The sequence below is a fragment of the Mirounga angustirostris genome, unplaced genomic scaffold (assembly GCF_029215605.1).
Source record: "Mirounga angustirostris isolate CCGP_5_RB_7025 unplaced genomic scaffold, mMirAng1.0.hap1 SCAF_13, whole genome shotgun sequence".
Lineage (NCBI taxonomy): Eukaryota > Metazoa > Chordata > Mammalia > Carnivora > Phocidae > Mirounga > Mirounga angustirostris.
In genome coordinates, this window is record NW_026991721.1 from 58,524,800 (window position 1) to 58,595,596 (window position 70,797).

A 70,797-nucleotide genomic window follows, 5' to 3' on the forward strand; every position below is an offset into this window, starting at 1 on the left:
AAACCCTGAGTAAAAGATGTAAAACAAGCAGAAAAGTGCAAATGGGAAATAAATCTCTCTTTAATGATACTAAAGTGAGGAGCTAAAGTTTTGAGGATAAATACTCGAAGTGTAACACATATTTTAAACTGTCCCCTGAAAATTACAGAATAGGCCAAGATGATCTAATTCAGTCCCCTCCTTTTCAAGATAATGAAACTTGCAGGGTCTTTCAAGGAAATGAATGACCAGAGTACACACTGCTAGGCTCCTGCTGTTCTCCAAGGCATTTGGATGGCTTCAGTGTGGCCCCCAGAATCACCTTCTTCATTACTGCTCATCCTCCCTTGTGGTGAAGAACAGCTTGGTCAACAATAATAAAATATACTGTCATATTAAATCATAAGGTCTTCAAAAGAGACCTAGAAAACCAGTGGGTAATATATACATTTACAGTTATATCTAGAATTAAGATTTATTTGTGAAAAGGTATATTACCATGATCATCATGTTCACATGCTTGACAGAAATGTTATTACTAATGAAAGTTTGACTCCACATGCCAGTGTTAATTTCCATTTCCACTTTCCTCTACAGGAAGAGGACATAAGAAGTAAATTAATTCCTCTAATTATTCCTACTTCAACCCCAACAGAGAGAACTCTACTTTGCTGAGAGTGGAGTCTAGGCCCAGATGACTGGCTACTGTGTCCCCAGAGCATAGGAGAGAAAGATATTGTAGACAAGACAGGAACTGGGGGAATCCCAAATGACTGCTCAAGACTCCTTCACAATAACTGGGATCCCACATCCCCAAGGGCAAAAGGGTCCTCCAGGGCATCCCTAGATAACATGGGTTGCCTGCTAGCCCTTCTGTGGTCATACAGGTGGGCCTCTTAGCTGCAATACCTAGTGCAGAGGGTAATGCTGGCCATATCTTAAAGTGGTCAGTTTGCTGAGGGGCAAAAATCAACTCACCCAGTGAAACTTTAACCTAAGCCACATGAGGGATCGGTGGGATTGTAGTCACAGTATCTCAGGGAAGGGAGTCACTCAAAGATTTCACCAGGTTGTTATTGCTAGGTATATTGTGAACTTGTAGCAGATGTAACATTTTAATTGCTTAGATTCCTACAATGCCTAGATCCTTGGATTTCTAGAATGCTCCAGAGGTGGTAAAGGCTCATTACCTGAAACACCAGAGCTAAGCATTTTAGTGTCTTGGTATCTATGGCCTTACAAATCAGGTATGAGGCAGACATATCTCTCAGAATGGAAATGGTAAATATTTGAAAGGACCCATTGTCCTAAAATGGGACAAAATTCTCAGGAGAAGCACTGGTACCATAGAAATGATTTGTTCATTTAATCCTTCATTGTCTTTATATTTTTTTCTTTTCTTTTTAATTCTTGTTGTTGTTGTTTTATTTTATTTTACTCTTGAGACTACATTATGTACAGGCACCTGGGTCCAGGCTCTACATCTAAAAAAGAAAGAAAGAAAGGAAGAAATGCCAGCATCACAGAGATTGTAGATTATAGATCATAGATTGTGAGTAATAGAGTCTGATGTGATATCTGTTGGACCACTTTTTTTCTTTTATTGTTATGTTAATCACTATACATTACATCATTAGTTTTTGTAGTATTCCATGATTCATTGTTTGCGTATAACACCCAGTGCTCCATTCAATATGTGCCCTCCTTAATATCCATCACCAGGCTAACCCATCCCCCGACCCCCTCCCCTCTAGAACCCTCAGTTTGTTTCTCAGAGTCCATAGTCTGTCATGGTTCATCTCCCCCTCCGATTTTCCCCCCTTCGTTTTTCCCTTCCTACTATCTTCTTTTTATAACATATAATGTATTATTTGTTTCAGAGGTACAGGTCTGTGATTCAACAGTCTTACACAATTCAGAGCGCTCACATACCCTCCGCAATGTCTATGACCCAGCCACCCCACCCTCCCATCCCCACCACTCCAACAACCCTCAATTTTTTCCTTAGATTAAGAATTCCTCATATCAGTGTTGGACCACTTTTAATGCGTATCTATGGGAACACATGGAAACATAAATGAAGGTCACTTTAAAGAGTTTCAGAGGGATAAAATGGCCAGGAAAAAAAAAAAATATATATATATATATATATATAGTAGAAAGAAATACCCAACACCAGAAATGCCTTAAATATCCATCAAAATAGCAGCAGTGGTGATCTGGAAGGGGAGGTAGCATGGGTAAGTGTCTAAGAGGAAAATTACATGCATGATGCAGGTGCTAGCTCTCTGTCATTAGCCTCATTCTCCACACAGTTAATCATTATCTGGTTTGTCTCATATATCGTGATTGATTCATTTTCCTCTTTTAAAAATGTTTATGTATTGAATGATATCATTTTCTGAATGTCTGACTTATTTATGCAACCTAATATTTATGAATTGCTTTCCTGTGCTTTCAATTTTAGCCATTCTGACTGGTGTGAGGTGATATCTCACTATGGTTTTGATTTGTATTTCCCTGTTGGTAAGTGATGATGAACATCTTTTCAAGTGTCTGTGGGCCATCTGTATGTCTTCTTTGGAGAAATGCCTCTTCATGTCTTCTGTCCATTTTTTTTTTTTTTAATTTGGGTTTTTTTGGTGTTGAGTTGTGTTAGTTCTTTCTATATTTTGGGTACAAACCTTTTATCAGATATATCATTTGCAAATATCTTCTCCTGTTCCATACATTGTCTTTTAGTTTTGTTGATTGTTTCCTTTTCTGTGCAGAAGCTTTTTATTTTGATATAGTCCCAATAGTTTATTTTTGTTTCTGTTTCCTTTGCTTGAGGAGACATATCTAGAAAAATGTTATGGTTGATGTTAGAGAAATTACTGCCTGAGATCTTTTCTAGGGTTTTTATGGTTTCAGGACTCACATTTAAGTCCTTAATCCATTTTGAGTTTATTTTTGTGTGTGGTGTAAGAAAATGGTCCAGTTTCATTCTTTTGCATGTGGCTGTCCAGTTTCTCCAACACCATTTGTTGAAGAGACCGTCTTTTTCCCATTGCATATCCTAGTCTCCTTTGTTGAAGATTAATTGACCATATAATCATGGATTTATATGTGGGCTCTCTATTCTATTCCATTGATGTATGTGTTTATTTTTGTGCCAGTACCATTAGATTGGATTACTACAACTTTGTAGTATATCTTGAAAACTGAGGTTGTTATACATCCAGTTTTGTTCTTTTTCAAGATTGCTTTGTCTATTTGGGGTCTTCTGTGGTTCCATACAAATTTTAGGATTATTTGTTCTAGTTCTGTGAAAAATGCTGGTGGTTTTTTGATAGGGATTGCAGTAAATGTGTAGATTGCTTTGGGTAGTTTGGCAATTTTAACAATATTTGTTCTTCGAATTCATGAGCATGAAATATCTTTCCATTTGTGATCTCTTCTTGCTTCTATTTGTTTTGAGGGCAAAGATACCATTTTTTTTACCTCTAGGACCTAGGACAGAGGTTTACATTTAACAGACAGGAAGGCTATAATTGCTTGTTGAATAAAACTGAATAAAACAAAAAAGAGTAGTGAGTCACCAAATTATTTCTGTGATGCACATACAAGAATTGTTAAAGACTCATGGTTAGGTGTGTGATTGTGTGTTTTTTCATGGGTGATCTGATATGAGAAAAACAGAAGAAAGAGAGCATGTGGGGAAATGTCATACCAACTTACAAGTAGGCCAAATGAAACTTCTAGCGAGTCTGTCAATTATCTTTACCAAGAAAGAAGTAGTCATTCTTTATCTGAGAGCACTTAGGGGAAAATCCTATCAATCCCTGCCTTTTCACCAACCTCAGTTGTTTGTTTGCTTGATTCCAGAATACTCTCCTTGGCTTCCAAAACCCCGTTGGTAGATGCCTCCTTTGCTTCCTTGCATACTGAGTTATATCTGGATCCATGGTTCTGTGGAGTCCCCAACAGAATAGGTAGTTCATTCAAAGTCCAATGTCTGTAGAAGACAGGCAAGATTTGTAGGTGTGTGTCATTTAACAATTTAAGAAGTTATGAAAGGCCCAAGAATCCATTGGAAAAATGCTTCTGGACACTCGGGAGGGTGTACACCTCTATTCGAATTTATCAGTAGCATTGCTTCTATGTTCTTATTTTCTCTTCTATTACTATCACAATACTCAGCAACAGTAAAGTATAAAGGAGATAATCAGGTGATCTATCCATCAGCCAATTGACTTGCATTTTTATATTGATTATTGATGTCTCTGTCTATTTGTTTCTGTTTTGTTTTATTTCAGTTGGGCTATTTTCAAACCCCTTCATCTTTAACATCTTTAACTTTTCAGTTCTGATTGATTCCCCAATTCTCAAACTTTGGCATACAAATGACAGATGTTTCCCCAGCTTGTTGATTCCAGATGCATGTAACAATCCTACTTTCTTCTGGACCTGACTCCTATTAACATTGATGCCTTGATACTATTCTGGTCCTTAAAAATAAGGCTCAAAAATTCCATAGTGCTCAATATTTCTCTCCCAGCCTGAGACCTTTGGGATTTAGGAAGAGACGTTAAATGAGTCAACTCACTCTTTGTGAATTATCACCTGGCATGAATTTTTGTGAAAAATAAAAATAGGGAAATAATATTTTATAATTCTGCTGTGTCAGGTGGTGCCTGGCATCATGTCTGGTCTTTCATATTCCATGGTAGACCTCCCAAGTTCCAACTGACAAGATTTCCAGGATTGAATGGGCCCACTGTTGGGTCTCCATCCCTGTTTTCTAGGTGTACCTGGCAGCAGTCCTGGGCAAAGCCACTGTCATTCACATTAGCACACAGACTCCTCCCTGAACCAGCCCATGTGCTATCTTCTGGTTATGCTGGCAGGAATTGACCTGGGTCTCTGTCAGTCACAGTACTGCCCACAGTTATGGGACAGCTATGGCTGAATTTTTTAAGTATCATTTATATGCCTGTGTTTTCCACCTCCATGTTGTCCATATCTTGCTTTCATGGAGTTAGTCATGCCTTTCGCCATGGCATCTGATTGTTTTGTGGCCATCACTAACCCTCTGAGATATCCCTCAGTGCTCATCAGCTCCTAGGTAGCGAATATTGGAGTGTTTGGTGGATTCCGAGTGCCTCCTTCACCATCCCTCATGGCCTGCATCCTCTTGGTTTCTCTTACTGTCATGACAATACCCTTTCTCACCCCTACTGTCTACACCAGGATATGATCCAACTCCCCTGCTCTGGCTCATGGATCAACAGCCTTTATGCTTTGTTGGTCAGCTTGCTTCACATGGGCCTAGACTTCCTTTTAATAGTGCTTTCTTATATTCTGATTCTCAGGTCAGCAATGGCCATTGCCTCCTGCAGGGAGTCACTCAAATCTCTCACACCAGTGTGTATCTCATATTCTGACTGCCCTGATACTTTATGTCCCTGTGCTAGGCCCTTCCATTGTTCACAAGTTTGTAAGGCATTCCTCCTCCTTCACCCATATCATCAAGGGAAAGTGTCCATCCTCTTTTTACTGCTGATGAACCCTGTCATTTATAGCATCAAGACCTACCGGATCCACTGAACCACTATCAAGGTGTTCTCTCCGAAATGGGTAGAAATCTTGTGTATTCTCAGCCAGTTAATTCCCCTTCAACTAGATTAGTTGTGACAAAATCTCAGGTCCTGTTCAGTTCTAATGTCAATCCCTCACATCTGTGTGAGAATCCCCTTTCTCATCTAGTTGTAAGAACCTAGTAAATGTATTCATTTTAATAGCACCCAGAGACAAACAATCAGAAAATAAAAAATCAGTCCTAGAAGAGAAATCAGTAACTTTATAAAGGAAACTGCAGAAGGAAGAGTAATTTTGGAGCAACTCTGGCCCTTACCCATTTTATGAATGTGAATACCTGAGATTGTTCTGTACTATTTGATGGCTATTAATGTGAGAGACTCCTGTCCATGAGGCTACATGACTTTCAAACAAGAATAGTAATCTCTACAAATGACATACACATGCTGTGTACTCTGTCCCTCTCTTTCATCCTTCTCTACCTCCAGCTAATGTTAGTACTGGAATAGAACCAGCCAGATAATACCAAGTTTTGTCAGAGCTGGGCATTTATCTCTTGGAGACACTATACCCCTGGCCTAATAGCTATAAAGTGGTGCTTATTGATTTGTTAATTAGTAATGTCTACTGATCCTTTCCCAATCTTGATGTTACATTTTTTATAATACTAGTAATTAAAAGAAGCAAAAGCAGGGAGGGGACCCTTGAGAATTTGGATGGTAAGAGGTAAAACCTAGCAGTACAAGTGAAAACTGGAGTTACATATCTGATGAGTTTGTCTCCATAATAAATCCATCTTTAGCTTAAATAATTTTGCACAATTCTGCTTAAACTTAGTGCTCTGCTAATAGAATCCTCACCAATTATAGAATCTGGGCCATTTAATATTATTTAATATTATTAGTGTTTCCCATCCATCCTCAGGCCCTTCATTGACCTCCTGGACCATCCACGTCCCTGCCTGCCCATTCCCCCACCTCATTCTGATGCCCAGCTGGCATGTGTAGTCTGCTTTCTCTTAGATGCTTGCATGACTCTTCCTTCCACTTTACTTTTATGTCTTCATCTATCAATACCAATCCTCACTGTATCCAGATCTACAGGACCTCTGCTCTTCTATGGTCTCTCTGCACGCAAAGTCCTAACACTCAGGTCAATATCAAATGTGAGGACCCCTTCAGAGGATGACCAAAGTTATCACCAAGGCCCACTTCCAGCTCCTCTGATCCTGAAGGCTTAGAGAATTCTCATTTATGTATTTATAAAGACACCTTGTATTCATCTCCATTCTGTGTTTAGATGAAGCTTGTTTGCATATTAATTTAATCAATTAATTTCCTTATTAGTGGCAATACTTTTATGATCTTCCTAACTATATTCAGAATTAGAATATGTGAGGGGACAAGGACCACTTCAAAGTCATTTTATTTCCAGCATCCAGCACCCATATAGGTGGTCATTGACTGAGGTAATAAAATCAGGGTATGTTGCTATTGGTAACACCGTGCTAATAACTAGAAAGGTCTAGGCATCAGAGACATCAAAAAGGGGAGGAGGTGGGAGCAGGCCTCCAATCACTTCCTGGTTATGCATGCTAAAGCATCCTCAGAAGAAGAGGATGCCACAAACTCATGATAACATTGCAAGACAGCAGTGAATATAAAGCCACCAGAAGCTCCTTTTCACATTTGCCTTAGTCATATATTGAACAAAATATTACCAGTTGCTTCCTTCTAATGCAGACCATGAAAGGCACTAAGGAAGAGGCAGTGAAACTCGTTCTCCCCTTTGGGACCTTCATGTGGGTCTCTGCTGTAAGAGGATGGAGGGAACCAGGATAAGAGTGATGGGGAGGACAAGTAATGAGACAGCAAAACATGAAGGAAAATCAGAGAGGAACAGTGGTGTCTTCAGGCAGATGAACTTAGTGGATTGAGGGTTATGAGCTTCTGGACAACTGAGAAGAGGGAGGATATTTATAAGGAAAGCTAAATAAAGACTTGATTTAAATAAAGCATATGAAAAATCTAACCCCCAAATCAAGCCTCAACTTGAATCCTTTTCTAAGGGAAAGTTAAAATTGGCAGCAGGGTCTGTTTCTCACATACTTAGCTATTTACCACCTCTCTTTTCATGGAGTCTGAAATATAGATATATTTTCCCAAGATCTGAACTATCCCCTCATTTCTTTATGTCTTAAAGGCCTTGTCCTCCCATGCCCTGTAACAACTCCAGTGAGAGATGCAGGAATAATTTAAATACACCAGTGCAATGAAAAGAAATGTTCTTTATTAGGCAGGAGCCAGGTGCTCAAAGCACTTCACAATTTCCCCATGTTCAGGTATTAGGTTCTGGGAACCAAGGGACATTTCCTGGAAAGCAGGAAAGGGAGCTCAGTGGTATTTGTGGGCCAGGGCATTGGCCACACCAGCTACCACCTTCTGAAAGGCACCCTGCATCTGTGGGGTGAATTCCTTGCCAAAGTGGCGGGCCAGCACACACACCAGCACATTGCCCAGGAGCTGTGGGGAAGAGACAAGAGACATGTGCATGGTTAGCAGACAGACCCAGCTGAGACTCAGCATATTCCAGCCCCATCCACAGCCCCAAGCTGTGCCCCTAGAATATAAGCAGAAAGATAGCTAGATCTTAGATGTTACTCTCTATGTGATTTCAACCATATCAGCCTGATTTTACATTTAGAAATGTTTCTCTCCTCCCTTAATTCAGAACTTAAAATATCATGGCTATTCTTTCCAACTATACAAAGAAGCAATCAGATTTTATCCTCTTTGCTCTCAAAGGAAGAGACAAGGGGAAAAAGTATTAGAAAAAAAATGATTTGGAATGGATTAAATGTACTTTTTAAATAAACACTCAAAACTTTAATCAAAACAATAAAGAAAACACATTGCAGAGAACAAGAAGAAACTACTGTGAGCAAGAGGGTGAAAGAAATAAAAACAGTCCTGAGGAGTCCATACTGATGCTATTAGAATACCTCCTTCACCCTCTAGAAAGCACCTAACACCCATACCCTTTCTGGACACCATGAGCTTGACCTTAAAAAGGAAGATGAAGGAGAATATTGAGGGTCCCACAGACTCACCTTGAAGTTCTCGGGATCCACATGCAGCTGGTCACAGTGCAGCTCACTGAGCTTAGCAAAGGTGCCCTTGAGGTTGTCCAGATTCTTCAGGCCATCACTAAAGGAATTCAGCACCTTCTTGCCATGGGCCTTGACCTTGGGGTTGCTCATAATAGCATTAGGAGAGGACAGGTCCCCAAAGGAGTCAAAGAACCTCTGAGTCCAGGGGTAGACAACCAGCAGCCTGAGGGGTGAAAACAGCACAGAGGACAGGGGAGTCAGAGCCTGTCAGAAACCCAGGGGTCTACCCATCTCTGCCTGTCAAGATTCCATTCAATCTCCATAAGCCTGCCTTGCTACCTGGATACCAACCTGCCCAGGGCTTCACCACCAACTTCATCCACCTTCACTTTGCCCCACAGGGAGGTGACGGCAGACTTCTCCTCAGCAGTCAGATGCACCATGATGTCTGTTTGTGGTCGCTAGTGAACACGGTTGTGTCAGAAGCAAATGTAAGCAGCAGCTGGCCCTACTCTTCCTTTTATGCCCAGCCCTGATCTTGCCCTTCCTGGGGCTGTGAGCAGATTGGCCCAGGCCTGGGTGTGGTTCTGCAGGGTGAGGCCTGAATGGTGGCTGCCATCTCTCTCCTTGGCAGTTCTGACACCTGCTTGTGAGTCTGACTTCAGGCCCTGGTTCTCTCTCTAGGGATCTCTAGGACTCATCTCAGCTATTTCTATTGATTTTTACTAAAATTATTCTCCTTGGCAAGTGTACTAGTACATTTTTGAGAATCACAACCTGGTAATTGAAGAGTGCCTCTTCAATTTTCTTATGAAAGGCGAAGGGGCAATTTTTCCCAAGTTAAATTTGAAACTGTGTATCCCAGGAGCAGAGTCTTGGCTTCAGTTTGGGCCCCTTTCCAAATATACAAAGCATTTTGTTCATAGGGCCAGATGTCCAGCAGGCTCTGAACAGAAAGCGAATGTCTGATCAGTGTTTCCCTTTCCTCATCCTATCCTGGGGCGTTGACACCAAAACACCTCTCTCCAGGGGTCCCTGGTTCAGACTGTCCTCTAGTTCCAACAGTTCTATGACAGGGAATAATCATTAATTCATTCAGTCAGTCACCGACCACTTCAATTAATAAATATTCCCTTCTTGCCTATGAATGAAAGTCACAAGGCACGGTAATCATGTGTGACAGTACAAAATAGGAAGAAATGTTTATACAGCATAGAGTGTGAGTGTGAGGGATAAGAAGAAATGTGAAAAATAGGAAGAGGGGAAGGGTTTGGAAAAATTTTCTTAGGCAATATTGGAAAGTGCATTGAGGCCAGGGTGCAAAGGCATCACAAGTGATAAGCAAGCATGCAGTTTGTCTGAAATGGGAGGGTGGGCAAAGGAATTATTTATGGACATGTTTGGGGCAAGTAAAAGAGGGAGGTTATCCCTTAGGGTAGGCCCACTTGAAGGAGCATGCTATGGTAGGCTACACTGCAGGCAAGGAAGTAGGGAAAAAGGAAACACAACAGTGTCTTGATCATTCATTGTGTCTCTATTTGAGCACCGTATTTTTCACTAATTGTAGGAAATAGGTCAAAGCATTAGGCTGAGGGCTGTGTCTTAGGTTGCATGTCTTCCATAGAGCCCCTGTAATGCCAGTATTCTCTATATATTTAAAACCTTCTTGACCGTGCCTATGCTTTGGAGGGAGAAGTGTCATCCACTAGTGATATGTATGGTCCCTTTCCTCTTCTCATTTCCTTGACCTCTTTGAATAAGACACAAGAGCTTTTGAGCACCGTATTTTTCACTAATTGTAGGAAATAGGTCAAAGCATTAGGCTGAGGGCTGTGTCTTAGGTTGCATGTCTTCCATAGAGCCCCTGTAATGCCAGTATTCTCTATATATTTAAAAACTTCTTGACCGTGCCTATGCTTTGGAGGGAGAAGTGTCATCCACTAGTGATATGTGTGGTCCCTTTCCTCTTCTCATTTCCTTGACCTCTTTGAATAAGACACAAGAGCTTCCTATCTGTAGACCCTCAGGGATGTACCATACCCCCAGACAAAAAAAAATAAAATAAGTGAAATGAATCAGGAAGTTGAGCTGAAGGTTCTTTATTAGGCAGAAACCATACCCTTGGTGGTGGACATTATTTCCCCCAGTTCAGATGATAGAATTTAGGGAAACAGGGTCTTCCAGTGGTCAGCAGGAAACAGGCCAGGATCTCAATGGTATTTGTGAGCCAGGGCATTGGCCACACCAGCCACCACCTTCTGATAGGCAGCCTGCACCTGAGGGGTGAATTCTTTGCCAAAGTGGTGAGCCAGCACACACACCAGCACGTTGCCCAGGAGCTGTGGGGAAGACAGAGATAGATATGTATACATGATTAAGACAGAAATCAAGCTGGGCTTCTGAGAAACTGAGCCAACAATCATTTATTTTTTTCTGCCCACACTCCAGCCCAAACTGATCTTCAGGTTATCTCCATCAGCATAAATGAGTAAATATATATGTATGTATACTGTATATTTTTATTATATATATATGTATATATACTTAATTAATTAGTATGATGCTGGGCTGTCTTTTAGTTAACTATTGCTGCACTACTTCTACTTCTGGTCTAGCATCCTCAGGTATTTCTTTTCCTTTCCTTTCCTTTCCTTTCCTTTTCCACTGAGTCTTGACTATAAAAATGCAATTTTTCTTTTTTTAATTTGAATTCAGTTAGCCAACATATAATACATCATTAGTTTTTGATGTAATTTTCAATGATTCATGAGTTGCATATAACACCCTATGCTCATCACATCACATGCCCAATTATTCTATAATTTTGAGATGATTTGTAGTCTCTGGAGTGACAACTCTTTGAGGAGCCCTTATAATCTCCATATGGAGAGACAGAAAGACTTTTCCAAGTGCAGAAGGAGAAGATGAGAGCTAGTGTGCATAATTTGGGTATCAAGTGGAGGAAAAAGTTGGGGGCGGGAAGAGAGGGGCAAAAGATAAGTAATTAAGTGAAGAGCTTGATGAAAAAAAAGAGGTTGTGAGAAAGGAAACAATATGGAATACTGAAAGAAAACATATGAAATTATGTAAATTTTGAAAAGCATTCAATGATGGTATATACTAAGGTAAAAAGGAAGGTGGGGAGAGAACAGGTAGGGAAAAGAATCAGAGTGAAAGACTAGAAAGTGAAAAGAAAAAAACGGAGCATATCCCAGACTCACCTTGAAGTTCTCAGGATCCACATGCAGCTGGTCACAGTGCAGCTCACTGAGCTTAGCAAAGGTGCCCTTGAGGTTGTCCAGATTCTTCAGGCCATCACTAAAGGAATTCAGCACCTTCTTGCCATGGGCCTTGACCTTGGGGTTGCTCATAATAGCATTAGGAGAGGACAGGTCCCCAAAGGAGTCAAAGAACCTCTGAGTCCAGGGGTAGACAACCAGCAGCCTGAGGACAGAGGACAGGGGAGTCAGAGCCTGTCAGAAACCCAGGGGACTGAGCCATTTCCACCTGCCCAGCTTCCATTCACTCTCTGTAAGCCTGCCTTGCCACCTGGATACCAACCTGCCCAGGGCCTCACCACCAACTTCATCCACGTTCACCTTGCTCCACAGGGAGGTGACGGCAGACTTCTCCTCAGCAGTCAGATGCACCATGGTGTCTGTTTGTGGTCGCTAGTGAACACGGTTGTGTCAGAAGCAAATGTAAGCAGCAGCTGGCCCTACTCTTCCTTTTATGCCCAGCCCTGATCTTGCCCTTCCTGGGGCTGTGAGCAGATTGGCCCAGGCCTGGGTGTGGTTCTGCAGGGTGAGGCCTGAATGGTGGCTGCCATCCTTCTCCTTGGCAGTTCTGACACCTGCTTGTGAGTCTGACTTCAGGCCCTAGTCCTCTCTCTAGGGATCTCTAGGTCCCATCTTAGCAATACAAATTGCTACTAAAATCATTCTCCTTGGCAAGCACAATCTTACAATTTTGAGAATCACAACGTGGTAATCTCTTAGAGACTGCCTCTTCGATTTTCTTTGTACACAAATGGAAGAATCCCAGGTCCAGAAAGTAGAAGACATTCGTCTACTGTGGTTCCACTTAGAAGCATATGGATGGTTCTCCTTCTGTGTCTTCAGAATGGGCAAAATAATTATAAGTACAGCATGGATGGAACCTCTGGCACAATTCTATGTATATCTTCCTTCTCTTGGTTTGGATTAAATCATCCTAGGGAGAAAACAAATATTCATTCATTCATTCATTCATTTTTTTCTTAATTTAGTCATATAACCAAACAAATGATGATTTGAAAATGGAATTACATATGAATCAGGAGTGTCCTGTTAAATAACTACTCTATTAGGTTTTGAGGATCCACAGATCAAAACATAGAGATCTCTTGACATAGTAAGAAATAAAAATAACCGAAAAATCAACTATAAACCAAAGTTGTTGGTAACACTGAGGGAAGCAATGTCTTTAATTAACCCAAGACATAAAAAATGGTTTCTTTCTGGACTGATAGAGAAACTTCTCTGTGACCTGAAATGAGGGACAGGAAAGTGGAAAGGCACTCTGGCTTTGTCCCAGATTTTTTTTACCCCTAGGCCCCTACAAATGCTGTGTGCATACTCATTTCTTTTATTCAAATTCATCACCCCTAATCCCATTTTCTCTACATATTTTTGTTTGCTTCAATCTTTTTTTACTAGCATGTATCCTTCTATCTCTACAGCTTTTCCAATATCCTTCCCCTCACTTTTCTCTCCCCCATACCATGCATTCTGATGACTAACTTCTTAGGGGAATAAAAACTGAATTGGGGAGTTCTGCTCCTTACCATTAAAAGATACCATAAAAAAAGCAAAAGCAGCGAGCATTTCTGAGCTCAGCATAGGATCTCGGTGTTCCTGGAGGACCGTGCTGTTTCTTTTTCTGACATCCCATCATCTGTACCTCCTGCATCTTAGCCCACTCCTGAATTCCCATTTCCTTTAAGCAAGGAAAGGGCCATGCATTTTTTTTACTTACATTGTTTCTCCCACCTTAGAATCTTCTTTTGATCCAGGCACCCCAATGTTTAGAATCACCTTTCTCTATTTGTTATCATCATAAGTGACAAATATTTAAGAGAAACTTCTCATCCTTTCACTCAGAAACCCCAACTACAAAAACATTTCTAGGTGAACCAGAAGAAAAGGACTTCTCTATTTCTAGTTGTTTCAAATCAACTCCCTGAATTCCCACTTCCATTGCTCCATTCTCTAAACTACTTTCTCCATCATTGCTAAGTAAGTAAAGATTCCTCTCCCCTTTTACTTGTCCCAAGCCCATCAAGTATTTGTGAACAACCTCTCTCTGATCATTCTCAGACATGTAGGAAAGGCTTGGTTCTTGTCTGGTAACCTGGAGGTTAGGTCAGAATTACGTGCCCAAAGAGGTACAATTCCAGCATTTTCTATTTATATTCATTCTTCTCTAAAACCCTTAAGCAAAGATGTTTTTACTATTGGTCTATTCCTGGGGCAAAATTCCACATGTTGACTTCCAGGAAAAGGGGACCTTTCAGTGTTTTAAATGTTTAAATAAATACACACACACACACACACACATTGAGCTATAGGCTTTGAGTTTCATTTTACTAAATTTAAAACTTCATTGTTTTACATTCAGACTGTTCTCAAGACTCTATTTCACACCCCCAATGTCAGAGTTCAGGTATAAGTGTGTGAAGGGAGGTTCAAGGGAAGTTTGGACATGTGTTTTGCTGGGACTGTCTGTCATGAGAAATTCACAGGCCTTAGTAAATAACAGTATTGAATATGTTTATACTTTCCTGTCAGGAGCCCAATTGTCAAGGCCCCAGCTTTGCCATCTTGACTGACAGAAATTAGCATCTACTTGGACTTCCCCTACCATTTCCTGTATTCAGAAAGGGTTCTCCTAAGTTTTTTTGTCTCTTCTTCCTTCAGCTTTCTTTGCCATGAATGACTTGGGCTGAGCTTTTGTACTGGCAATTGCTGCAGCCACCTTGTTCCTGGCTTCAGAAGAGGAGTTGCTGTTCTCTCTCCCATCACCATTGCTACTTAGCATGACTGTAGAGGGAGACAGACTTCTCCTTTTCTTACCCATTACCCTTCAGGGACAAGGCTGCAAGTTGTAATAAGACATGAAAAGCTCAGACATATCAGATGAAAATAAGAATAAACTGATAAATGTGATTATGTTCTGAGCCTCAGCCTCACATCCAGATCAACATTCAAAGATTCTAGAAAGCTTCTTGACCCACTGACATCTTTACCATTTTAAACTTACTTCTACCCTGTAAAAGGCAGCACAGGATGTCTGCTTTACATTGATCCCAGCCCCAGTGAGCACTAAACACACACATGTTCATGCACACACATATACACACACCCTAAATCCCCAAGAAAGAGACAGAAAGACATTTTTTCCCTTTTTTCCAGCTTGTGAAATTTGCATACTTTGATGTTTTGAACCAGAATGGACCTGGTCTGAGTATAATTAAGAGGATGAGGATCAAGAGATTCATGATCATCATCCAGAAATATGTGGTTTTATTTGCTTAAAAAAATGACACTCAACTAGAACACTTTTGTACATACAGTAGTGTTTAGTTTTAGATTCCATTCATCATTTTGAAATTTCTGAACATAATCCCTATTTTCCTGGGTCAGGCACAGTTAGTTCTCCCAGATGCACAATCTCTTGGTTACCTCAGTTTAGCATCCATTCAAAAATTAAATTAATTTAATAAAATTAAATAAAATAAAAATATCCCAATAAGAGCAGAACTCAGAGAAATGATGGATATACATTTTTTAAAAGTCATATTTCGGTATGAAAAACAATAAAGCCAATCTAGCTATGAGATTGATAAAGATTGTGCTAATTATTACAGAACAATTAATGTCTCAGTCTATAATCACCATGCAAATATTTCCTCCATTGACCTCAGATCGTCATTCAGAATTAGATTTTGTCACTATGTGGGCCAGGGTGTTGATTTATGAAAAGCAAAGGGGCAATTTTTCCCAAGTTAAATTTGAAACTGTGTATCCCAGGAGCAGAGTCTTGGCTTCAGTTTGGGCCCCTTTCCAAATATACAAAGCATTTTGTTCATAAGGCCAGATGTCCAGCAGGCTCTGAACAGAAAGCAAATGTCTGATCAGTGTTTCCCTTTCCTCATCCTATCCTGGGGCATTGACACCAAAACACCTCTCTCCAGGGGTCCCTGGTTCAGACTGTCCTCTAGTTCCAGCAGTTCTATGACAGGGAATAATCATTAATTCATTCAGTCAGTCACCGACCACTTCAATTAATAAATATTCCCTTCTTGCCTATGAATGAAAGTCACAAGGCACGGTAATCATGTGTGACAGTACAAAATAGGAAGAAATGTTTATATAGCATAGTGTGAGTGTGAGGGATAAGAAGAAATGTGAAAAATAGGAAGAGGGGAAGGGTTTGGAAAAATTTTCTTAGGCAATATTGGAAAGTGCATTGAGGCCAGGGTGCAAAGGCATCACAAGTGATAAGCAAGCATGCAGTTTGTCTGAAATGGGAGGGTGGGCAAAGGAATTATTTATGGACATGTTTGGGGCAAGTAAAAGAGGGAGGTTATCCCTTAGGGTAGGCCCACTTGAAGGAGCATGCTATGGTAGGCTACACTGCAGGCAAGGAAGTAGGGAAAAAGGAAACACAACAGTGTCTTGATCATTCATTGTGTCTCTATTTGAGCACCGTATTTTTCACTAATTGTAGGAAATAGGTCAAAGCATTAGGCTGAGGGCTGTGTCTTAGGTTGCATGTCTTCCATAGAGCCCCTGTAATGCCAGTATTCTCTATATATTTAAAACCTTCTTGACCGTGCCTATGCTTTGGAGGGAGAAGTGTCATCCACTAGTGATATGTGTGGTCCCTTTCCTCTTCTCATTTCCTTGACCTCTTTGAATAGGACACAAGAGCTTCCTATCTGTAGACCCTCAGGGATGTACCATACCCCCAGACAAAAAAAAATAAAATAAGTGAAATGAATCAGGAAGTTGAGCTGAAGGTTCTTTATTAGGCAGAAACCATACCCTTGGTGGTGGACATTATTTCCCCCAGTTCAGATGATAGAATTTAGGGAAACAGGGTCTTCCAGTGGTCAGCAGGAAACAGGCCAGGATCTCAATGGTATTTGTGAGCCAGGGCATTGGCCACACCAGCCACCACCTTCTGATAGGCAGCCTGCACCTGAGGGGTGAATTCTTTGCCAAAGTGGTGAGCCAGCACACACACCAGCACGTTGCCCAGGAGCTGTGGGGAAGACAGAGATAGATATGTATACATGATTAAGACAGAAATCAAGCTGGGCTTCTGAGAAACTGAGCCAACAATCATTTATTTTTTTCTGCCCACACTCCAGCCCAAACTGATCTTCAGGTTATCTCCATCAGCATAAATGAGTAAATATATATGTATGTATACTGTATATTTTTATTATATATATATGTATATATACTTAATTAATTAGTATGATGCTGGGCTGTCTTTTAGTTAACTATTGCTGCACTACTTCTACTTCTGGTCTAGCATCCTCAGGTATTTCTTTTCCTTTCCTTTCCTTTCCTTTCCTTTTCCACTGAGTCTTGACTATAAAAATGCAATTTTTCTTTTTTTAATTTGAATTCAGTTAGCCAACATATAATACATCATTAGTTTTTGATGTAATTTTCAATGATTCATGAGTTGCATATAACACCCTATGCTCATCACATCACATGCCCAATTATTCTATAATTTTGAGATGATTTGTAGTCTCTGGAGTGACAACTCTTTGAGGAGCCCTTATAATCTCCATATGGAGAGACAGAAAGACTTTTCCAAGTGCAGAAGGAGAAGATGAGAGCTAGTGTGCATAATTTGGGTATCAAGTGGAGGAAAAAGTTGGGGGCGGGAAGAGAGGGGCAAAAGATAAGTAATTAAGTGAAGAGCTTGATGAAAAAAAAGAGGTTGTGAGAAAGGAAACAATATGGAATACTGAAAGAAAACATATGAAATTATGTAAATTTTGAAAAGCATTCAATGATGGTATATACTAAGGTAAAAAGGAAGGTGGGGAGAGAACAGGTAGGGAAAAGAATCAGAGTGAAAGACTAGAAAGTGAAAAGAAAAAAACGGAGCATATCCCAGACTCACCTTGAAGTTCTCAGGATCCACATGCAGCTGGTCACAGTGCAGCTCACTGAGCTTAGCAAAGGTGCCCTTGAGGTTGTCCAGATTCTTCAGGCCATCACTAAAGGAATTCAGCACCTTCTTGCCATGGGCCTTGACCTTGGGGTTGCTCATAATAGCATTAGGAGAGGACAGGTCCCCAAAGGAGTCAAAGAACCTCTGAGTCCAGGGGTAGACAACCAGCAGCCTGAGGACAGAGGACAGGGGAGTCAGAGCCTGTCAGAAACCCAGGGGACTGAGCCATTTCCACCTGCCCAGCTTCCATTCACTCTCTGTAAGCCTGCCTTGCCACCTGGATACCAACCTGCCCAGGGCCTCACCACCAACTTCATCCACGTTCACCTTGCTCCACAGGGAGGTGACGGCAGACTTCTCCTCAGCAGTCAGATGCACCATGGTGTCTGTTTGTGGTCGCTAGTGAACACGGTTGTGTCAGAAGCAAGTATAAGCAGCTGCTGGCCCTGCTCTTCCTTTTATGCCCAGCCCTGATCTTATCCTCCCTGGGGCTGTGAGCAGATTGGCCCAACGACACAGCAGAAGCTTATTTGTTTGTGCGAATGTAGGTTGCATCCCCATTCCTCAGTTCCCTTCAGTTGCCCTGAGGGTGGTGTTCTAGGTGTTGTGTGTCTTGACTCAGAATCCGTGCTTTCTCCCTCCTCAATTCATCCCCTTCAGTAGTGGCTTCCATAAAGATACTACCACTCTCATTCATGTGCAAATGCTGTAGTCTGATATTGTGGAATGTTTCTCAGAGTTTAACTCATCTAGTTCTTTCACTTCATAGATCAGAAAACTAAGGCCTAGAGAACAGAAATGTTATCAAGTTGACTCTATGTGGTACTTCTCTTTGTCTCTAGAGATATTTGTAAGTGGTTGGAATGAATAAATGCTTAACATACTTTTAACTTGCTTTCTTTCTCCTTCTTTGGATAAATACTTCTAGTAACAAAACTCTTTCTTTCCATTCTTTCACTGAAATAAATGTCCATTGGAAGAATGAAAGTAATGAATATTGTTTCTCTACCAGCTACTAACATAGATCTGGGGAGCATGGATTTAATGGAAACAATGAGAGATAAAGAAAAAAATATCAGAAACCTATAACATGATTTGAAACTATGATATGACTAAAGAAAGAATGCAGAGGATTTGCAATGAAGATTTACCTTATTCAACCAGTCTGACAGGGGTTCTGGTAAAATGCAGGTGCAGAAATTTCCAGTTGTGTCCTCAGCAAAAAAGTAGAGTTAGATCTAGAAATGAAGGTTCAAAGGGAATTTTAGTCTTTTCTGAATTCAAAATAATATTACATTGACCTACAGATACATACCCTCTAGCACAGCTAGATGGAAGGAGGGAAGGTGGGAGGGAGGGAGGGTAAGAGAGATTAACCAACAGAAAGGAAGAGAATGGACTGAGATGGAAGTCAGAAGGCAAAGAATATAAAGAAGAGGAGGAGAGAGAGAAGCAATTTCAAAATTTAGTGAGGATGTAGCTCAACAAAACTCTTAGGCTCTGCTGGTGACAGTGTAAAATGGTATAACTGCTTTAGGAAATATTTGGCAGTAGCCACTACAGCAGAATATATGCAAAACCTATGAGCTGGCAATTATTCTTCCAGAAATGCAGAAATGCATGCTTATGTGAGTCCAAAGGCTGTAACATCAGTATGCATGATGATTCTAAACTGCTAGCCACTTAAATGTTCCTCATTCAGTGGAATAGATAAATCATGATATAGAGAAAGAATGAAATATTACACAATAATGAAAAGAATCAACTACTGCTTCACTTGCAGAAATACAGATGAATTGTACAACATAATGTCAATTAAAAGTAACCAGAGGTGTTCCTGGGTGGCTCATTCAGTTAAGTGCCCAACTCCTGGTTTCGGCTCAGCTCATGATGGTTGTGAGATCTAGCCTCATGGTGGGCTCTGTGCTGAGCATGGAGCCTCCTTGGGATTCTCTCTCTCCCTCCCCCCACCCCCTCCCCTGCAGCTGGTCCACCTGCATGCACAGGCACTCTCTCTCAGTCTCTCTAAAAAAAATAAATAAATAAAGTAACCAGAGACAATGATTCGATGTATATGATTTATATGCAAAAAATAGGACAATATCACAAGGGGAAGTGTTATATGATAGGAAGGTGCAGAGGAGCCATGGATGATCTTAAAACTATGTTACAGAATATCTGTCTTTAACCTGAAAGCCAAGAAAAACTATTGAAAACTTCAAGGATGTGGGTGACATGATTTGATTTGTATTTTTTAAAAAATTATCTGGCTTCCATATATAAATGGGTTTAAGGGGTAAAATAAATGAAAGACAAATAGGATGATATTATAGTTGGGGTGTGGTGGTAAAAATGCCATCTCTATTTTCAGGCTCAAGCAATGGATGATGCATTAGTCCCTAGATGGGGAACAGATTAGCAGGAATAGATTAGGAAACAGTTGGAGGGTTTTTGTTGTTTTTGTTGTTGTTTTTTTTTTTTTTGGACATATTGTATTTGATGCACTCATGAGCAATCAGATATGGACCATCAAACAAATAGTTAGATATACGGGTCTGGAGCTCATAAAGAATACAGTCAGGTCAAGAAAACACAATGGAACAGGGCACAGAGGAACAGATCAGAGTGTATTGTATAAACTGCTACCTCTACTTTCTCAATAATGACAGCCAAAGCACTTTACAGAGATCTCCTTAAAACCTTGGAACCTGCTTGCGAGGTTGGAATGTTTATTCCATTTTACAAACAAGGAAATTCATGCTGGAAAATGTTAACCAAACTTTTCAAGGTGATAGGGCTGGATTTAATCTTTTACTGCTAATCCCAAAGCCCTGGCTTTTCACTTCTGAAATGCCAGGGACTTGGGTACAGAATTTGAAGTAATGGCTACAAAACTGAACGTGCTCAATTGCCAGCTCCAAACAAGAGACTTCTAGACATTTTCTGTCCTGAGAATAGACTTTCCTCTTTTCATTCACCAGACAGGAAACCCGGCTGTCATTGGTGACTTCACCACTCTCTACTGCACTTCATTCCAAGTCCTGTGGGATCTTGGCCACAATGGCCCCTTACTTGAGTTGTTCTTAGTTTCATTGCTTCTGTGAAGTTCAGTCCTTTGCCTTCATTATAATCACAGCACATTCCTATGGCTAGATCCAAGTTAGATCCTGCCTTGTCAGTTCTATACCCACACATGGATCCATTTCCCTAAAATTCCCTATTCACCATGTTACTTTTGTGTGCAAGAAATTTCACTGGTACTTTGCTTATAATAATAGCTTCTTTTCCGGGCAGTAGTGTCCCTAATTCTATATCACTGCACTGCCTTTTTTTTTTTTTTTTTTTTTTTTTAGGTTTTATTTATTTATCTGTCAGAGAGAGAGAGAGCACAAGCAGGGGAAGGGGCAGGCAGAGGGAGAAGCAGGCTCCCCACTGAGCAAGGAGCTGATGCAGGACTGTATCTCAGGACCCTGCGATCCTGACCTGAGCCAAATGCAGATGCTTAACCGACTGAGCCACCCAGGCGTCCCCACTGCACTGTTTTTAAGGGGCCAATTTCTCCTCTGTCACTTAGACCCAACATGCTAATTCCTAAATTTGTCATTTTCCCACATAAATGGCCTTTTATCTCCACAGAAGGCTTAATGAAATCGGAAATATGTTACAGGTCACAGAGCTAACAGATAAGGTACAGATTCAAACCAAGGCAGTTAGTTCTTATGCTTTAGGGATAGTTCCTCCATTAATACCAATGAAAACACTAGGGAAAGTTTAAAGCATGGCCCTTGCCTAGGTCTCTTGGAAGTTCCATCTCTACTATATTACAGCTGATAAAAACATTTTTTTTATATTATTTAATATAAGTGAAATATAGCATCAAAAAGCTCTGAGATTATAAAAATAGCAGCCTAGACAGGTCCCCTCCTTGGAGTTCTAACGTACCCCTACTCACTCTATCAATCTTCTTGCATTTCCCAAGAGTACCTCCATCTGCTCCCTTGTTCTGAAGACACTAATCAGTTCCAGAGTCTATTTTCCCTTCCTAGAAGTAACTGCCCCTGAAGCCTCTCTTATCTTGCAGAATCTTATGAGTCTCTTCTCTATCCTCCCCAAATAACCCCCTTCCCTAAAGAAGTGCTTTCTTTTAGCTGAATCAACATAAAAGATAAAGACAGAGAGAGAAGACAAGGATATTCATTACAGAGCACAATTTTTATTTTATTTTTATCATATAGCAGTTGGGTCTGGAGGCAGGGCACTGTGTCCGTCTTCAGGAGATGGACTCTTGGAACTCAGGTCCCTCTGGTAAACACCAACACAGTTGGACCAGCACCTCAGTGGTACTTGTGGGCCAGAGCATTTGCCACGGCAGCTGTCAGCTTCTGCCAAGCAGCCTGCATGTGGGGGGTAAACTCCTTGCTGAAGTGGGTTGCCAAGACAATCGATATCATGTTGCCTAGAAGCTGGGGAAAGAGTAGGATAAAAAGAAAACAGTGTCTAGTAAACAGAAAGTTTCAAGCTGGACACATCAATTTTCTTCCTGATAAGAGATTGAGCAACTTTCAGGGCCATGCTCCCACAAAAGTGTGCCATAATATGCTGGACATTGGCATCAATATGACTCCCAGCCCTGTACCTCCCATTGTGTTCTATCCTTCTCTCATTTGCCCTGGCAACTTCTGAGCCCAAAACATTGCCATGAATGGCTTCTCTTTTCTAGAGACTCAGTCTTTTTTGAAAATAGGATTATAGGACTGTAAGGGGCCTTAATATATATAGTTTAAGTCCCCAGATAGTACATTCATTCGAATTGTCTGTACACTCACATGACAAAGAATCTTGAGCCATGTATACAAGAGCATTTCATCACTGCTAAGGGGGTGGGGGGTCAGATTGTCCATTGAAAAGATTGCTCTTATATTGTCTTGCTTAGTCCTGGTTCTAAACTCAAGAATCATGGAGAAATGTATTCATCATTTTTAGAGAAAATTTCAGTTACCAAAAGTAAGATGTTCTTGCTATAATTGTATTCTCCCAGCCAAAAACATTTAACTCAGTTTTGGCCAGTGTTCTTCACACATGTATTTTTTCAGAAATGTAAGACAGCTAGTGGCTTCCTCTGGTCATAGTAATTACCCTACTCGGTCTTATCTATGACCTTTGGAACAACCTAACTACCAAAAGCAAGCCCTTCCTTGAAATATAATGTCCCAAAAAATGCTTTTATGGGATCAGACTTAACGACCTGTGTTTTCTAACATATCCACCACTGCAAATATCTAGGATGAAAGACAAAGCACAGGCATACCCAGAACTCACCTTGAAGTTCTCAGGATCCACGTGCAGCTTGTCACAGTGCAGCTCACTCAGCTCAGCAAAGGTGTCCTTGAGGTCATCCATATGTTTAACAGCATGTCCAAAGGAGGTCAGCACCTTCTTGCCATGGGCCTTGACTTTGGGGTTGCCCATTATTGCAGACTCAGAGGACAAGTTGCCAAAACTGTCAAAGAACCTCTGGGTCCATGGATAAACAACCAGGAGCCTATGGGATGATCACAGTCACAGATGAGATGGGAAATCAAAGTAGGTAAGAAAACCGACCAATACCCCTTCAGGAATACTTTCTGCCTTTCTGCCCCCCTCCAGGGCCTACCTTCCCAGGACCTCGCCTCCAACCAACTCCACGTTCACCCTGGCCCACAGGCTAACAACAGCAACCTTCTCCTCAGCAGTAAAATGCACCATGGTGTCTGGGAGCTTACTGGTGACCAGTAATGTGCCAGAAGCGAGTCTGTGTTGCTACTTCTCTATGTGGCCTTTTATTCCTCATTTCTAGTTTCCAGGCCCTCACTTCGCCCAATGAAATGAGACCATTGGTCAAGGGTAGGTTGTCACCACCATGGGTGGGGTTTGGATAAGGGAGGGTCAGCAGGATGGACATCTGGGTCTCTGATAGCATTCAGTGGCTCTATCAGGGGGTTCTGCTGTCCTTTCCCCACCGTCTACTAGGCATTTCCTATCTCAAGCTCCCCACCCCATTATCCTTGAGGTGACCTTGTAGGCTGACCATGAGGCATGACTAGAATTAAGAGGGGTAAGAATTAGAAATCTGTTGGGCAATGTGTCAGGTGTTTACAAGATATCATTCAGTTTTTCACCTTGGGTATAAAAGAAACCACAGCTTTTCTTGGTCACCATTTTTTCTAAAACTTAAACGGGGCTTATACTTTTATAGTTCTTATAAGAAGAAAAGACTCCAATCTAGCATCAGTTCAGAAACAGGACAGGTAAAAACTAGATAATTAAGAGAACTAGTATTACATGATTGTGGTTGAGTTCTATTAAGATAGAACTGGCCAATACCATGTATCCACTCATTTGTGTCAGAAAATGCACAATTGAGTACTGGGAAAAATTACATGTTCAATGGAGAGAATATGAGACTCTGTGGCAATAATGATTGATTAAGGCAGTTGTCTTTGGCATTTGCTGGATCCACACTTCCTTGTTGTGCTTAACTATTCCTCATATCTAATGAGGCAGAGGCAATCTTCACTGACAGTATTCCACACACTACTGTCCCTGTCACCTCAGGTACTTTGGTCTCATGCATCTCAAACAAGCATTCATTGTTCTAAATAAGTCACACTTCCGGGGAGAGAGGGAATGACTTATTTTATTTTATTTTTTTCTCTCAGAGTTTGTTTGTTTCTCCCTGAGACCAATCTCACTAAAAAAAAAAAAAAAAAGAAATAATCTCCATGTGTATTTACAAAGGTACTCTAAAATTTAAAGAATTCAACTCAATATATTAGGGTTGAATTTCTGCTATTAGAAAAGAAATCATTTGAGATAGTGAGAACTTTTATCAATTCACCTTGGAAAAAAACTTATATTTAAAATGTGGATTGTTCTGCCATTACTATGCTTGGCAGTTTACTGTGGTGCCTTCTGAGATGCAGTTTTTATTACCTCCACCTGTGTCATTCATAAAGATTAATTGAATTGCAGCATTTGAGAAATGTCATTGAAAAATATCTTTTAAAAGTAGCAAAATGATCAAAATAATAAAATGTAGAAAAACAAATAAAATAAAATGTGGATAAGAATTGCTAAGGTGCCAGGAGCTAGTTTACCATGACAGACTTGATGGATGATCAGTGAGCTCTGAGTCCCAAGCTGTGATGATGTGAATACTTTGGTACGGAGATATAAAAAAAAAAAAAGTGTGAATCAATCCCAAAAAGGCTTTTTCAAGAGAAAAAGTCAATGAAATGAAAGAAAAGCGAGGAAACTCTGACCACAGTCAGGAATCCCAGCCCCCCTCCCCCGTGGGCGTGGTCTGAGGGAACGACTCAGCGTCCACACTCTCTGATGGCCCTGGTGCTTGTCTCCCAGGTGCATACACACTGCAACCCCTCAGACTCAGGGACATTTGCAACTCTGAATGTTGGCAAACAGCCTCCCATCTTCCCAGCAAACCAGATGGTGATTCTGGCAATTACCTCTAACTCCTGCTTTTCTCTCATCTTATCTAGACAATTACTTCCCAAGACTTTTTGATTTCTCTCCTTCATGGCTGTTCCACACTTTTACTTGACTTCCATGCTCACTGTTCCCACTGTTGTCTGGAGGCTTATCACATCAGTGTTAGCTCATCGTCATGGTCATCTAACAGTTTTACAGTCATTCATCACATATTTAAAATATCGGGGCACCTGGGTGGCTCAGTCAATTGAGTGTCTGCCTTCAGCTCAGGTCATGATCTCAGGGTCCTGGGATGGAGCCCCGTGTCGGGCTCCCTGCTCTGCAGGAAGCCTGCTTCTCCCTCTTCCGCTGCCCCTCCTCCCGGGCTCATGCTCTCTCTTTCTCTCTCCCCCTCTCAAATAAATAAATCTAAAAATAAAAAAGTAAAAAAAAAAAATAAAAAGCAAATATCTACTGAAGCCAATCATGCCATCCATCATTCTAAAAACTGGGAATCTTGGAAAAACAAAACAGTGTATATAGTGTCATCAAGCTCACATTCTAGGGGGCAGAGGAGACTGACACTAATAATTAAATCAATGAAGAAGAGAATTTCAGATGGGTGTTATATGACAAGAAAAAAAATGCATCTGACGACATAGTAGGAAGCGACTAGAGAAACATAATATAAGGATAGAGGTCCTAAAGGAAGTTACATTTGAAGAGGGACTTTAATGACAAGATGGAGTCAGGCATAAGTCGTTTGGCAAAACGAGTTCCCAGAAGCAGGCAAGGGCAGGTGCAAAACTCAGGGGCTGGAGAGAAAAGGAAAAAGAAAGAAAGAAAAAAACAAACTTGACATTTCCTTTAGAGAAAGGCGTTATAAAGTCTGCGAGAGAGATGTTAAGAGTGGGAGGGAGCAGAGTTGGAGAGATTGGCCAGGGCACATGAGGGTAGAGCGGGTATTTTACCCTAAGGCATGGGAAACCAGTAGAGATTTGTAAAAGTGGCATCACTATGATCGCTAATCTACTCAGCACCCACAGCAGGGCTAATCTTCTAACTGTCCTGTTTATTACATTACAGCCTTGCTTATAACCCCGAATTAACTTCCAGCCCAACAAAAAATCCTGTGATCTATCCTCCCCAACTGCTCTATGCAATTTCTTTCCTTTTCCTCTTGATTTAGCAGAGCTCATGTGCTGCACTGAGCTGCCTTCTCAGCCTCTTCCCCACCTAAATCCCCTCCTCTCTGAGCACGTCAGAGGGCTGTCCCTTCTCTGAAACATTGCAGCAAATCTGCCCCAGGGACATGGTCTCTCCTGTTGGCATGTAAGCAATGTACCATTCCTCCGTAGCTCTGACCACTTAAACCACAAAGTTCTTCCATAAAGCCCAAGGCCAGCTCTTTGGAGTTGATTTCAAAGAGTCATCCGCTGTTCAGACTTCCAACCCCTCCCATCCTTAATCTATCCTCAAAAGGGCTTGTGACAAACCAGCTGCTTTTAGAAAACACTTCTTTCTTATCAGGAGAATGGAATTATAGTCCTTGCCTGGACCTTGACCTTTTAAGATCTGGGTTAATTTTCCAACGAAGAATCCCCACGCTGAAACTCGACGGCCATCCAGATCCTTGGTCTTCACTGGAGTCTTCACTCAGGCCCATATAATTGTCTGGTTCAGAGTAGTTCTTGTCCCATGACACCAATCCTCTTTCATCAGAGCCCCTCCGCATGTGTCTTCAGCTTTAACCTGAAGAGCCCCCAAGTGTATGTTCTCCCCAGGTGTATGTCCCAGGCATACATTCCTTTCGTTGCCCTGTTTTTTTTTTTTTTATTTTATTTTCTTGCCAAAATCTTTACTTCATACAAAAATTGAATGGGGAAATTGTGCACTCACACACATACACACACACATACACACACTCACACTTACAGTTCAACATATAATTCCTGGGGTTCTCACAAGTTTAACAGCAATCGGAAAAGTAGAACTGAAGACAATTACTGAAGAATTCTTTAGCAGAGCACTATTATTACCATTATTATTATTACTACTGTTATTAACACTACCACTGCCATTGCTATTGTTTGAAAATAAAGCTGTTCCTGCTGACTCTACACTACTGGATCTCTGTGGACCAGGGCGTTAGCCACTCTAGTCACCATCTTCTGACAGGCAGCCTGCACCTGGAGGGTGAATTCCTCGCCAAAATGGTCTGGCAAAACAGTCACAAGCATGTTTCCCGGGAGCTGTGGAGGCGGCAAGAGGTAATAAATGCATACAATGAACAGAGTCCCAGGTGGGCCTCCAGGTACCTGGCCACCCAACTCCCATTCAGAACCACGCCGATGTCAATTTCCCTCATGCCTGGCATCTTGCTCGGTCACTAAATACAAGTGTGTTCTCCCTACAAGACTAATACGTGACCATGATTTCACTTTTTCTTTCTTCTCACCACCACCAACCTCGTGTTTTGTGGGCTGAAAAACAAAAATTCACAGCTTTCTTTCCATACGCACTCCAAGCTCCATGTTCTTGCCATTTCCCTCCCTCAGGGACACTCTGCCCCATTTCAGGATTTGTAGGATGTAAGGTTGAAATGGGTCTCTGGAACAATTTTGTACAAATATCCAGCCAATATATGAATAACCTTAACAATATATTCGTGAACCCTAGGTTCCTTCTTTATATGGAGCCAACATAAGCCTGCATAGTTATTTCTCCTTGGCCTTGTTTTTTTCTGCCTCCAGGAGGGAAAAATGAAACATAAAAAGTAAAGTTCAAGTTCTTTCCAGACCATTGCACTTACTCATAGTCGCTTTTCCTCACCTCTGTATAAGTCTCTTCTAAAAGCCAATAAGAGTTCAAAGAAGTCCCTCCAGATTTTGAGAAGCACTCCTTAGGCCCTTTGGTTTTAGTTCTGTCCCCTCAATGCCAATGTTTCCAATATGCCCCTTCCCACAGCCATCCTTGGCTGCAGTCAGATCGGTGCTCAGTTGTCTGAGCTGTCACAAGGTTCAAAGCAAGAGGATGTGAGCATCTCCTGGATTCACCCTGAAGGTCTCAGGATCTACCTGTAGCATATCACAGTGTAGCTCACTCAATTGGACAAAAGTGGCCTTGAGATCATCCAGGTTCCTTGTAGGTTCTCTGAAGGAAGTCAGTATCTTCTTACCACGAAATTTCACTTGGAGTTTCTCATGATGGCAGAGGCAGAGGAAATGTTCCTGAGAATGTATCTGCCCCAACTCTTCCACATGCACCTTGCCCCATGGGCTTGTGATGATATCCTTCTCCTCAGCTGTAAAGTGAACCATGGTGTCTGGTCTGGGAGCTTACTGGTAATCACAGATGTGTCAAAAGTAGCTATTTCCTGCTGCTAGAATATGTGGCCTTTTATTCACCATGCATGAGTTACTGTCTCATTGTTTCCCCCAATCCCATGAGGCTATTGATTAAGCCTAGACTCTGAATACAGCTGTGGTATTTAGACACAGAAGAGTTTTGTGGTAACTTACATCTGTGATAGCGTCTTGGAGTCCCCCCACCCCATTGAATATGTGCTGTTCCCTGTTCAACTCAGTTATGCAAAATTTCTCTATTCACTTTTTCTTTTAGCTATTCTTTCTCCATCCCACGATAGAAAATTTCGGTGCTCTTTGCCAGTCTTCCCTGAAATTCTTGTCACTCTCCCAGACATGTCCTTCGATTAAAGCTAACAAAAATTAAAAAATTTAAAGCTAATTACAAATTCAGAGATTTTAGAGTTCTTTGGTTACCAGTACAGGAGTCATGATGGTTTCAGTGTAAGTCTCCTTCAGTTAGCAGTGACTGCCACAGGCATAGTGATCTATTGACCTTGACTAGATCTCTTGTGGGCCAAATCTGGGCCATGATCCCTATTGCTCACATAGTCAGGGAGAAATGGTTCCCATAAAGCATCAGTTTGATTGCAAGAATAATGTTAGGTAATAAAATATAGGACTAGACATCTTATTATCTATGTGCCCATTTAAAGTAAAGCATGTCTGCTCCTCTGGGAAAAATGGTTTACCTCTGTATTTGCATCTACAACTGACTATGTATATTTCCCACAGCACAAGGGTGTGTTCTAGCTAGGGGCCCAGGGTTTTGATTTGGTGTAGCTCTTCCATCTCGACGAAAACAATGGTAGAAGGTTCACTGGCAGGTTGTGCTGATTTTAAAGAGCCAATGCTGATAAATGCTGGGTCGACTTTTCAGGTGGTCTTAGTCTGAGAATTTACATCAGGAAGCACTTCTTTTGCTTTCTCTCATGTGTGGTAAAGGCGCCTGGGTGGCTCAGGTGGTTAAGCATCTACCTTCGGTTCAGGTCATGATCTCAGGGTCCTGGGATTGAGCCTCGCATCAGACTCCCTGCTCAGTGGGGAGTCTGCTTCTCCCTCTCCCTCTGCTTCTCCTCTTGCTTGTGCTCTCTTGCTCTCTCTCTGTCAAATGAATTAATAAATTAAAATAAAACAAAATAAAATAAAATAAAACTCTGAAGGGGCAGAGATTCTTTTTTCTCTAATAGTCCCCGTAGTCATAGCTGTGACATCATTACACTTTAGATAATTTATTTTATTTTTAATTAGCTACAGTTTTTGACAGGACACACTTCCAATGTGAGAGAGTCAGGGTTCATACTAATTGTTTTTTCTCTGAAAGTGATGCATGATCTCAGATGCTATCTGATCAGGAGTCTTGAAGCTTCGTAAATCTGACTTGATTATTTGCCCCTAAGACTAGAGATCTGCTGATCGAATAAAAATGGAGATCAAGAAGTTACCTGTGAATTTGATTTGAGGGAATCTCTATCTTCAAATTATTTTTCTCCTAACATAACAGATTGTCCGAAATTGTATTATTATAAAATTGTAAAAATCTTTTCAGTCCTGATGATCTCATGGGAAGCTTATGTCTATTCATTGATGGAGACTCAGGAAAAGTTTAAAGGCCAGGAGAATGAAATTTATAACAACTCAATAGCTATTTTAGAGCTGTAAGCAAAAATTTGTGAATTCTCACCCCCTAATGATGAGATGGGAACATTTTTTGTTGGAATAAATGTATAGGGCAAAGAGTCTAAGGGAAACTCAGGTTAGAACTCTCTTCAAGCATGGAGCTTTGTGGGTTGAGTGTGAACAGATATTTAACCACATCTGATGTATTCAGTGCAGAGCCTCTCTTAGAAGTATGGCTCAAAGGCTGGTGTCGAAGCCTCTGAAAGCCTTAACAAGTGAATGTGATTCTTAATTCTTCTCCTTCAGGCTGATGCACTTCTGTGATCCCTCATATCTGTGAACAACCTCCCCATGCCCCCAGAAACACAGACCGTGAGTCCGACAGTCATCTGTAACCACTGCTTCTCTCTTTGCTTTCAGAGCAACCTCTTTCCAAGGCTTGCTGACTCCTCCTTGTCCACAGCTGTTGCACCCTTCCATCCTTCCCATTTCTTTCTTTTTGTTGTTGTTTTTTTTTAATTTTGTTTTATTTTATTATGTTATGTTAGTCACCATACATCATTAGTTGCTGCAGCATTTTATTTTTTTTTAAGTAATCTCTACACCCTACATGAGACTAACTCACAACCCTGAGATCAAGAGGCGCATGCTCCACTGACTGAGCCACCCAGGTGCCCCCTGTGTCACTCCTTCTGATATTGCCTAAATTCTCACCTATGAAGCTGGTTCTTCACAAAAGCCCCCTAAGGTGTTTTCAAATATCCTTTTGACAAATACATTGAACTTCTATGCACCATTGATTGTTCTATGTACTGGTGATTTCAGATAAACAATTCAGAGAGGAAAACTGCTTTCTTGGAACTATATTCTATAAAGGGGGAGATACAGAATGAGTAAATCATTTCATATATTATTATTTGCTTTGAAAAAAATTCATATCTTGATGTGAGTGGGATACAATTACGTTAGCAATGATCTCTTTGGGGGGGTCAATATTTGAGCTGAGGCCATAATGACATGAAGATGTTGCCATGGAAAGATAGTAAGAAAGAAAAGTTCTGGAAGTTGGAATAACAAATTCAAAGCTCCAAGGCAAACAAACACACACACTTACACACATATACAACCTACACATATACATAGTTGGTATGTAGACAGACAAACACTGGGTCAGTGGGGTTGATATGGAAATAGTAAAGAAAAGAGTGGTCAGAGAGGATCTTAGAAGTAGTACCTGCTTAAATCTCAAGATTATCTTCATTATCTTGAGTGAGAAGCCATTAAAGAATTTTAATCATGATAATGATACTATTTCTAATCCATTTGTACTCTTGTCTAGATTAATATTGCAAAATATCTTGTTCATTACCAAACTATCTTGCTCAAGTGGCTTTTATAGACTATTGAGAAATATTAGATCCTATTTAAATATTAAATACTCTGATCCTGAAGGCGTGTGTGTGTGTGTGTGTGTGTGTGTGTACATGTTCATAGATAATCTATGAGGACAGCACAGGAGAAGGGCCTAGGGAAGAGATTGCTCAGGTAAGAAATGAGTAACAACACAGGAAAAGAAAAAAATCCTGATACTTTAATTTAGAAAATAGAGTGATGTCTTATGTAGGCAGAGAATAGGGCAAATATGGGATTCAAAAGTGTTGGATAGGGGCGCCTGGGTGGCTCAGTCGGTTAAGTGTCTGCCTTCAGCTCAGATCATGATCCCAGGGTCCTGGGATGGAGTCCCACATTGGGCTCCCTGCTCAGCAGGGAGTCTGCTTCTCTCTCTCCCTTTGCCTGCTGCTTCACCTGCTTATGTGTGCTCTCTCTCTTTCTCTGTCAAATAAATAAATAAAATTAAAAACAAAAACAAAAGTGTTGGATACTATACTGTTTACAGAAGGTGTTCAATTAATGTGTTTTCAGTGTGTGAGTGACTGCATGCTAATGGTGTATGAGTGACTCCTGTTTATTCTGCTTAGTGTGTTGTAAGTGACTGAGGGACTCATGCAAATGCTGTTCAATCATAGCAGCCATCATCCTACGTGCCCTACTCAAGAAGACTGCGTCTGGGGAACTCTTTGGGGTGGACACATATGGGAAAGATTCTGAGGAAGAAGTGTTAGTAGTAAACATCAGTGAAATGGGAGTAGAAAGGAGATTCAGTCTTTTAAAACCTATTAATGGGGCACCTGGGTGACTCAGTCATTAAGCATCTGCCTTCAGCTCAGGTCATGATCCTAGGGTGCTGGGATCCAGCCCCGCATCGGGCTCCCTGCTCCACAGCAAGCCTGCTTCCCCTCTCCCACTCCCCCTGCTTGTGTTCCCTCTCTCGCTGTGTCTCTCTCTGTCAAATAAATAAATAAAATCTTAAAAAAAATAAAACTTATTAATTATTTCTTGAGTCAGTTTGAGCATTCTAGAAACATCTTCAATGACATGATTGCCATGAGACTGGTTATGTTCATTTCCAGCTCCAAAGTAAGGGACATCTAGGCATTTTTTTCTCTGTCAGTAGGTGTCCTTCTTTCTTACTCACCAGATAGGAAACTGGCTATCATCTATGACTTCCCCACTATCTGTCAATTATTTTTCAAGTCCTGCTGAATCTTTGCCCTAATCGTCCGTCCTTTTCCCAATCACTTCTTCAAAATCACACCAAGATGCTATGGCCACACCCAAGTCTATACTCCTTCTCTGATCAGGTATGCACCCACATATGTATAAATTTTCTTAAACCTTCTATTCATATTCAGTCTCCTGAAGTAATTTTGACTGGTTCCCTGCATATAAAATAACACTAACTCCTTTCTCTTCATCACTTGGTCTCTCCAACTGCTTTCCAAAATGACTAAACCACACCTCTGTTTTTTTTTAATTTAATTTTATTATGTTATGTTAATCATCATACATTACATCATTAGTTTTTGATGTAGTGTTCCATGATTCATTGTTTGCATATAACACCCAGTGCTCTATTCAGTACGTGCCCTCTTTAATACCCAACACCAGGTTAACCCAGGCCCCACCCTCTTCCCCTCTAGAATCCTTAGTTTGTTTCTCGTAGTCCATAGTCTCTCATGGTTCACATCCCCATCCAATTTCCCCCCCTTCATTTTTCCCTTCCTACTATCTTTTTTTTTTTTTTAAACATATAATGTATTATTTGTTTCAGAGATACAGGTCTGTGATTCATCAGTCTTACACAATTCACAGCACTCACCATAGCACATACCCTCCCCAATGTCTATCACCCAGCCACCCCATCCCTCCCACCCCCCACCACTCCAGCAACCCTCAGTTTGTTTCCTGTCACCCCTCTGTTTTTTAAAAACCCATCCCTCAGAGGGACTCTGCTCTTCATGTGAAATTTGATACTCTATTTCTTTCCCCTCTTCCCTCCTACACCCATCCATCCTAGTCCCCCAGCTAGTATGCAATTCACATCTCAAGGTCCCCCTGATCCACCCAGCCTGCAATGACTTAAAGACTGATGATGAAGCATGGATTAAAACTGTAAAAAGAAAGAACTGTAAGTGTCCTAGGCATTGAGTGAGGAGTTGTGACAATGTACCAGTCTTTTGTTCAGCCAATCTTTATAGGGAAGAAGCCATGACACTTCTTGGCTCTTAGTTCCCTTAAGATTGTACCATATGTTGAATTTAAATTAAAAAATAAATTTTAAAATCTAAAAAAAAGATTACATTGGGCACATGATTTAGTATTTCTTAAAATAGTAATAATACATCTATCCAACAGCATAAGGAAGCAAAACAGGTAAATTAGGGCAGGATTGGATGTTCTTCCAGTGTTTTTTAATCCACTTAATAGTCCGCATACTTACCTAAGCAAAAGATATTCCCTCAGAGTCATCAGACAACAGTCTGGCAGATTTCGTGTATCTACCAATTTGTCTCAAGAAATACAGGTGTTTGGGAAGTTGGGGGAGAAGGGTGCTAGCATGAGTTCAGTGCAGAGAGTAGCAGAAGATTCCATGGCATGGGCTGCAGATTAAGGGAGTTGTCTCTGCCATGTGTTGGATCTATACTCCCTTGCTGTTTCACTTATCTTCATTTCTAATCAAGCTGAAGCCATCTTCATTGACAGTATTCCACACACTACTGCCCCTGTCACCTACAGTACTTTGGTCTTAAGCATCTCAAACAAGCATTTTTTTGGCCATATTTTTATTTACTACATATACTATAAACATATACAATATATGCTACAGAAACATTTTTTAAAAATTTAACTGTTAAGAAAGTGGATAGTGTTATAATACAATAGCACATGTTCATATTTTATTTCAAATTGGTTTGCTTACCACCCATTTCAAACCATTAATAGTGAAAGGGTACTTAAGGATAATTAAAGATTATCTATTTGCATTATTAACAATAAACAATTCCAACAAATTAATAAGAATTAACCTGTCAAATATTAAACTGGGCTTTTGCAGAAATCATTATATAAACTATAGCAGCTAATTACAGTTTACTTTGCTCTGTGACAATGTACATATGCACTTGAATAGGGTTCTAGCACTTGCTTTTGGGAGATACTTATTAGAAGTCCTTTGATTTAAAATCCAACAACTGCCACACCCAGCCAAATCCAACCTAACAGTTCATATAATGGCTTCAGACAACTGATCATTGAAAAATTCTTATGGTTTGGGTAGAGTTGAATGTTCCACTAATATTACATATGATAAGAAGAGACATTATAAGCCAATATCAAAGTCAAATCAGTTTGTGACAAGGTTTTTCTACAAGTATTTTAGATGTCATACTTTCAGGAAAACAAGATTTTAATGTGTATTTGGATTTGGATTTTACAATATCTATGCTCTAACTGAAAATTTAAGAGTAGTCAGATGGAATGAAGTCTAGTATTACAAATCTGTTCATTTAACATTATTGAGCACCCACTATGTGCATTGCACTGTGCTAACTTCTAAAAGTTGAATATTAATGTCTTTATTAAGCATTACCTTAGTGTGAGGTAAAAATACATTAAATTAGCATCAACTCATTAGTTTTCTTGTGGTATGTAATCCTGTGTCCGCTGGCTTCCCTGTGCCATATAAAGAGCTTCTGCACACCCCTCATTCACTCACACAAACATCTGTACACTGACTATGCCAGGCATTGTGCTAGTCACTGGGATACCGCGATTTGGTATATGTTCAAAGAATGCATTTTTATAGGATAGGATGTACACACTTCCAGTGAGAAGGGGAATGGTTCATTTTTTTTTTTTTTCCCTCTCAGAGTCTATTACTCCTGCATTTAGAGCTTTAGGAAATGAGCTTGTTTGTTTCTCCCTGAGATCACTCCTTAAAAAAATAACATTGAGACTGCACCTCTATGTTACTTACAGGGTACTCTAAAATTTAAAACGCTCAATCCAATACATGGAGAATGAATTCCTGCCATTAGAGAATTAATCCTTTCAACTTGATATTATTGAGAGACTATTATCTGTTCTTAGGGAAATGGTGAAGACAACGGTAAAGAAAAATAAGAATTTGAGGCAAACCCAAGAGGATTCTCTTTAAAATCAGAGATAAGTGAAATGAAGGAAGAGAAGAGGCAACTTTGAGCACAGCCAAAGCCTGATACTTGCTAAATTGTGATCCCTGAAGCTTTGGAAACCGGGCTTGATTATTTGCCTCTGTGGCCATTTTATTTCAGGATGCCTCTCTCTCCAAATTAGTTTATCCTCTAACTTATCAGGTTGCCTGAAACTATGACAGCATAGGTGAGATCTTTTCAGTCTTCATGACCTCATTTAAAGCCTGTACCTGCTCATAGATGAGGGTAACTAAAAGTCCAGGAAGATGAGATTCATGATATCAGTAGTTATTTTCCAGTGATAGCCATAATAATTTGACACCTTTCTCAATTTAAGGGCACACTTGGATTGGTAAGGAGATATAAGCTTCAGAGCCAGATTGTAGTCTGTAAAATAGGAAGTCTGTGAGATGAGTGTATGTAGATCTTTGATCATATTTGAAAATCCTTTGGGTTCAGTTTGTAGAAGTTGGCCATGGAGAATGAATCAGAAGCTGATTTCCAAGCGTCTAAAGATTTTAAAGAGTGAGAAAGTCTTAACTACTCCTCCTCAGACAAACGGATTTCTATGACCCCTCATGTCTGTAAGCAACCTCCCCACTTTTCCAGAAACCCAAATAGTTTTCCAGTAGTCCTCTGCAACTCCTGCTTTTCTCTTATGCTTTCAAGGCAGTATCTTCCAAAGGTTCATTGATTTCTCCTTGTCCATTGCTGTTTTATCTTTCCCTTTTCCCCAAGTCATTGCTTCTGACATTGCCTAAATCCTCACCGCTAAAGTTATTTCATTACAGAAGCCATCCATGCATTTTTTAAACACTCCTTCTCATGTATTCTGAGACACTCAAAATCTAATTGTTGAATAATTGTTCTAAGTAATAGAGATCTAAGATAAATGAGGCAGAGAAGAAAACTTTCCTCTTAATATTTATAATGTGGGTGTGGAAGATATCAAAAATGAATAATTAAACCAATCTACAACATGATTTCAGTAACTGTCATTTGCTATGAAGAAATGAATATCTGGACTCAATGAGGGAGGGACATGATTACATCAGGATTAGTCCTTCTCAGGAAGTAGTATTTGAGCTGGAGTGAGAATGAAAAGAAGGAATTTGTTATGGGGAGATATTGGAATAAAAGTTCTGACAGCTGGAATAGGTAATCCACACCTCTGAGGGAGGTATGACAAACCTTTGGTATGCTGGAGACATAAATAATGGGCTGGTACAGATGACATGTAAAGGTAAGGATACAGGTAGGCAGGAAATGTTGCTGCAGGAAGCAGAAACCTAATAACTTGGGATTTGTCTTCAGTGGTAGAGAGTGAGAAGCCTTTAGAGAATTGTCATCCTGGTAATGACATTACCTCTAAACCTCTGTACTCTTAATATTCCAAGAATATCCTGTTCATTATGACATTATTTTTCTCACATGGTTCTTATTGCCTATCAATAATAATTAGTCCTTTTTTCATCTATTAAAAGTCTGAGGAGCTCCTGGGTGGCTCAGCTGGCTAAGCATCTGACTCGGGTTTCAGCTCAGGTCGTGATCTCAGGATCTTGAGATTGAGCCCTGTGTCAGGCTCTACATGCACTGGGGAGTCTGCTTGGGACTCTCTCTCCCTCTCCCTCTGTCTCTCCCTCTTGTGTTCACTCTCTCTCTAAAATAAATAAATAAATAGATCTTAAAAAAAATAATCTGAGTCATCCAGACCTGTGTCTGCATGTGCATATGCACGTGTGTGTGTTAATTATGAAGTTGTTATCATTTAAATGGTCTCAACTGGCAACATTGATATTGAAATCTAGACCTTTAAGGGATAAAGAATGTATCTTCTGCCCACCACTCCATCATCACCGTCGACCCTGTGACAGGCAGAGTCAGAGTTAAGAGCTGAAGGCAAGAAAGAGGAAATGAGACTGATCGATTAAAAATTCACGTTTGTTATTGACTGAGACACTGACTGACTGACTGACTGACTGACTGACTGGTGTAGTGCCTGGAATAGCCTCTGTTTCCTTTGCTGAGGGGCAAAAAGAGAGGCTACAGGGCTCAGAGACCAGTGCTGTTGATAGCCTGCAACTAAGTAATCATTTGCTTCTCACCACTGTTGTGGAGACATGAGCCCAAATCAGAAGGTAATTCACAGGACAAATTCTAATCAATGCACAGGGTCAATGAAATGCCTGAGGGTTAAATTTGTCAAGGTACGACACTCTTAACTTGTAAAGTGTGAAGGTCTTGAACCTTGATGTGAGAGTTTGACTCAAGGCCTGGAGGTCAAGATTCCCCAGCAACCTAGCAATGACTCCCTCAAGAGTGATTGAGTCATGCCACTTCCTCAGAAGTATCCCCAAGTCAGTGCCTAGCCTCTTGTTAGATTCCGCCCCTCCCTCCCCCCCACCCCCAGGCTGGGAGATTTCAGTCATCAACTACCAGCTCCTTCCTTGTCATCCACCCCAGCCAGTCAGATATCATCTTTTCCTCACTCTACCTCTGCTCATCCTTCACATTTTTGCAGATGTCACTGCTCTTGGGTTTAGGCCATTATGGCTGTTGCTCTGAATTAGCATCCATGTCTAGCCTCTGCAATTTTGAATTCATTTTGTGTGAATTAAGTTGATTACTTTCCCCCCAACTACTATTCCTTGAGTCATTATAGTTCTAAGGATATTTATTGTTTACTCTTGCCAAAAGCTTAGTAATAGTTTTTATATTTATATTCAGGTTTTTATTTTTATATTATTTTATTTTTATATTCAAAGTTCATTCAGTGAACTTTATCCTGGCATTATCTTGTCTTTCCTAATGCTCTACCTATGTCTTACTGTCTCCTCTATTTCCAGAAAGCCATTTTCCTGCAAGTCACCAAGCCCTAGCTTACTGGTTTTAGACTATGAGCTTTCGTTAGTATCTCCTCTACTCCATGAAGTCTTGATCATTCTCCCCTCCCCCAAATTCATACAGTATCCTAACTCCAACTTTATTTTAGTGCATGTTACATTTGATTATAAAATAACACACAGGGGCGCCTGGGTGGCTCAGTCATTGAGCATCTGCCTTCGGCTCAGGTCATGATCCCAGGGTCCTGGGATCGAGCTCCGCATCCGGCTCCCTGCTCTGCGGGAAGCCTGCTTCTCCCTCTCCCACTCCCCCTGCTTGTGTTCCCTCTCTCGCTGTGTCTCTCTCTGCCAAATAAGCAAATAAAATCTTTTAAAAAATAAATAAATAAAATAACACACAATGATTTCATGTGTCTTAGCCTTGGCTCCCCATTGAGACCATGGAACCCTTTGGGAAAGAAGAGCTTATTGTTGGTTATTTTTCTGGAAAGCTCCCAGCCATCCCTCAACTCATCTTCTTATGTCCAATTCAGCCTCACAAGATATATGATAAGTTAGCTGATTCAATATGTACATTAAAGCAAATTGAAAAATAACCCTAGCCTAGACCTTAGATCCTTGCAAAGGTTTTAAAGCTAAGACATGTACCACAAATCTATCTTATTTTTTTCTGAGGCACTGCTTAGCACCTCCTTCCTTCCCCTCTACAGTAACTTTTTGCCACACTGCCCTGTAAATCCCTGCCAGCTTGACTAACATTTTCCCCCACCCAGAAAACTTCTTCCCTATTCTATCATCCACCAAGATCCTCTAGAATCCTCCCATAATGTCTGTCTTCCCAAAGGAGCTCTTATTTTTTCCTATGTCTCCTCCCACCCCTCAGCCAATGAAACTTTTCTCCTTTAACACGAGAGTGAAAGATGGAGAAGACACAATATTAATTTCTGATTGTTGAATAGAATGAACTTTATTAAACAGAAACTGTGCTCTCAAGGCCAAACCCAAATCCCCATATGCAGAAGGAGGACACTGGGGACACAGAAGGGTACTGCTGAACTGGAAAGAGGACTCAGTGGTACTTGTGGGCCAGAGCAGTGGCAACACCAGCCACCAGCTTCTGCCAAGCAGCCTGTACACCGGGGGTGAATTCTTTGCCAAAATGAGAAGCCAGAATGATCACCAATACGTTGCCCAGGAGCTGTTAGGTGAAAGATAAAATGACAAATTGGCATGTTGAGTAGAAGTTCTCAAAAAGAATTGCAGAAAAAGTGGCTCAATACCTATACTCCCTGCCAAGTCCACACCTTAAACTGCCCCAAGGTGTGTGCCTGCAAAAAGCTCAGATAAGCTAGTCCCTAAATTCAATGTAATGAGTGAGCTCTCCATTCAACTCCCTGCCTCCCAAGCCACCATTTTTATTTGCGTCTCTCCCTCCCTTTCTTATCTACCAACTGGTTAATTCTTGTAATAATGGGATTTTAGGGCTGCATGGGTGCCCAGAGTGAGTTTATTTAAAGTCTCCAATCAGTGCAGGAACACGCCTCCATTTGGTAACAATACTGACAGGTAATTTAATATATTTTAGAGAACTTGTTGTATATTTCTTTGAGAGAGTCTGTCTAAAAATTTTTCCCCCAAATCTCTCCCTAAACTTTAGTCATCAGGACCCACATAAAATAAGACTTTTCACCTTCCTTGAGACAGAACTTTATCTACGAAACACCAAATTCCATTCCTCCTTGAACAAGTCTGCTATTCTCTGAAGTCATTCTCTAGGATGAACACATCTGGTTCTGACGAAAGTACTTGAAAACTTTTAAGCAAACTCTGGCTGCTAATAGCCCTTTACTGTCACTAATCCTGAATCAAGGTGGTCCTGGTTATGCACAGTGGAGATGTGTCCTTCTAAAACCAAGTTCAAACCATAATTTCTGAAATTTTTGTTAGTCTTTCCAATCAAAGACTCAACTTCCATTATTATCTCAAAGTGAAAAGTAATAAAAGAGCACATGAACATTTCCTGACTCACCCTGAAGTTCTCGGGATCCACGTGCAGCTTGTCACAGTGCAGCTCACTCAGCTTAGCAAAGACGCCCTTGAGATTGTCCATGTTCTTAATAGCATCTCCAAAGGAAGTCAGCACCTTCTTGCCATGGGCCTTGACCTTGGGGTTACCCAGGATGGCAGAAGCAGAGGACAGGTTGCCGAAGTTGTCAAAGAACCTCTGGGTCCAGGGGTAAACGACCAGGAGCCTATGGGATGGAACCATTGTAGATGGAAAATCAGAGACTTTCAAAAATCTTGAGGAATTTCCTGGTCACTTGGCCAGGTTCATATTCACCACCCTTTCCCATACCTTGAAACCCAGTGCCTACCTGCCCAGGGCCTCGCCTCCAGCCTCTTCCACATTCACTTTGCCCCACAGGCTAGTAATAGCAGTCTTCTCCTCAGCACTAAAATGCACCATGATGTCAGGTCTGGGAGCTTACAGGTGATCAGAGAGAGAAGTAGGTTTGTGTTATTCCTGGAAGCTGTCACCTTTTATTCTTTACTGCTGACCTTCTGGCCCCTTGTTCCTCCTAGTTCTTTGAAGTCATTGGTCAAGGCTAAGCTGTGTCCCTCAGGGGTGGAGTCAGGTCAGGAAAGGGTCAACAATGAAGAAGGTACACGGAACTTGTGATAACGTATATTGGTTCCTGAGACAGCCTTCCTTTGTTGGCTCCTCTTCTGTCCTCAACACAATTTACCATTCATTCTCCTTTTCACCCTCTTTTCTCTTGGAGGTGATACTCCAAGATGACATCCATCTCTCCCTTTCTTCTTCTCCAAGAAAAACCTATTGAAAGGAGCTAAGCCCAAGATAGGGGAAGAGTTTCAGTCAAAACAGTTTTAATATTTGAGTTAAAGATGGTGACAGGGACAAGAACAGAGTCAAAAAGAAAAAAGTACAGTTGTTGACACAGAATCTCAGCCAGTTTTAACTCACTTGAGGAGTGGATTATAACCAAGCCTCTGGTTCTTAGTTTTCCAAAGGAGACAAAACACATACATGGTTACTTCAGGAAGCTGAAGAGAGTAACAAGGGATCCACAATAGGACTAAGACTTCAATCCCAAAGTACAATACCTGAGGGTAATTTCATAGAAAGGACAGAAAGAATAAACTTATGTCCTGTGCTTCCGTGGAACCCTCTCTCTGTCCATTTCTCTGTGACTTCAGGGGAAATTGGCTACTTTGGGGAGATTTCCCTGAGCTCTTTTCTTGATTTTCTGCCCCGCTAATACTTCTTTAATCAGTGAGACAGCTGAGGACTCTACAATTATTTAAAACCAGGACTTGTGGGACACCTGGGTGGCTCAGTCGTTAAGTGTCTGCCTTCAGCTCACGTCATGATCCTGGGGTTCTGGGATCGAGCCCCGCGTCGGGCTCCCTGCTCCACGGGGAAGCCTGCTTCTCCCTCTCCTACTCCCCCTGCTTGTGTTCCTTCTCTCGCTGTGTCTCTATCTGTCCAATAAATAAATAAAATCTTTAAAAAATAAAAATAAATAAAAAAATAAAACCAGGACTTGTGATCAAGCTGAGGAATAGATGAACTGGCAGGTAATTAGGCTAGAGGTCGGAGTATGTTTAATGTTTGTTGCAGCCATAGGTGCCAGAGGCTTCAAATGCCTCTAGTGTCCTTTTGTTTGTTTATTTGTTTGTTTGTTTGTTGATGCCACTCTTGTCTTTGGACTTCCCTAAAAACTCAGCGTGAACTAGAGTCTGCACCTTGCAACTTTTTCAATTGCAATCCACTGTTATTAGTCTGGAGTCCTGTTGGTATGGTGGTAAGGAATGTTGGAGGAGAAACATTCTATAGTTGTATAATTAAGTTTCAGTCTTTAATGGACCAGTGTTCCTGGGCTGTGACTTTCACAGTGTTTGTTAGCTTTTCCCCTCTTAAGAAAGTCAGGAAAACCTCCCTGGGCTAGACTATATATATTACAGAGTTGAAAAGCCGCATATCTGTAGCTCAGATCAAGGCTTATCAATTCTGATTGTGAAGTCAGTTCAGGTTGGCTGAGTGTAGTCTCTTACTGCTTAGGTGCTTGTTGATTCAAGCTAAATTATCTCAGCTGCTCATTTTGAAGTACTTTACTTCAAATACGAAATATTATTATTGTCTCCCTTTCCTGGATGAAAAACCCAGGGTTTTTCATGAGTGACATGATTAGAAATAAGTGATATGATTATCCAGATAGATCAGAAAGATTAAATCATCAGAAAAAGTAAACAGTAAGAATATTTATTACATTTAGAGAGAGAATATTTATTACATATAAAATTAAAAAATTAATAAAGTAAAAAACATGTTATGTCTTAAGGTATTTAAATTAAAAGACTTTTTAAAAAGAAATTCCAATTTTTTTTTTAAAGATTTTATTTATTTATTTGACAGAGAGAGACACAGCGAGAGAGGGAACACAAGAGGGGAGAGGGAGAGGCAGAAGAAAGCCTCCCGCCGAGCGGGGAGCCTGATGCGGGGCTCGATCCGTGGGATCATGACCTGAGCCTAAGGCAGACACTTAACCGCTGAGCCACCCAGGTGCCCCAAGAAATTCCCAATTTTGATAAACATTAATTCCTGCCTCTCAGGTGTTCTGTAGCATTTGTACTTTTGTAAGCTCTCTGAAGGATTTTAAGAAATTTAAGATGTCTCTTAAGCAGGAAAAAATAAAATATTTTCTTAAATCTAAATTTATAGTTAATTTATGACACCTATAAATCCTATGAGTCAAATATATCTTTAGGTGCTATTCGTGTGGATTATATAAGTCATGCTGTTGGTAGGTAAACTAGGTCTTTGGCCCCACTACATGGTTTTCATTGTATTATCTGAGAAAAATTACTCCAAAATTATTCTTCACCACAATGAGCTTTTTTTTTTTTTAATTTTTGAATTTTAAAAGTAGAAAATCATTGACAGGGTTTATAAACCATTGAAGCTATAAAAAGTTGTGTAGGATTCTCTATTAGAGAGGCTATCAGTCTGCTTCCATTATGCGTCAGAATTTATAGTCTCATAACAGAAATAGATGGTATCTATCAAAGGTTCCATGAGGTGTTGCATCCACCTAGAATAAGTTGGTTACCAGGAGTAGCAAGAGTTTCCTGTGACTGCCATGCAGGAAGCCAGTGAACATTTTCTGTTCACCGAAGCAATGAGAGAACAGACCACACTGACATCAGGCAACACGGCTGCTTTCTAAGTCCCATGCCGCCTCCTCGGCACCTTCTCTCACAAAGGCTGTAGGTGAGTCAACCAGAGCTGGGTTTTGTTCTCAGAGTGATTTCTCCCAGTTGGCAGCTTACGATACAAACTTCAGTGGTCTGACCTCTGGGATCACTGTGCCTAAGGCATAGCCAGAGATGTGTGTGAATGTTAATTAAGCAAGAGGGTGAGGAAATGGAGGGCCAGAACTCAGTTACTGCACACTTTTCTGCATGATGGACCTGGAAGGTTAAAACTTGAATTTAGCAGCTTAGACAGTCATAAATTTCCCATTTCTTCAGAAATATAGCTCTATTTTCTTGCTTTCCTTGATGCTTTTTCACCTTAAATAAAGTTGCCTTCATCTATTTTTGTGATTTGTTTTCAAAAACAGGGAATTCCTGTTTTTTTCCCCTGTTTATTGCAAATAATATTGCCCAATGTACTTTATGAACTAAGAAAAATATAGAAAAACATACTGTGAAGGAGTGACTCCATTATTAGAGCCAGTGTTTTCTAATCTTCCTTCCCTTCAGTTTACTGCACTACCATGTGTTATTGGTTCATATCCCATGGCTCTGACCTAAGTCAAGTAATGATTTAATAAACTTTATCCAAGTAGAGTACCTCTGAAGCATGCATAAACCTAATATTTATATTTCTTTTTTTTTTTTAAAGATTTTATTTATTTATTTGACAGAGAGAGACATAGTGAGAGAGGGAACACAAGCAAGGGGGAGTGGGAGAGGGAGAAGCAGGCTTCCCGCAGAGGAGAGAGCCCGATATGGGACTCGATCCCAGCACCCTGGGACTATGACCCGAGCCGAAGGCAGTTGCTTAACAACTGAGCCACCCAGGCGCCCCTAATATTTATATTTCTACCTAGGGTTGATTCAAATGGGATTCCTCTAGGCATAGGGCTTAGAATCTTGTATATAGAAGTGATGGGAAAGATCCAATTTTATGCTAAGCTTCCATGTCTACAACTAGAAGACTGGGAAGTCTTTGACTTGGTGACTTCTGAATTCTAAAAACATTTAACGCTTTTTTTTTTTTTTTAACCTAGGCAGCCTATCTTCAGCACTTTGGGTATTCAGTATTGAAGTTATGGCATAACATGTTTCCTGAATAGAAAATTTACATCTCTCTGGAAAAGGATAAATTTGAGGTTTGGTAAGTAAGCAGGGCTTAAATGGAAGCAGTAATGGTTATGGTTGGACCCCATCCATTAACAAGATCATCCACCACAAGGAATTATGAGAAACTAGCACCCTTTGTTTTGTAGACCTAGTGGGGGCAGCTAGTGATTGCTCCTCCCCTAAACGCTTTGTAGCCCTTGCTAATTTTAGCCCCAGGAGGGTTCTTTCTGAAACCAAGGTCCCACAACCCCTATTTTAAAGGAGTTTGAGGCATCTGAGAGGGAAAGGAATTTCTCCTAGATTCCTAGACCAACGAGCTAATGTAGCACTTCTTTGTACTCCAACCGATTCAGTCCCTAAGGTCACCAATCTTTTCCTGCCCATGTTTGACTGATTGATCTTTTTGTGTTTTGTTTTGTTTTATTTTTATTTTTGTTTCTCTTCCTCATTCTCTCCCCCTCCTCTTTCTTCTTCCTCCTCTTCCTCCTCTTCCTTCTCCTCTTCTTCTTCTTCAGGTTTGTTAATTTATTTGCTTTCTGGAATTTGGGGGGCTTTTATTTCATTTTGTTTTGCTTTTAATCAACACAGGCAGGCAGATCCAGTGTTTTTCTCCTTCTAGAGACTTGAGCTGGTGATAGCTGGGTGGGGTCAGAAACTGTGGGCATAGATAAGAGCTCAAGACTACACAGAACTGTGGCAAGGGAGGGAACTAAGACACTAAAGACAGTGAAATCCAGAGTGCTTCTCTTACTGTCTTGAAGACCCTATCCTTGGTTCTTACACATCAAAAAATGCAAGAGATTGTGGGTTAGTGTTTGAAGGTCCTGCAAGGCTGCTCAGAAGTGCCTGATAAATATGTTCTGTGTAATATGCATGTGTGTGTGTGATCACAAATATGTGAGTATTATCAGAATATAAAGGCCACAGTGACTAGATAATGTGCAAGGCCTAGGAAGCCAGGGGAATAAATTGCATTCTCTAAATTCAACTGAGATCAAAAGATAAATTTAGTGACAAAAAGAGAGACTCAAAGTCACTTGAAAGAGACAGAATGACCTCCAGGCCAGAAGCTCTTACTTATAATCTTATGAAATGTTCTGATATATAAAGAAAAAAATGCCAATCATTATAGAGTTGACCAATAAGGAAAGAATAGGAAAAGGAAGATCTCTTTTGTTGGCTTAGAGTCTAGAGATGTTCTGAACCTCACATGACATTTATGTCCATGCCATGGCTAGCCTTGTTATGCAGATGGGTGAATAAGCCACATCTGATCCTATTGGCAAGAGGGTTATTTGGCATGATTGCACCCAGCCACCAACCTTTTCACAATTTGTCCCCTTTCCTTTTATCTGATTGATGTAAGGAAAGGACTTATTATTTAATAAATGTGAGTATTGCAGTTGTAAATCTCAATGCAGAATAACAAATAAGTACCCTGGTTTCTAGTTTGGTTTGTGTGCCTTTTATTTGGCCAGAATAAGCCTTCAAGAACCTATCTCAACCTACATGTGGGCCACATCTTGGAACTCAAGAATCTGATCACAGTTCTGCCTACTGGGGTCTGACTAGCTCTAGCTGGCCTTCCTACTCCCAGCACTGTTCCACCAATTGCTTTGTATGCATACAACAGTGGCTATTTGTCTATATTCTTTGTACTTTTATTTGTGTGTGTTTGACCATTCATTCAACACTGCAAAAGTGCTAAGAACACAGAAGTGAGAAAAGCAAAGTCCCTGTTTTCAAGGGGTAAATAGTGGGAGGACCTAGACAAAAGTAACTGAACAAGTAGAATACATGGAATATGCCAGTGTTGCTCAGTGCACTGAGAAAGAGAACACTGGACTGAAGGTCAGAGTGTGATGGCGACAAGGGTGGAATGATATTGCTACTTTAAAAAGCGTGGCAGGAATGTTCTTATATAAGGGGACACGTGAGAAGAGAGAAGATACCAATAGATGATGAAGGAGCAATTCATACAGAACCATCAGGAAATGTTTAAGGCATAGGGAGTTGCAAATATAAAGATTCTGAAGTGGGAGGATGTTTAGGATTTTCAGGGAATGAAAATAAGTCCAACGCAGGCACAGATGAAGTGAGGGAGAGAGTAGAAGAAGGTGTGGTCATAGAGATGCTAATTTATAAAATTTGTAACAGTAATAATTCCTGTATCAGAGTTGTAAGAAAAAACATACATAAAACAAATATATATATATACATACACATATATGTATATGATTAATGCACTCATTATATCTGCATATATGCATACCTATATATATGTACAGTTGTTGCCTCTTATTGACAGGGAATGTGTTCCAAGACCCCCAGTGGATGTCTGAAACTGCGGGTAGTCCTGACCCCTATATGTACTCAGTTTTTTCCTATACATACATACTTATGATAAAGTTTATAAATTAGGCACATTAAGAGGTTAACAACAATAACTTTATTTAATAATAGAATAGGACAATTATAACAATATACTGTAATAAAAGTTATGTGACCTCAAAAGGATATGAAGTTTCTTTTGGGGATGAATAAATGTTCTAAAATTGATTGTATTGATGGCTGTACAACTGAGCATATACTAAAAATCACAAAACTGTATATTTCAAATGAATCAGTATATAAATTATATCCTAGTAAAGCTGACATACTTACAAGGTTTCTGATTGATATTTCAGATTGATAAACTTAGATATTTCCTTGAAGGCAGTAGGAAAATTTTGATTCCTCCTGACAGCCCAGAGAGATATTTCAGGACCATGTTTCAGGAAGATAATTCTGGTGTATAGGGACAGACAATGTAGGCAGAAATAATGGTCAGGAGACAGTGGCTGCAGTTCAGTGAGGAAATCATAGAGCGTGAAGCATCTCAGAGGCCTGGCGTTGGAAAGGTGGCCTAGAGAAGGAGGAACACATTTCAGAGGCATAACGGGAGAGCTCTATTGGAAGTTTGAGCAAATGGTTCACGTGATGGGCCAGGTCCAGACACCAAAAACATTTCCTAAGGCAGGGAAGAATCAGGAACAATTACACATATTTCCCCATCACTTCGTCTTTGGGATCTTCCCTTTTTCAGGCCCCTAAAAACCGTATGATCTCTTCTTCTGGTTTACTGTACTTCCATGTTTGTGTCCTAAATAAATTTCATCTCTGCAGACACCACTGTAAAGCACATTACTCTGATGATTCTGGAGAACTATAATAAGGTCTCCTAGGGAATTATATAGAACTTTGATCTGAGCCCTTGATTTAAAAAAAAAAAAACCAAACAGCTGTTCTGGGGCTGCCCTGAGAAAGACAAGATGGTCAATATGGTAGAACAGTCAGGAGTGAACAGAACTTTGACCTAATGGTTCAGCTGCAGGCAGTGATCCATGCCAAAAGAGGTGGGCAACTCAAAACCTGTGGGCACAGAACAAAGATGGTGGGCTGAGTTCTAGGAAAGTCCTTCCATCTTTATCCTTTGCTAAGAGAATAAACAAGGACTGCATGTCCTCAGACTGTGATGTAGCTTCTGCCACAATTGGTCAAAACCACATCCTTCAGAGTCCCTCTCTGATAGTATGTCTTCTGCACCAATCATTTGACAAATATTTGTTGACCACCTACTCTGAACCACTATGGGGATACACGGGCAGATAAACAGACAAAACATAAACAAACAAATACAAAAATGATGCCAGTTCTTTTTTACCAAAAGGAACCCAAGAGTAAAACATTTGTGTGGAGGGGACATACGACCAGTTCCTTGGGAAATATGAAATTAATTTATTCTAAGATGGATAAATTTTAGGATCTGAGTTACATACAGGTTGAGTAACTTCTTTATAAATTTTAGAGCCCGAAGTCCACACAGGCTGAATAATTTCTGTGAGAAAGACTAGCTTTGCCTAACTCAGGATACTCAGTCCTGAGGACTTCTTTGTTTCTGAGTCTTGAATTTCCATGAGCTCTGAACTTTCTGGCCAAGACAGATTCTAGCTGGTGCCCTAGGTGCCTATATTCTCATCCGATTTTCCAGTAGACTATAGCAGACCCTCTTTGGGCCTTGATGAAATAGGGCCTCATTCCTTCTCCTGGTTCTGGCTCAGAACCCCATCATTTCTAACAGCTGCTATTACAATCACCTACTAAACTCATCTCTTAACCTCAATAAATACTGGCAGAATGACTTGCTTCCGCATCCACTTCTCCATCACAGCATTTGTTATTTTGCAGTAAAAATCATCTGTTTATCGGAGTGACTACCCACCCCCACCAGAAAAGATGAATTCCTTGAACCCAGTGACATTGCTTCATCTACATTTATTCACATTAGTAAACTAGAGTCTAACACAGAGACTGTTGTAGAGCAGCACTCTGGATATGTTTGCTGAATGCATAAATGAATGACTCTTATCCAACTCCCATTTTGCAACACAAATTATCTTCCATTTCCACAGATGTGATCTGGTTCTTTGGCTCAAATCTCTAAACCTCATGTCTTCATTCTTCACCTGTAAGGTAACACTGAAACACCTTGGTGTGGAGTGAAAATGTCTTCTCTTGTTGGCTCCTGATCCATCTGCAGGCTCTTTCTTACTGATTCTACTCACACAACTCACCTGATTACCATAAGGGGATACCCACAGTTTCTGGTCCTGTGCTATTTCTCTCTGCACCTCTATCTCCTACTGTATCGTCTGGCACAGACCAGCAACGAGAGCAATAATGATAGCAATAATAATAATAGTGGTCATTTCTTCAGTATGTGATCTGCTTCAGGCATTTTTTTAAGAGATTATTTATTTGAGAGAGAGAGAGTGCACATGCATGAGCAGGAGGGAGGGGGAGAAGGAGAGGGAGAGAGAGAATCTCAAGCAGATTTCTTGCTGAGAACAGAACCCAATGTGGGGCTCAATCTCATAACCCTGAGATCATGACCTACATCAAAACCAAGAGTCGGAGGCTTAACCAACTGAGCCACCCAGGTGCCCCTGTTTCAGGCATTTTTAAGTAGTCTATATGTGACATTCCATAGCCATCAAAACAAACAGATGATCTAAGTATAATTACTACATGTTATGTATGATAAAAGATGGTAAGTGATTCTTTAATTTTCCCAAGAACACAAATCAAGAATGCCTGACTCCTAAACTCTTTGTCCCCAACCATTGAGCTATATCTCCTTATTCATACTATGAAGAATGAATGAATCTCCGATTCTTTAGTTAACTTCCAAGTTCAGTCCAATACCACTCTTAAGCATGTCTCTCAACCCAAACTATACTAGTCTCTCTAATCCCATGCCCCAATTCTTTTCTGTCACTTTTTTTCCATGAATTTTGATTTAAATTGTTCATATTCCAGCCCCTCTCTCAGTTATTACACACATAACTCACTCCCTGTGTTCTACTGTCTCTATAAATATTCTTTAGGTAGATTTCCTTTCTTAATGACTGCACTTACATTAGACATGTGTCATGTTGCTTGTCTCTACTTCTGTACTTGTATCAAGAAGAAAATTTTAACATAGCTTCACTAAATCTTCTCTATGTGTTCCTATCAGAGCCAAGTAGACTGACAAGGAGTCACTCATTCACTGACAAAGACCAAAAACTATGCCAAGTATGTACCAGGGCTGGGAATGGACTCTGGATGTCCAGAACCAATACAGCTTGGGACTTCAAGAAGCTCATAGTCATAAATGAATCAAATGTTCATCCAAAAATTCTTGACAGCTCAGTTGAATTAATCTATCTGTCTCTCATTTAAAAAATTTTTTTCCCAATTGTGTAATCCCTCAAGTCTGACATATTCAGTCCACATTCTTTTCTGAAACACCTTTCTTCAACATCAGTCTACTTGGCCATGCTGCTAGCAAAGGTCCAGTGCTTCAAATTACTCTGATAGAATTAGATTAATGGCTACATATTTTATGAACTAAAAATCCATATGCATGTACTAATAATGGATTTTTTTCTACTTCTAGGTATGAAGGACAACTTGTAAGGTTAATATTTGCTGAGCAATGACTGCTCATTCTATGGCATCTATTGAGACAACCAGAAATAATCTTTTAAATCAGAAGGGAACATATTTTAGGAGATGTCATATTCTGCCTCAGGGATCCCTTCCTCTTCATGATGCTGGTTGGGGTGGAGTTACAGTCACTCAGCAACTTCTCTTTTTCTTACCATCTGTCCTGTGAGGCTCCTGCTGGGGACCCAGATAGCAGTCATCACTCAAGGCTGAAAACATCTGTCCACACACCCTAAGCCTCAGCATGACTCAGCATGACTTAGCATGGCTGTCCTGGGGCCAGATCCTGCCCTAGAAGGCTATGCAGACCAAGAAGATAGGGACCAGGGCATTGACTCAGACTGAGCCCTGGCGGAAATGTCTATGTTTGCACTATGGGAAGGCAGCAGTGGAGGTTAATACAAAAATGGAATATGAATTAATGGAAAATTGGTTTATTTAATCAAAGACAAGGAGGCTGGAGGGGATAGAGGAGACTGGGCTTGCAGAAAGTACAGCCATCCAGTAAATGTTTCTGGAGTCCCTGCTAGGTGCTAGACACTAATTTCAGTCCTTGAATTATAAATAAGACATGCATCTTGCCTTTTGGGAGTCCTAGTCAAAAACAATAGTTAAATATAATACAATATTATACTATTTTCTATACTTAATAGAGTTATGTATGTGGGGATTATGACTCTCTAGGTGTGGTTCCTTTCAGGGAGTAAGTAATGGACTAAAAGATTTTATAAAATTAAGGAAATGTAAGATGGGCCTTGAGAGATGAACATGGATTTTTTTTTTTTTGATGGTGAATACCTGCCCCCATCTCCCTTCAGGCAAGGTTCATGGAACTAGTTAAAATACAATGAGACAGAGTAATTTTATCTTAGAGAGGAGCCTCAGTGATGCATGGTCAGGGAAGGAGACTTCATCACTCGTTATAATGGCTCTCCCTTCCTCCCCTGTTCTACATCATAGGCTTAAGTTTACTTGAGTCAGAAAATCACATAAAGCACTAGGGTGTCAGGTGGGGTCTGCATCCCTAATAAAAATAGGGCAGTCAATGTTTTAGCTAAATGTTGCCATGAAGATTTGAGAACTCAGTGACACCAATACCACCTACTTCTTAGATAACCTTGGGTAATTTGCTTAATGTCTCCATGTCTCTGAACTATAAGATGATAATATGAGCCTTAGCTCATAAGGCTGTTATGAAGATTAATTTAGTTCATGATGTAGAGATAGGAACATAGTGTATGCTCACTTAGTATTATCTGTTTTTATAATGTTGTAATAAGTATATACATTAAACCATTAGGGTCACATCTTACTTTCAAAGGATGATTGGAATTACAGATACTTTGAAGCTATTTTTTCTTACTTTCTTTTTCTTCTTTCTTTCTTTCTTTTCTTTTCTTTTTTTAGTAAAATTGTGTGTATTTATTATAAAATTGTGTATATATAAGATGATTTGATATATATGTACATAGTGAAATGAATGATTACCACAGTCAAGCTAATTAACATCTTTTCCTCAGAGTTACCTTTTCTTTTCTTTTTTTTTGGTGTGTGATAGAACACCAGAAATCTACTCTGAGCAAATTACCAGTATTCAATACTGTTATTACTAACTGTATACATCATGCTGTACATTAGATCTCCAGACTTCTTCATCTTATTTAACTGTGACTTTGTACCCTTTGACCAACATCTCCACATTTCCTTCCCCCGACCCCAGCCCGGTAACCATTGTTCTACCCTCTGCTTCTATATACTCAATTGTTTTTAGATTCCACATATAAGTGAGATCATGCATTTCTTCCTTTATGTCTGGCATTTCTTGATTTTCAATCTTGGCAACTGATTCAATTTATTTTGAAACACTCTTCAGATCTCCCCGAACAATTCTATTGGGATATTTAGACAATAGGCCATCATGTTGCAACTTCTGGTCTACCTTCTCCTTCTCTGACCCTCCCATTTACCCATTCCCTTTACTTTCTGTCCCTGTCATACTCCTTCCCCCCTAGTCATCCTTGGACCAGTGAGTGTCTCCCCAGGCAATGGAAGACCTTAAGCGAAAAAACACTGATGGCTAATTTTTGAGAGAGAAAAAGCAGGAGAGCTTAGCCCAGCACAGATGCTATAGGGACTTCTAAAAGACTAATGCTGAGTTCCTCTCTCCTGCCTACAGATGAGAAAGACAATGTGAAGCCCAAACTGATTTTGGAGAAGTTAACATACAGAACAGGGTCTTGCTCTGGTAACATTTGGGAAGACTCTTGTCAGTCACTGTAAAGGGAGGCGCAGGGAGCTTGCAGACAATCTCATTGTTTGTATTCCTAACTCATCACCACAGCACTACACCTAGCATGGTTTTGTGTCCTCAGTGCTTGGCACTAGTTAGAATGTCACACAGACTTGTTTGGGGTGGTGAAGTTCCAGGTTACTGCAGGGCAAAGAGAGAGGCAGTGGGTTAAGCCTGAGGAGTAATGGAAGAATATAATACATGAACACTGTCTTCCTCAACCAAACTTGCAGGTTGGCCTAGGGGGTTAAGGGGTCATTTGGGCAGATATGGGTCTCTAGTGTTCTCAGGGACCTACCTATAACCTATAATCTGACAATCTCTGTAATCCAAGCTAGGATCTCCTTTTTTTAATATTTTCTTTTTTTTAATTTTATTTTATTATGTTAATCACCATACATTACATCATTAGTTTTTTGTTGTCAACTTGTTTCCAAATTTTTCTTTACTTCTCTCTCTTTGAAACTTTCCTAAGGAGATGCAACCATGTTGAGGACGTATGGTATGCAACTGTGGCTCAAACCCTGATCTCTAATCTGCGAGGTGTGGAAGTGGGAAGCAGGGGTCAGGAGTACCCACTTGTGTTTCCTGAGTCCACTGTGGATGTCTGTATTGGTATTTTGCTATGGAATGGGCATGGTCTTCCACAGTAGCAGAACTGGACCTACATATAGCCTCACCTCTTACTGGCTCTGTGAGCTGGCACGATTATTTTATCTCTTTGTCTGTCAATCCCCCACTCCTAGAGAGAGGCAATGCAATGTAGACAGTAGGAGAGCCCTGACCACCTGGGTTCAAATCACAAATTGGCTACTTATTAGCTAAGTGCCTTCAAGACATTTTCTGTGCCTTTTAATTTAGAGACATTAATCCAATTCTGAATATTGGTATAAAGATAAACTAAGTTAATCCATATCATGAACTTCAATTATATCTTAGTATATACTTAAGAAATACTACTCAAGAAATGTTACTTATCATTAGAATGAATTATAATATGTTTTATATACTTTGCAGAACTATCATACTAAATGAGACTATTTAAATATCTTAGAATGGCACCTGACTTAGAGAAAGATTTCAGGGAAGTATTAATTCTCATTCTCTTTTCATTTTGCTCTAGTCTACATTTCCTCTATTTCTTTATGTGTCTCTCCTGTAGTTTCTGGTCCCTTAATCAACCTATTTCCTGTTCAACTCCTGGTCGGATTTTTAGTGGACCTCTTATGCTTCAGAATCTTGAGTTGTACATGCTCCCAGTGAAGTGAGGGTTTCTTCAACTGCAAAGTTGCTCTCGGCTGGCTTCCTCTGTGCCCTGCGTCTTCAAGTGTTCATCCCTTAAAGCTAAGCTCTGGACTTGGACTGCCATATTGGGAGGATGGCCTTACTGGGGAAAGGATAGGCTCCTGTTGTACATCTCAGACCGTTGCTAAAAATCAAATATTGGGTTCTGAGATTGCCTCCACATCTTTAAAAGTGGTTGGTGTTATTTTCTAGAACTTTCCTTTTGCATGGAGCCATCTGGTCCCTAGGGAACCCATAGCTCTGGCCTGAATCTCTGCCACCAGTACAGACTGTGCATATCTCTATTGATCTTCATAATAATCCCGTAAGATAGATACAATTATTACCCTTATTTTACAGATGTCAAAACTGAGCTCAGAAGAGTCAAGGCATTTGTGCCTAGAGGAAGATATGGGGAATCTTATGTGACGGTTGACTATAAAATGCTGCCATGCTGTCCCTCCCTACCCCATCACATGCTTCCCCCTCAATTTGCAGTCTATCTCCTATGAGAGTCCCGGGCTCCACCCAGAGCCACCAACCTGAGTTGGCCACCTATCTGAGCCCACAGACCTGTAGCCCTTCTGGTCCCTGATAGCTGGCAGCTAGTCCTGCCCTCTCTGCAACTTCTGATAGACACATCTTGCACACCAGCTCTCAAAGCCCTTATGGGGACCTTGAGTTTGCTGAGTCAAAGTTCACTGAAGTCTAAACCCTAAAAGACTCCTGCTTCCAAATTTATAGTCATTGACCTCTCCATCCTTCCTCCTTCATCCACAGGCTATTCCCCTGCTCTCCTGGGCCCATCTGCCTCATGGTGCTCATTATTTCAGCAAAGGGCTTATGAACAGTAGACTGAGCCTGACTTGGGTCCAAGAACCAGCATTGCCTCTTACATGTTTGACCTCAGGCAAATGCCTTGACTCTTTTGAGCTTAGTCTTGTCATCTAAAAATAGGGATAATAATTACATTACCTTAGAGAGTTGATATGAGGATGGAAGGAAATATGACACACTGTCTTCAAAGCAGTAACTTCATTGATTAGACTTTAGAACACAAAAGATCTCAATAAGTTACAGATTTTATCATCCACTAATCTGATCTTTCTTCTCCCATGACTCTCCTACTCCATTTCCTAACTCTGCTTCATTCCCCTTCGTGCTCTGTTCATTATTGTGATTCCTTTTATTACTTACAGCGATTCCATATATTTAGAGGGGGACTTGGGGATAAGCTATTAACAAAAGAGGTATTTCTTGGAGAACCATGCTTACCAAATGGACCATCTTAGTAGGCCTTAGGGAGGGGAGAAAGGGTCAAAGTCAATGTCAGGAGCCAAGGAAGGAACACTGAACAACTGGATTCAGGGCCTCCCGGATGCTGAGTGTAGGAACTTGCTGTCCAGCCTCTAGGTGCTCGGATGGTCCCCTCATGGGGAACTCCTTGAACTAACAGGGGCATAGATTGTGGAAAACAGTTCCTGGATGGAGGTGAGGAGATTCTGATAGGACGGAGTAAAGAGAGGGTCTCTAAAAGTTGGCAGGAGGCTCCCTGTCACATGAAGGAACCTTGCTTAGTGTGGACACTGGGTCTCTGTCCTCTTCATATCCTTTGGCACTCCTGATTTTAGGCCAAGCTTCACAAAGCCCTAAATTCCCATCTCTTGGATCCCTGAGTGAGGAGGGAGCATTGTGGGTTTTTGTTGTTGTTGTTTTGTTTTTTAGTTTTTGTTTTTTGGGGTTTTTTTTGCTGCACTCAGAACTCTTTCTTGCTCTGCTTTCCCATTTGCCTCAACACATACACTTGATCATTTGATTGATCTACCCCAATCAAGAACTATGGGGAGAGTTTCCTTTCCTGTGTGTTCATGACTGTTTATATGACAGGGAAGTGGAGAATAAAATGTAACAGCATAGGGCTTCACAGGGCTACATGAATGGAAGAATTCATCAGACCAACCTTCTGCTTAAGGGAGGAATCCTCTTGGAAACCACTCTGTCATAGCCACACAGTCACGGGTGACACACTTTCTCTCATGGGGAGGATCCTGTGGCTTTTCCACTGAGCCCTTGTTGTTCTTAAATGACTTCATATTTATGATGTTCTTACATGGATAAAAATCCTTTCATCCTATGTCACATAGTATAACTCAAATCTGTGTTCCAAAAGATAACTTTTCCATATTGGAACATTCACACATTTGGTAAACACAAATTGCATGTGCTGTAGCAAGTGTTGGAGGCATCAGAGAGAACTGGAAAGCCACAGTCCTTGAATTCACAAAGCCAAATGTGTACCTGAGGACAGTGACCACAGCACAATTCCCCTTGGTCTACTCGTCCCTGACTTCAGCGAAATGAGCTAAATTATATGTCATGCCAAGAACTTACTATAGTGACTGGCACACAAGTAAGCCTTCAGTTAATGTCAGTGTTTAAATTACTATTATTGTTATAAATGAACTGATGTACGGTGCAGAATAAAACGGCTTTCCTCTGTAGCAAGAATGGTTCTAGTTGGACACAATGAAAGTAGCAAACACTTTAGAGTACTTAGCATATAAAAGACAGTACTTTTAACTCTTTGCGTATATTTCCCCAGTGTCACCGCAATCTTATGAAGGTGTTAAAACCCCATTTTACAGATGAGAGAACTGAGCAATCCAGCCAGTACAAGTGCTGAGCTGCCAGCCACGCAGACAGTCTGGCCCCAGGGTCCCTGCTCTTAACCACTGCTCTCCACTGTCTAGGACTTCACTGCAGCAAAGGGTTTCAATCTCTGAAATGGGTTACGGGAAGCTTATGTAGGAAAGGTGTCGCATTCTTTCCTAGAGGTGTATGGGAACAGAAGGAAGAGGGGCACCCTCTCTTCACACATGAGCCCGCACACACACACAGCTAGTACTCAGTGGGCCTGGTTAAAGAAGAGAATGTCATGGCTGAGTGAGAGGCCCTGAGGGCATCCTGCTCACTGAACAGTAGTGGGTTCAATGACATACCTGGTTTAGAAGTTGAGGAAACTTACAAATTTAATCAACAGAAATTCTGTGTTGGAAGAAGGGCCATTTACTCTAGCCTGCTGTTTACAGAAGAGAAAACTGAAGCTCAGAGAAGGGTGGAACTTTCTCACTATGATTTAATTTGCTGTGCATATGCCCAGGCTAGGACTCAAAGCTCCTGACTTGCTCCACTGAGCCCCTTTGCTCATTCGGAGAGAAGGAACAGATGGAATCTAAAATATCTTAGGTGGTTTCCATGCCAGAGCCAAGGCTGGGCGGGCTTCTGGTTATTTCTTTAAAAATAAATATATAATTTAAATGTATAAATAAGCAAACCGTGCTCCGGGACTGGGAGGGAGAGGCTGCCCCTCTTGGGTCCTGGCCCTACAGATAGGGCTATCGGAGCCTTGGCAGGGCCCCCTCCCATGGCTGAGTCAGCCTAGCACAGGGGAGGACAAGCCATGTCATTCTGACCTGGATGCTGAATGGGAGAAAGGACAAAGGGCTCAGAGTCCATAAACTCAGGCTACAACTATTCTCCTCCTGAGGAAAGAAACAACACTTAGAGGTCTATGTATACCCTGCAGCCCCTTTTGTGTGAGCCCACAGAGCTCTCTTGCTCTAAAAGTGATGGTAAGGCCATCACACTATATATGCCATCCCATCCAAACTTCATCCTGCCCCACACAGCTTCCTCCCAGGTCCACAAACCTGTGTTTACATAATAGTCAGGAATCACTGAGAAATTTACTTTCAGTTTTTTCCTCTTTCTTTTGATTCAATGGCTTAGTGGGAAAAAAAACATGTTTGGGTTTTCATTTGTTTTTTTTTTTTTTCCCCCATAAATTGGCAACAGACTTAATTTCACAACTTTATTGTGTTTCTGTAAATTCACAATAGCTTTTAATTGTTAGTGTCAGGAAAATTACGTTATGGGGAATGAAAGAAGTCTCTATGAGTTCAGAAAATAAAAGCTATTATCTCTAAGCCTCAGTTTTTTATCAATAAAAAAAAAACAATAAAAACTAACCAAATGTTGTGATTATATATATATAGCCCATAGTCCTATGCCTGATACATGGGAGAAAATCAAGGAAAGGCATCTCAGAGTATTTTAATGAACAATTCCTTAACCTGCCTGAGGGAGAGTAGTGGAATTTTTTTTGGGGGGGGGGAATGTTGAGTTTGATAAGTTCTTTATAGATTTTGGATACTAGCTCTTTATCTGATAAGACATTTGCAAATAGCTTCTCCCATTCTGTCGGTTACCCTTTAGTTTTGTTGACTGTTTCCTTTGTTGTGCAAAAGCTTTTTTATCTTGGTAAGGTTCCAATAGTTCATTTTTGCTTTTGTTTCCCTTGCCTTTGAAGAAGTTGTTGCGCCGAGGTTGAAGAGGTTGCTGCCTGTGTTCTCCTCTAGCATTTTGATGGATTCCTGTCTCATGTTTAGGTCTTTCATCCATTTTGAGTTTATTTTAGTGTATGGTATAAGAGAATAGTCCAGTTTCATCCTTCTGCATGTGGCTGTCCAATTTTCCCAACACCATTTATTGAAGAGACTGTCCTTTTTCCATTGGATATTCTTTCCTACTTTGTCAAAAATTAGTTGACGGTCCATTTCTGGGTTTTCTATTCTGTTCCATCAATCTATGTGTCTGTTTTTGTGCCAGTACCATGCTGTCTTTATGATGTCACTTTTTAATATATATTTTTAAGCACAGTCTAGGAGTCAGTCTGACCTGATCTTATTTAATCATTAATACACTATACAGCAAGTATTTATCCTCCTTTTCCAAGGGAATAAAGTACAAGTCAGATTATGTAAGGAAATATTTGAACATTATATAGCTAGAATATTATTTTATTTATCTTATATAATACTCCAACAATACCGATACATATAAACTAAAAATTGAAAGGACCCATGCAAGCTTACCTTCTTTTTTTTAAGATTTATTTATTTATTTATTTGAGAGAGAGAGAGAGTGCACGGGGGCGGGGGGGAGCAGGGCAGAGGGAGAGGGAGAGAGAAACTTTAGCAGACTCTGCACTGAGTGGAGAGCCCTATGCAGGGCTAGATCTCATGACCCTGATAACCTGAGCCAAAAACAAGTCAGGCACTTAAGGGACTGCACCACCAAGATACCCTAGCCCTACTTTCTAATAGCATTCCTCTCCCTAAAGGTAACCAGCTTTAGCTGTCTGATGTGAGTCCTTCCAAAAATATTTCTATTAACAGGGAGGAAGCTGGTGGGTGAGAGGGAGGGAGTGAAGGAAAGAGGAGTGGAGGAGTGGGGAAAGAGATTTAATATTTCTTTATCTCTTGAAAAAAATTATTTCCACTATATTAAGCTGGACGTAATGTTATCCTTTCTGTAATCCTAGGATAAATAAAGACAGATTAGTATCTAAAATCATTTTGAAAGTCTGACATTTTGAAAATCCAAGCTGACGTTTTACTTTCCTTTGCTTTACTATTAAATATGAGGAAGGGAATGTAGACGTTTTGTCAGGCGATATAACTGGGAAAAAGGGAAAGTGACAGGGGTACCCAGATGTCCCATCTCTGCAAGGTGGGGGGGCTCCCACCTTCAGTCAAGAGACCCTTTTCCTCCTGTGAGGCTCCACCCATCTTGGCGTCTTAACTTCATGGGTGTCTCCTTCCCTCTAGTGGTCAAAGCAACAATTGCAGCCTACTTTTCTAAAGAGTTCTTCCAAGTATGTGTAAGAGAATATAATACATTAATATAAGAAAAAATAATATTTTGATTGAAATCATCCATTTTTTATCCTTGTGACTACCACTGGCATTCTCATTCTTCACAGTAATTACTCAGATTCTCCTGAGTGTGGGCCACTAGACTGTAGGACATTAAATCTGAGAAGGTACCCTGGTGCTCACTGGTCTAAATTGAAATGGCTATAGCAGAGTGAACTAGAAAGTTTACAGATATTTCTCACAAAGAGTGAAATGACTGAGTACTTTTCCATGTCAGTGCACAGGAAAAAATAATGGACAATGTGTTCCCTATTACAGTGAGCAATACTAGCTTAAACCCATACCAATTATTAGAACAGACAAAAGTACAGACTGAGTAGAGCAGGTCAAGATGGAGGTAAGAGGGATGAGAAAGATGGTGGGAACAAGAAACAAGAAGCCATTTGATCAGAATAATAGAAAAGAATAGACAGCACCTAACCAGGAATGATGGTGACACCAAAAGGGCCGATGACTCTGTGAATAAAGACAGAGGCACAACACACGTAGTAGGAGACAGCCATCTGGCAGTCAAAGGATTGGGCCATTATGTAGAGGATTTCGTAAAGACAATCCAGAGACAAAGCATAAGTAAACATAAGCTTAAAAACCAAACTCTGAGGCACTGCACCTCAGGTTCCCCATGACTGGGAAGGATGTGGGAAAGTAAAGACCAGACCCATCTGAGCCAACATGGAGAGGAGCATGGGCTCATCAGTCAAGGCTTCTATCCTGATGTCGGCCAGAAGGGATAGGATCCAGGCAGAGAGGACTAGGGAAGTTGTGAGGATGAGGTAGAAGACTACTGGTGTTAGTCACCATGGGCATGTCAGTTAAAGCACTGCAGAAACTAAGACCTTTGTCTTAACTCCACTCAGAGAGCTGGGTCACAGTTAACTTGTCAGATGTAGAAGGGTGCAATAATGGATTTGGGAAACATTCAGTGATTCTTTATAATTCACGAATGATGATCAGTCTAGGAGAACTTGAGGAAATGAGCAAATTTGGGAGAGTGAACTAAGAAAATATCTGTCATATTTGGGGGTCTGGAACTGATGGTCACTTTAACTCAGCCCACGAGGTGAGGATTTGAAATGGCATTTAACAGAAAACAGAACTGAAGTAGAAGCAAATAAATAAGCCACAAACAAATACAAATGTGCATCAGAAACAGTTAGGCAGTTTCTCACACAATTCAGGTTTAGTTATTGCTCAGTGTGAATTATCAGTCAGTTCTGCTGGGCGCTCACCTCCAAGCAGAGGCACAGGAATGCAGGCTCTTCCCAGCATTTGAATTCACTATCTCACAGTCTTTTACTTCTCGCCACATGGAAGGACAGAGCGCATGATGAGAAGACACCCCTGGCTTGGCACATGATTATCTTCAAGGGACACATGATTATCTTCAAGTTCCTTTAGTCAGAACCAGCCATGTGGCCAATGTAATTGCAAGGGCAGATGGGAAAGATAGAGGAGCACGTAGATTCCCGTGATCTGTACTCTCTCTGCCACTCTTGCCTTGTCATGAGTAATCAGCGTTACTTCACATGCCCAAAAGCAACAGGAGTATTAACTGTAAAATCAAAGCCATGAGAAAGTAAGTAGGTTTTATGCATAAGCTTTGAGGATGAGACGTGTGCCAAAAGCTCACCGAACTCCATAATATTGGCTAAATCCAGCCTCTCTCACCTCAAAGTGTATCTTAGTCCAGAACAAATAACTTAGGCTTTGAAAAATGGTTTGTCAGGTATCATTATTATATAATAGTTAAGAGTACATATTCTAGAACCTAACAACCTGAGCTGAGTTTTTCCCTCTGCTCTTTACTAGCTCCTTGATCTCGGGACAACACTGCGTGTCTCTGTGCTTCAGTCTCCTACTCTGTAGAAATGGGGTTGATACAGATGCCTGACTCTCAGTGTTGTTGTAAAGAGTGAATGAATTAATGTAAGAGCAATGCCTTGTGTGTAGCATCAGCCATAATAATCATATTGTTATTGCTATTATCAAAATTACTTCTGAATTATTCTCATGTGTATGTTGATGATGTGGGAATTGTAGCAAGGACATGAAGATCACATATGGATGGAGGTGGGAATCAAAGGATGTATCATCAGGGGCTAAACATGGGTCTTTCTCTGGAACGGGAGAGGGATTAGTCCCTTCTGGAGAACAACATGGCAAAAGTGACATCTTTTTTTTTTTTTAAAGATTTTATTTATTTATTTGAGAGAGAGAATGAGATACAGCATGAGAGGGGGGAGGGTCAGAGGGAGAAGCAGACTCCCCGCTGAGCAGGGAGCCCGATGTGGGACTTGATCCCGGGACTCCAGGATCATGACCTGAGCCGAAGGCAGTTGCTTAACCACTGAGCCACCCAGGCGCCCCAAAAGTGACATCTTTTCCAAGAGAAACCACTTGTCCTATATCCATGGAGCATTCAGTAGCATGCCAAGGAGACTCAGAGCTTGCAGGAATCATGTGCCACAGACAGACATGCTGCTGTATTAGTTGCCTCATCTGTGGATATGAGACAAGGCTCTCTCCTTCCCACAAATACTAAAATATGTCTAGTCTAGAAGTGTTTAGAAGACTAGGTCCTAGTTTTCATGGATAAGTATTCTATGTGATAATCACTTGGAATATACGAATACACACACACACACACACACATATATATGTTACAAAGAAGAGTTGTTTCTTCTATAGAAAAAAGTTGGATGGACATTTAAAACAGTAGAGAGCACATTGGCAGACTTTGGAAAGGGATGTAATTTTATCAGGTAGGTCAAAAATGGGCTATTCCTATGGACTCTGAGAAACAAACTGAGGGTTCTAGAGGGGATGGGGTGGGGGGATGGGTTAGCCTGGTGATGGGTATTAAAGAGGGCACACATTGAATGGAGCACTGGGTGTTATATGCAAACAATGGATCATGGAACACTACATCAAAAACTAATGATGTAATGTGTGGTGATTAACGTAACAATAAAAAATTTTTTTAAAAATGGGCTATTCCTAAAGAAGCAGCAAGAACAAAGTTATAAATGGGAAATTTTCAATAATGTACAGAGATTTTTGACTGGAGTATGATGTAAGCATTTGCATCAAAAATATTTGCACATAAGTGAGGTGATGAATAATTTGAGAGTCTTAGAGTTCATAGAAAATTTAGAGGCTTTGTACAATCTTCTACATTGTGCCTAGATCCTTAAAATGTTAGTTAATATTTTTGCTGCTTTTTCTGGGGATTCATAGTGGTGGGTATGAGATAACCTGTTCCATTATTATGACTATGCAACTCTAATTGTTACAAATGTCTTTCCTATACTGATCTAACACTTTACCTCCTTAAAACATAATGTCATAGATTTTAATTATTTTATACAAAGATCTTGGAATATGGAGATTTACTTTTACCTCAAAATATCACTTTTTACCCATATGTTATCTACCCATCTCACTTTCCATAAAATGTCAGTTTTTCTAATCCCTTTTCAATTTCTATTTATGATTGTAAGGTCTTTGTCTTATAAGGTCTTTGTTCTGTTTTCTTCTTTCCATTCTTCTGTATGTATAGATTCCTACCTCAATCCATATTTAACAATGGCTAACAGCTGCTTTGCAACACTCAAAGACAGATTTAGGTTAAAACATCTAATATAAATATTGCTCATTAAGGATAAATATTACTTATTAAAATTTATTTGTTGCATTCATCTGTTCCATCGTGACAACATCATGAAGAAATATGGAAAGGGAATTTCTGGCACATTTTCTCCTTTAAAGTCACTTCATATTAGTTGACTCTCTCTTGTCTGCCCTTGGCCATATGAGCGGATCATCCTTTCTATGAACCCAAAGCCTTCTGGTAAATATGCTGCATTTTCTTATAGCTCATTTCTGCATATATCAGTTCTGTGTTTATATGTCTTTCTCCCTAACTAGACCACACAGCTCTTTAAATTAAGGATTATATTTTATTCACCTTTACTTCTCTAGTACTCATTATTACACATCAGGCACTTAATGAATTTTGGTGAGTGCACAATATTAAATGATTCCTTAGATATTTGTTAGATGTTTACTATGATACACACTTATCATTAGGTTTTAAGAAAGTAAATAGAGATATCCAGGCATGTTAAAGCAATTCAAAGTAGCGGACACGTCTAGACACACTGAAACACTTATAAGCAAACAGGCACACTTCCTTACACATATTATTCACAAATATAGCCCATTGACACAGAGAAGCATAATGTCGATTTTACATATACTCATAAACACAGTCTTGCCAATCTCCTTCTCCCTTCTGTTAGGGTCACCCACCTTCACTCTTCTCTCAGATGCAATAGTTTGAGTTATCTAACCCTCTACCAAGTCTTCAACAGATATGCAGAATCCCACTTAAGGCATGATTGATGGACTGAATATTTTATTTGTTTTCATCTGATGAAAACATGAAGGAGAGAAAATTTTTCTCTCACTTGGACCACAAACTCTGTTTGTATAGATATATATAATTAGGTTCCACATTGTGTGATTTTAGATACAATACTTAACCTACCTAGATAATCTACCTACATCTCAGTCTCTTCATCTGACAATTAGGAATTATAATGAAAATTACATGACGATCAATTAGATAAAAGTGTGAAGCTCTCAGGGCATCAAGTAACAACAATAAGATCTGAATATATAATTGATTTCCTTCTATTATTGGTATACCCTGGACTCATGTGAGCATCTAGGTTTCACATCTAAGCCACTTTAGAGAAATACCTGTATCTCCCACTTACAGTCATGGAGCTGAATCTTAATCTTAAGTGTAGTATCTGTGCTTATTATCCCTATTTTGCTAGTTTTACTCCCTGGCCCCATATGTCAACAATACTTTTGGATCCAGCTGTTCAGTAGTGATAGCTTTTGATAATATGCTAAGAGGCTTGAGTGAGCTATCAGAGAAGGCAGGGCCTGTGAATGCAACAAGGGGATCAGCAAGAAGTCAGATAAAGGGAGTGGTTGGGGAAGATGTCTCCTGAGGGAACACTCACAAGATAGAGACTAAAGAAAAGAGAATGATAGATCTAATATAGAGATGCCAAGGCATATGTGAATTCTATAGGTGTATGAGTAAGAGAGATGGAAAGACAGGAAAATCCAGTTGTTTACACTTTGGATGTGGTAGACTTCTGCATGAGGGAAATGTCTTAGGAATGGACATGGGAAAGGATGGTCAAAATGGAACATAACTGGAGGCTAACAGTAACCAACAGAAAATTATTAGGGAATACCAGGAAAACAGCATCCAAATAATGGAATATCCATATAAGAAATACTACTCAACAGTTAAGGAAAAATGGACTATTGGTAAACACAACTTAGATGAATCTCAAAGGCATTGCTAAGTGAAAGAAACTAATCTCAAAAAGTTACACACAGTCTGATTTTTGTTACATGACATTCTTGGGAAGACAAAACAATAGTGATAGAAAACAGATTAGTGATTTGCAGGGGTTACAGGTGGGATGTATAATTCTGCAAGGTAGTATGAGAAAGTTACTTTTGGGGTATTAACAATTCTGCATCCTGAACAACTCAATTTTTCAGTCTGCTAATTAAGACAGAGAAAGAGAAACCCAGATGCAACAATACCTTTGTTTTTCAAATGGAGAAAATAAAGATCGAGGTGAGATCTGGAGAGAATCAGAAGGGTACAGAGTGTTTCTAGAGATTTCTACCCCCTACACACACACCTACACACACATACACACCCATGCATGCAGACTCATGCTTATGCCTACAAACCACCTATGAAGGAAGGGGAAGAGGATAAGACCCAGAAAAAGAAGACTTTTAGAGGTTTAGTAAAATATATTGAAAATATATTTTTCAGATTTCAGGCAAAAAAGAAAAGGCAAAGAAAGAAAAATTGCAACATCTTCATTACCATGTTTAAATTATTAAGTGTCTAAAAGTATCACTTTTTATTCATAACTAAAATTGTTAAAAACTCTGTGTCCCTAAACAGGATGTTTGAAAGCTTTGTGTTGCTTAGATTTGTTTGTCCCTTCTCAAGAACTGCTATGTGGATATAAATATGTAACAAATTAATTCATGGAGAGCTCTTAAAATAATACCTGAAACATGGGGCGCCTGGATGGCTCAGTCGTTAAGCGTCTGCCTTCGGCTCAGGTCATGATCCCAGGGTCCTGGGTTCGGGCCCCACATCAGGCTCCCTGCTCCATGGAAAGCCTGCTTCTCCCTCTCCCACTTTCCCTGCTTGTGTTCCCGCTCTCGCTCTCTCTCTGTCAAATAAATAAAATCTTAAAAAAAAAGAAGAAGAAGAAGAAGAAGAATACCTGAAACAGGATGTTTGCTGTGACGCTGAGACATTGAAATCTGTTGTGGACTAAATAAATCAGCCCTAGCCTTACCACACAAATAAAATTGTTTATCTTTTTCTAAAGAACTGCATTAATGGCTTTGGAGATTTGCAGAATGGTAGGCAGTCATCATTAGGGATATCATAAGCTGATGGGGGAACACAATTGCTGCCCTTGCTGAATTCTGAATGCCATCCCAATATTCTTTCAGTAAAGTTCTTTATTAGCTTAAGAAAGCCAGAGTCAATTTCTTTAACTTGCAACTTATTTTGCTTATAAAGATTTCTGAATATTACAGTAAGTCTTATCAATGGTATTTTTCACATTGGAGATCCTCGGCTCTTCATTGCTAGAGAATGAATCTCCAGATATAACGCATTTAAGGAAAGGATGATGAAAGTGTAAGACTGGAGGCAATTGATATAGGCTTTTTCTAGTGAAAATAGCAGATGAGGTTTTTCCATGTTGAAGTTACTGGAATATTCTTAGAGTCCTTACTCCCTGGATATGACATCATATGGAAAGTTTCTTAGGTAAGGCAGACTGAATTTAGACTGGAAGAACCAACTTAGGTTCTTAGCAGCCTTTTCAGAATATAGAAATATTTAGGTCACATGCCTATAACTAGTCTCGCTCCACATAGTAGCATAGAACTAACAGTAGATGGGTAAGGTAACTATTATCGCCTATAACATGAACAACAGACAATACACCATCGCTCAACCAAAATGAACAGCATAAAACCTTACAAGATTTTGAACAAAATGGAGGGAAGAAACTTTTCCATCAGTGCATACCATTACTTTTGCCGGGTTTTCTGACTTGATTAGCAGAAAAATTTCAAGTGAAAAAGGCCTGAGTTCTTTTATGTTAGAGAAGCAAGCAAGGGGAGATGGAAACAAAAAATATCTAAATCTATACTCCGTTTTTACAGAAGAAAAATATCGGGAGGTGAAGTAGAAAGCCAGAAAGAAGAAAAATTAGTATGTTGGTGTTCAGCAGCCATTGGGAAGAGAATAAAGTGTGCTAGGAGTTCTGGCTTCAACTGGCTGATAGGAAACTGGTGGCTTGCTATTTGATCTGTATCAGTTTCCATTTAATAAAATCCACTGATATACTGAGGGAAAGTGAAGCTCTAGATGTAAGTTTTCTAGAGTTCTATACATTTGCTAGTTTTCCTCACTGAAATTTATTTACTTTTAGAGCAACATCTTTTCAATTACAGTTAGATTCAAACATAGAGATGGGAAGATGAAAAATAAATCATTCTAATTATCATTTATATAACACACAAAATATACTTCCAGCTGCACATCTTCCTTCAGATGAACTGTCTTTGATCCAGGCTATGTTTAGTCACTTATCTGACATTTTCTGAAGTAGTACTTCTCTCTTCACATACAAGATCTGGAATGCTCCATCTCACCTCTCCTATATCCCATTTTCTCAAGATAACCAGCATTATATGTGTAAAATATATATTCTAATAAAATATTCTATATATTCTATTCCAATATGCATTCTTTTTTTTTTTAAGATTTCATTTATTTGAGAGAGAGAGAATGAGAGAGAGCGAGCACATGAGAGGGGGGAGGGTCAGAGGGAGAAGCAGACTCCCTGCCGAGCAGGGAGCCCGATGCGGGACTCGATCCAGGGACTCCAGGATCATGACCTGAGCCGAAGGCAGTCGCTTAACCAACTGAGCCACCCAGGCGCCCTCCAATATGCATTCTAATACATATGTTGGAATACATACACGGAATATATATATTATATTCTAATATAATAATACTATATTCTAATAACACATTCTATATATATTCTATTCTAATATATATATTCTAATACAGGTATAATATTAGAATATATATGTGCTCAAGTCAACTTATAGCTTTATGTAATAATTAAAATTTCATCTAACTCTGAAAAAAGACACTGAAATGAAAAACTTCCAGAGATCTCAAGATTATGAAATAAAATCTCAAGCCCTACTGTGCACAGAAAATAGGCAAATGATGCTTCTCTGAATTTGCTTGGTCTTGAAACTATTTATAATGGGGTTCATTAATGGAGGAAACAGAAAGTAGACATAGCTCATGGTCATGTGGACCACATGTGGTGCATGCTTCCCAAACCTGTGGATGAAAGTCAGGCCAATCACAGTAATATAAAACACCAGAACACAGCTAATATGGGAGACACAGGTGTTAAGGGCCTTAGCTCGCTCCTCTCCAGAGGCGATGCCCATAACTGTCTTCAGGATTAAAATATAAGAGAAGAGGATAATCAAAGCAGCAAGAATCACTGGGTACACACGATTAAATGTAATATCAGCACAGGCGAGTTTCATGACATCTTGGTGGAGGCAAAAGGCATGGGAAAGAACATGGGAACGGCAGTATGGGAACAAGTAGAGTGGCACGATTGGAGGCACAAGGGATAAAAAGCCCCTCATTCGAACCCCCAATCCTGCCTTCATTACCCAGGAATTGGTAAGAATGGAGTTATACCTCAGAGGGGTGCAGATGGTGATGACTCAGTCATAGGCCATGACAAGCAAGACACCTGATTCCACGATGGAAAGGGAGTGAATAATATAAGCCTACAGGAAGCAGGCTCTGTGGCTCATCTCCCGGTGACTCATCCATAAGACCCCCATTACAGTAGGCATTGTTGTCAATGTCACCATCAGATCTGTGCCTGCCAGCATGGCAAGGAAATAGTACATGGGCTCATGGAGGCTGTGGTCATCCTTGATGAGGTAGAGGAGCGTGCGATTGTCAAGAAGCACAGAGACGTAGACTGCAAAGAAGGGGATGGAGATCCAGTGATGTGCAACCTCCAGACCTGGGAAGCCAGTCAGCAAAAAGGGGGCAGTGCTAATACTGGGTCACATAGCATGTCTACAAGTGAAAAGCAGCTTTCTAGAAGCCTTTAACCCAGGAGCCTAGATTTTTTACTGGTATTATACCACAGAAGCCTCAATCACAATCTTCATACTTGGAGATAATTAATTGGCATGATAACTATAACTCCACAAGTATTTTTCTGCAGAAGAAGAATAGAGGTTTGCAGGTTATACTTGAGATAAAGAATGTTAGTCTTTCCCTAAGTAGAAAAAAATATTCAGTTAATAGTTAAAATTTTCTCAAATTAAATGAAACGTTTTCAATAATTTTTCTTATATCAGGTTCAGCTATTGTGTGTATGCTTAAAATTTTTCCACTAACAGTGTATAACAATAATGAATAAGGTAAATAAGTACAAGTGGATAATAATCTTACTTAGCTGCTTTCTTGCTATGACTGCTAAGTTTCTGGACACACTTAACTTTGATTTTGCTCTTATCTTTCATAATCATGGTAAACACGTACTTTTCAGTTAGAAAAATTTGCCTTTGTTTTTGAAATTGAATGTTGGTGTTTTATGGAACACAGGCCACCACCATCATTTTTAACTGCTTTGTTGCTCCAACAGTTAGTTATCCTTTTTTAGAGTTTGGCTACCAGAAGTGTGGGCCACAGACCAGCCACAACTAACAAGCACAGGGACTTGTTAGACACGTGGCCTTAGACTCTACCTCCAACCCACTGAACCAAAATTTGCCTTTGATCATAATCCCCAAGTGATTCAGGTGTACAGTAATATCTGAGAATCACTGCTCTAAACATTTCATATCTATTCCATCTTTGGAGATTCATGTTTTTGGATTCTTCCACCTGGGTGGTTTCTTTGTTCCTGCCAAATATCCTCATGCAATTTTTTTTTCATAGCTGCTTTATTCACTGGTTCTCTTTCTGCTTCTTGTCTTTCCAAAATCATTTGACTTAATTGAATGTTCAGATTCTTTCTCTATGTCTCCTCTTACCTCTTAGCTCCTTT

The 70,797-nt window shown here is 40.3% G+C and overlaps 5 protein-coding genes and 2 pseudogenes across 5 annotated transcripts; all 7 read right to left on the minus strand.

Annotated features, from left to right (window-relative positions):
• Positions 1-7,826: 7,826 nt before the first annotated feature.
• On the minus strand, positions 7,827-9,160 carry LOC123857440 (hemoglobin subunit beta). The gene is made up of 3 exons (XM_045894275.3): positions 9,020-9,160; positions 8,669-8,891; positions 7,827-8,081 (listed from the first exon to the last, which is right to left on the minus strand). Exons 1-3 carry the CDS (start codon positions 9,109-9,111, stop codon positions 7,953-7,955), a joined length of 444 nt encoding a protein of 147 aa, XP_045750231.1. The 5' UTR covers positions 9,112-9,160; the 3' UTR covers positions 7,827-7,952.
• Positions 9,161-10,751: 1,591 nt separating this feature from the next.
• LOC123842577 (hemoglobin subunit beta) lies at positions 10,752-12,420 on the minus strand. Its single transcript, XM_064577026.1, has 3 exons — positions 12,230-12,420; positions 11,890-12,112; positions 10,752-11,007 (listed from the first exon to the last, which is right to left on the minus strand). The coding sequence occupies exons 1-3, from the start codon at positions 12,319-12,321 to the stop codon at positions 10,879-10,881; spliced, it is 444 nt and encodes a 147-aa protein (XP_064433096.1). The 5' UTR covers positions 12,322-12,420; the 3' UTR covers positions 10,752-10,878.
• A 4,299-nt stretch (positions 12,421-16,719) lies between these two features.
• Positions 16,720-18,340, minus strand: LOC135362379 (hemoglobin subunit beta). Its single transcript, XM_064577027.1, has 3 exons — positions 18,198-18,340; positions 17,858-18,080; positions 16,720-16,975 (listed from the first exon to the last, which is right to left on the minus strand). Exons 1-3 carry the CDS (start codon positions 18,287-18,289, stop codon positions 16,847-16,849), a joined length of 444 nt encoding a protein of 147 aa, XP_064433097.1. The 5' UTR covers positions 18,290-18,340; the 3' UTR covers positions 16,720-16,846.
• A 3,902-nt stretch (positions 18,341-22,242) lies between these two features.
• Positions 22,243-23,721, minus strand: LOC123856653 (hemoglobin subunit epsilon-2). The gene is made up of 3 exons (XM_045892799.1): positions 23,562-23,721; positions 23,228-23,450; positions 22,243-22,371 (listed from the first exon to the last, which is right to left on the minus strand). Exons 1-3 carry the CDS (start codon positions 23,651-23,653, stop codon positions 22,243-22,245), a joined length of 444 nt encoding a protein of 147 aa, XP_045748755.1. The 5' UTR covers positions 23,654-23,721.
• Positions 23,722-27,492: 3,771 nt separating this feature from the next.
• On the minus strand, positions 27,493-28,695 carry LOC123856482 (hemoglobin subunit gamma-like; annotated as a pseudogene).
• An 11,081-nt stretch (positions 28,696-39,776) lies between these two features.
• Positions 39,777-41,271, minus strand: HBE1 (hemoglobin subunit epsilon 1). Its single transcript, XM_045892798.2, has 3 exons — positions 41,152-41,271; positions 40,806-41,028; positions 39,777-39,974 (listed from the first exon to the last, which is right to left on the minus strand). The coding sequence occupies exons 1-3, from the start codon at positions 41,241-41,243 to the stop codon at positions 39,846-39,848; spliced, it is 444 nt and encodes a 147-aa protein (XP_045748754.1). The 5' UTR covers positions 41,244-41,271; the 3' UTR covers positions 39,777-39,845.
• Positions 41,272-68,896: 27,625 nt separating this feature from the next.
• Positions 68,897-69,811, minus strand: LOC123856651 (olfactory receptor 51B2-like; annotated as a pseudogene).
• Between the last annotated feature and the right edge of the window lie 986 nt (positions 69,812-70,797).

Coding starts and splice junctions, on each gene's coding strand:
- LOC123857440 (XM_045894275.3), bottom strand. CDS start 9,111: ATGGTGCATCTGACTGCTGAGGAGAAGTCTGCCGTCACCTCCCTGTGG. Junction 8,892..9,019: donor GGTGGTGAAGCCCTGGGCAG/GTTGGTATCCAG, acceptor TTCACCCCTCAG/GCTGCTGGTTGTCTACCCCT. Junction 8,082..8,668: donor TGGATCCCGAGAACTTCAAG/GTGAGTCTGTGG, acceptor TCTTCCCCACAG/CTCCTGGGCAATGTGCTGGT.
- LOC123856653 (XM_045892799.1), bottom strand. CDS start 23,653: ATGGTGCATTTTACTGCTGAGGAGAAGGTTGCTGTTGTTAGCCTGTGG. Junction 23,451..23,561: donor GGAGGCGAGGTCCTGGGAAG/GTAGGCCCTGGA, acceptor ATCATCCCATAG/GCTCCTGGTTGTTTATCCAT. Junction 22,372..23,227: donor TGGATCCTGAGAACTTCAAG/GTGAGTTCTGGG, acceptor CTCTTTCCCCAG/CTTCTAGGCAACATGATATC.
- LOC123842577 (XM_064577026.1), bottom strand. CDS start 12,321: ATGGTGCATCTGACTGCTGAGGAGAAGTCTGCCGTCACCTCCCTGTGG. Junction 12,113..12,229: donor GGTGGTGAGGCCCTGGGCAG/GTTGGTATCCAG, acceptor CTCTGTCCTCAG/GCTGCTGGTTGTCTACCCCT. Junction 11,008..11,889: donor TGGATCCTGAGAACTTCAAG/GTGAGTCTGGGA, acceptor TCTTCCCCACAG/CTCCTGGGCAACGTGCTGGT.
- HBE1 (XM_045892798.2), bottom strand. CDS start 41,243: ATGGTGCATTTTAGTGCTGAGGAGAAGACTGCTATTACTAGCCTGTGG. Junction 41,029..41,151: donor GGAGGCGAGGCCCTGGGCAG/GTAGGCACTGGG, acceptor TCCATCCCATAG/GCTCCTGGTCGTTTACCCCT. Junction 39,975..40,805: donor TGGATCCCGAGAACTTCAGG/GTGAGTCAGGAA, acceptor TTCACCTAACAG/CTCCTGGGCAACGTATTGGT.
- LOC135362379 (XM_064577027.1), bottom strand. CDS start 18,289: ATGGTGCATCTGACTGCTGAGGAGAAGTCTGCCGTCACCTCCCTGTGG. Junction 18,081..18,197: donor GGTGGTGAGGCCCTGGGCAG/GTTGGTATCCAG, acceptor CTCTGTCCTCAG/GCTGCTGGTTGTCTACCCCT. Junction 16,976..17,857: donor TGGATCCTGAGAACTTCAAG/GTGAGTCTGGGA, acceptor TCTTCCCCACAG/CTCCTGGGCAACGTGCTGGT.